This window comes from Saccopteryx bilineata, chromosome 6, assembly GCF_036850765.1.
Source record: "Saccopteryx bilineata isolate mSacBil1 chromosome 6, mSacBil1_pri_phased_curated, whole genome shotgun sequence".
In the NCBI taxonomy this organism is placed as follows: domain Eukaryota; kingdom Metazoa; phylum Chordata; class Mammalia; order Chiroptera; family Emballonuridae; genus Saccopteryx; species Saccopteryx bilineata.
Window position 1 is genome coordinate 55,178,119 of NC_089495.1, and position 72,089 is coordinate 55,250,207.

At 39.5% G+C, this 72,089-nt stretch overlaps 1 protein-coding gene across 1 annotated transcript; it reads left to right on the forward strand.

The window, feature by feature from the left end:
* Positions 1-24,297: 24,297 nt before the first annotated feature.
* Positions 24,298-58,575, forward strand: DCT (dopachrome tautomerase). Its single transcript, XM_066237018.1, has 8 exons — positions 24,298-25,029; positions 33,715-34,014; positions 36,536-36,636; positions 36,772-36,938; positions 39,271-39,450; positions 40,979-41,114; positions 54,433-54,634; positions 57,379-58,575. The coding sequence occupies exons 1-8, from the start codon at positions 24,735-24,737 to the stop codon at positions 57,549-57,551; spliced, it is 1,554 nt and encodes a 517-aa protein (XP_066093115.1). The 5' UTR covers positions 24,298-24,734; the 3' UTR covers positions 57,552-58,575.
* The last annotated feature ends 13,514 nt before the right edge of the window (positions 58,576-72,089 follow it).

The window sequence follows — 72,089 nt, forward strand, 5'->3', positions numbered from 1 at the left end:
GAGCTACAAGATCTCTGGGGCCATAAAGAAGGAGGTGCTCAGTTTCTTTCTGTAACTTCTGTACTGAAGCCAGATTCTGCTAGCTTGATATTGCGCTCCCCACCAACCAGAATGCTCTCTGGCTTCAGGTCTCGGTGCACTCTGCCCTATGGTGGCAATATGTGCCTCTGGCAGCCGTTATCAGAACATGGGCAGGCTTTCTCCTTGGTCCTGTACCCATCCATCCATGGTCATGCAGACAGTCAAATAAGTCCCCACCACTCACATACTCTATGATGACAAACAACTCGCCCTGAGTAGCAATCACTTCTATCAGTTTCATGATGTTGGAATGACTTAAGCCTTTAAAATAATTAACTTCCCTAAAAGCCTCAGGGCAGACTCGCCAATTTATAATTTTCACAGCCATGTCTGTGCCCATCAAAACGTGCAGGGCCAGCCTCACCTTGCAAAGCCTCCCTTGATGAGGGTGCTCAGGAAGATGTAGTTGCCAATATGGCACTCCTTCCTGGCAGAGGTGGCTGAAAAGTCATGAGACATGGTAACTTCAAAATGAAAACAAGCCAACTCGCCCAAGTCAAACATGTCAAAAACCAAGGCCATTAGTCCTAGTACATAACCCGAAAGTCAAAAATCATGCCAACAAGTCCAAGTCTACAGGTCACCACAAAGCTTCCTGGGCTATAAAGGACAAAAACCTCAGCCCAGCCAGAGCCTTCTATAATAGAGGGTTGGTCTGTAATTCCATCACAGTGGTGCCTTCTGAGATCAGGGCCAATTAGGGAAAAGCACAATGGTTTTCTCAATTAGGGAAAAGCACAATACCTTTTACTCAAGAAAATAAATGAAAGGACCCCCAAAGAGCTTACTGTTTATGTGGAATATTAAAGATTCTTATTGGCTTTACTGGAAATAAAACTCTCAGATTCAAAACAATAAAATAAAATAAAAATGAAAAGTCTGACCCTGGCCGGTGGGGCAGTGAGGACAGTTGTTCCAATTCAAGGACATCAGTTTCCAAAGTTGGGTTGCCAGTTTGAGCTTAGAATTGTCGATCCTGAGGTCATCAGCTTGATCCCTGTAGCACTGGCATGAGCCCTGGTCAGGGTGCACATGAGAAGCAATCAATGGCACAACTCAGTGGAACAATGAGTTCATGTTGTAGTGTTCCCTGTGCCTAGCACAGTGAGTAGCAATAAAGTAAGTATTGAGTAAGTGTTTGTTCACTGGATTAATAGAAGAGTTTGGGGGAACAAAAGAAGATATGGCCAGCTATTTCTTTACTCAAAGTAATTCAGAAAAAATCTTAACAAACATTCACATTCTGTACTCAACTTTTGGGGCAGATAAGCTAAGAAAGAGGAGGGGTGCAGTCTGGGTTTGCAGGTATGTAGGCACTTGGTGAGGCTGAGGGAAGGCCAGCTGGTAGAAGCCTTTCTGTGAACATTAAAGATGACTCTTGCCTGACCTGTTGTGGTGCTGTGGATAAAAGCGTTGACCCAGAATGCTGAGGTCACTGGTGCAAAACTCAGGCCTTGCCTGGTCAAGGCACATATTGAAGTTGATGCTCCCTGCTCCACACCCCTCCTCTCTAAAAAATGAATTCATGCCTGACCTGTGGTGGCGCAATGGATAAAGCGTTGACCTGAATGCTGAGGTCGCCGGTTCAAAACCCTGGGCTTGCCTGGTCAAGGCACATATGGGAGTTGATACTTCCTGCTCCTCACCCCCCCCCTCATGCTCTCCTCTCTAAAAATTAATAAAAAAAAGAAAAAATTAAAAAAAAATAAATTCATAAAAATATATTTATTTATTTATTTATTTTTTACAGAGACAGAGAGAGAGTCAGAGAGAGGGATAGATAGGGACAGACAGACAGGAATGGAAAGAGATGAGAAGCATTGATCATTAGTTTTTTGTTGCGACACCTTAGTTGTTCATTAATTGCTTTCTCATATGTGCCTTGACTCATATGAGCAGACTGAGTAACCCCTTGCTCGAGCCAGCGACCTTGGGTCCAAGCTGGTGAGCTTTGCTCAAACCAGATGAGCCTGTGCTTAAGCTGGTGAGCTCAGGGTCTCGAACCTGGGTCCTCTGTATCCCAGTCTGACACTCTATCCACTGCGCCACCACCTGATCAAGCCATAAAAATCTTAAAAAAAAAGATGACTCTTCCCTTCAGTACTTGCTGAAGGATACAGTGAATTTGGACCTGCAGTGAGGCTACAAGATATTTTTACACTTTGAGTATCTGTTTCCAGATTACACAATGTACTTCTCAGGTGACCTTGAGTAGGTCATGTAGGTAAATTTCTGTATTACTTTTTCTTTTTTGTATTTTTCTGAAGTTGGAAACGGGGAGGCAGACAGACAGATTCCTGCATGCACCTGACGGGGATCCACCTGGCATGCCCACCAGGGGGCAATGCTCTGCCCATCTGGGGCGTCACTCTGTTGCAACCAGAGCCATTCTAGTGCCTGGGGCAGAGGCTACAGAGCCATCCTCAGCGCCCGGGCCAACTTTGCTCCAATGGAGCCTTGGCTGTGGGAGGGGAAGAGAGAGACAGAGAGGAAGGAGAGGGGAAAGGGTGGAGAAGCAGATGGGTGCTTCTCCTGTGTGCCCTGGCCGGGAATTGAACCTGGGACTCCTGCACTCCAGGCCGAAGTTCTACCACTGAGCCAACCGGCCAGGTCTTCTGTGTTACTTAAATGAACCATCTCTGTGGAGAAAAGTGATGATGAGGCTTGTTAATGTACATTTCTACAAACACTGAAACCTCTGGATGCGAGGATATTTATTCCTGCCTTCCAAGTTTGTGTTGATATGCGTCCCATCAGAGGTTTTTCTGAAATGTCTGATGCTCCTCGTTCACCTATTTACATTTAAGAGTGAGGAAATGTAGTCAATAATATTTTAATAACTATATCTGGTACAAGGTAGATACTGGAAATATTAGGGGATCACTATGTAAAATATATGATTGTCTAACCACTATGTTGTACACATGAAATTAATACAAAATAATATTAAATGTAAACATTAACTGAAAAATATTTTTAAAATTATTTTAAAGAGGCACTGGCATGCTGATCAGGAGCTCTCTGCATTTATTTGTGTGTGTGTTTGTGAAAGAGACACAGGTTGCTGACTGATGGTCTTCACTGAAGGGTTCTTTGATTTGGGTGTTTGAGGGATGCTATTTTGATGATTATTGTAGGTCACTCCCTCAAATACAATTGTGCCAGTCAGTTACTTCAGAGACAACACTTTAATCTCTTGTCTGGAAGATATAAAGGCTAGTGTTGTTGGAGACCAGTGGGAGAAGGAACCCATGCATCTAGTTGTTCAGTGTATAGACATGCACTTAATCCTTCTGTTTTTCTGTTTGCCTGGGATCTTATAGAATTTTTATGATTTAATCTCTATAAGTCTTTTGTTGGGCTGCAGGACAGATCTGTGTTTTTAAAAGCTTCTTAAATTATTTAATGATCCTTCCATAGCAAACCAACCCAATTGCACCCCTGTGATGCCTCTTAATTTGTGAGAATCTCTTTGGTTCTGAGGTCCAACCCAGTCAGCTTTTTCTTTCCTCCATGAAGAATATTTTTTTGTGCTTTTATCTCCCTTATACCTTCTAAAATTGGTCACTGTCATTCCTTCAGGGTTCACTTCATTCTTAGCAACCTCTTTAAATATTTTCACTATCATTTTAGAGGTTTTCAGAAGAGGACAGTAAAAACAAAACATATTCAACCCTTCATATTTAACTGAAATTAATATATATATCTTTATATATATTTGAACAATGCAATCGTATCAATTTCTGACAAATACGTTTTGTGGGCTCTAGTGCTCAGCCTCTAAATCTGAAAGTTACTCCCTTGTTTTATTGAGGTACATGACATAGGAACTGATGAGCCAATAAAATGATATAGTTTTTCTACCAATATTCTGTCAATGTTGTCAGTTAATTGGTAACTTATATGTCCATTGTAGCGCTGAGGGCAACTTGTGCTTTGTCATTGACATATGTACATGTCACATAACAATTGTTTGAAAATGAATTACAAGGGGTCCTTGGGTTAGGACACAGTTCCATCCCAACGACAGTGACACAACCTGTATTTTGGTGTAAGTCAACACACCCTAGCCTAACACAGATGGAATACTTGCGCTTTTAACAGTCCACAATGGCATAGGTAAGCGTACTAGGGGATACCAACTATATGCCAATTTATATGCCACGTTACTGTGTATTCTTCTGCCGCGTGCAACCAAATTATACTGCTCCCAAAAATTAAGGGATACTTTATAGCTTCATATTCATTTTTGAAATATCCCCTAATTTTTGTGAGCAGTATAGTTTGCCCACATAGTCTGTATGTATGACACTAATGATGTAAGCCAAAACACTCACGTCTCAATTTTTTAAAGTTCTTAGAGGAGTGAGCATCATAAACTTGAAATGTGGTCTGTTGAGACTGTCAAAACTCAGCGAGCTCTTGAATGGGACATTGAAACTATGTCAATACACTAAATTAAAAAAATTATATAGGAATGATTTAAAATTGGAAACATCAACAAATTCAAATCAGTCCTTTGCAAAAATGATTTATATGTTATAGGAAATAAAATATTTAAATTATATAAAAATAAATCAGTGAGCTCTTAAAAGTATATTTTACTTAAAGACTATATAAGGTAGTTTGTTTTCATGGTGTTTGAGAGACTTGTTCCACTGTTTTTTCTTCCTTTAACAGAATTTTGTTTTTTAAAAAGTGATTTCTAAGCATTTTCCTAAAATTCCAGCCCACCACAGTAACTTTGGTTTGTTAACTTTTTATTCCACACTCTTGCGAATTTATATTTTCTGATTAAGCGGAGATACTTGTTATATTGAGCCACTATATAAAATATTTGTCCTAAAATTACTTCGTTAGGTTCAAGAGAGTGCCGAGAGTGCCTAGTTCTAATACTTTGGGATAAATTGGAGAAATCCTTGCTTGAGTTTTTTTTGTTTGTTTGTTTGTTGTTTTTTTTTTTACAGAGACAGAGAATCAGAGAGAGGGATAGATAGGGACAGACAAATAGGAAGGGAGAGAGATGAGAAGCATCAATTCTTTGTTGTGGCACCTTAGTTGTTCATTGATTGCTTTCTCACATGTGTCTTGACCCGGGGGTTACAGCAGAGTGAGTGACCCTTTGCTGGAATCAGCGACCTTGGGCTCAAGCCAGCAACCGTGAGCTTCAAACCAGTGACCTTTGGCCTCAAGCCAGTGACCATGGGGTCATGTCTATGATCTCAGATTCTAGCCTGCGCTCAAGCCAGATGAGCCTGCACTGAAGCCGGTGACCTCAGGGTTTTGAACCTGGGTCCTCTGCATCCCAGTCTGATGCACTATCCACTGTGCCACCACCTGGTCAGGCTCCTTGCTTGTGTTTTATTTTATTTTATATTTTATTTATTTATTTTTAGAGAGAGAGGTGAGAGAGAAAGAGAGAGAGAGAGAGTAAGAGAGAGTGAAGGGGGAAGGAGAGGATCAGGAAGCATCAACCTCCACATGTACCCTGATCAGGCAATCCCAGGGTTTAGAACCAGAGACCTCAGCATATCAGGTCGATGCTTTATCCACTGTGCCACCACAGGTCAGGCTCCCTGCTTGTGTTTTTAAGGATAATTATTACTATGGTTCCTTAATCCTAATCCTTTTATGAGGCAGACCTTAATTATTTATCTGTGTTCAAAGTGATATCTTTTATCTTTTCAATTTTGTGATTTTGGCTTTTCTGCTTCATTATGCTTGTTTTGAGGTTTGTTGACCAGAGAATCACATGGCATTTTGGTATAAACTCTTCATGAGTTTGTTTTTTGAGTGAGAGGAGGGGAGATAGAGAAAAGACTCCCACATGTGCATTGATTGAGAACCATGTGGCAACCCCTGTCTGGGGCTGATGCTTGAATCAACTGAGTTGTCCTCAGCACCTGAGGCCGACACTTGAACCAATTGAGCCATTGGCTGTGAGGAAGGAAGAGAGAGAAAAGGGGGTGTGGGAGGGGAAGAGAAGCAGATAGTTACTTCTCATATGTGCCCTGATCTGGGATTGAACCTGGATGTCAGCATGCTGGGCTGACACTCTATCCACTGAGCCAACCAGCCAGGGCCTCGTTTTTAGTTTTTTAAGGGACTGCCATACTGTTTTCCATTGTAGTTGACCAATATGCATTTTCACCAACTTTTTGTTAGTAAAAAGGACTTGGTTTTTTCATTTGAGAGTTTTAGTCTAAAACTTTTTAGACTTTTTAACTTCTCATCCAAATCTATAATTTATGAGATGATATGGTTTAAAGAGACCATGGGTAGCACTAACTGTAGAAAAGTAGGAGATTCTGGTAGTGCCTGAAAAATACTAACCTTTATAGAAGTAGGCTAGCCAATGACATAAAGTAGAATTCTTCATGTCACTAGAAGCAGCTAAGGTCTATGATGATGTCTCCCTGATGTATCTTCAGTGTCTCCTCCTCTCCCATGTGACACAGACCAACTCTCCTACTAAACTGAAAAATTTGACGATTTGTTGAGGGTGACCTGGTTGTGAAAAGAGAATGAGCTTATGAGTTTTAATGTTCAGTTTTACCATTTACCATCTGTTATGAGGTGAGCTGTGTCCCTCACACCAAATTGATATGTTGAAGTTCTAACCTTAGTACCTCCAAAAGCAACTCTATTTGGAAATAGGGTCTTCACAGCTCTAATCAGATATAAGATGAGGTCATACTGGAGTATGGTGGACCCCTAAACCAATATACTGATATGATTATGGAAAGGGGAAATTTGGACACAGAGACACACACACAGGAAAAATGCCATGTGAAGACTGGAGTTATGTTACCACAAGCCATGAAACTACCAGAAGTTGGGAGAAAGTCCTGAAATAGATCCTTCCCTATTAATTTTAGAGGGAGCATGGCCCTGCTGATATCCTGATCTTGTACTTTTAGTCCCCAGAACTGTGAGACAATAAATTTATATTGCTTAAGTCATTCTGTGTATTTGGGGTTAAAGTAATCAAATAAGGAAGCCACTGGTCTGACATGGCTCTAATGCCTTGGTAGTCTACCATGCAAGCTAAAGCATGAGCCACAATGAAGTATTGTAAAAGCCTCAAGGTTAAGAACAACCAATAAAAAACAGCTGATTAAGCTTTCCCCCAAAATGCAACCACTTAAGCTGTAGTAGCCGATCAAGTAATTTCCTTGCTTTGCTTCCACATCTTCTTTATAAAAACCTTTTTCCTGACTCCTGTTGATGGAATGCTCCTAACTACATCCAGTTTGGGGCTACCTGATTCAAATCCATGTTTGTTCAAATGAACTCTTAAAATTTTAATACGTTTCAGTTCATCTTTTAACATGCCTTACGACAGCCATAGCAAACACTAAGGAGTTGTGTTTGTCATTGACATGTCACATTACCCTCTGTGTAATCATGTGTAACTTTTAATAACTATATCTGGTACAAGGTAGATACTGGAAATATTAGGGGATCACTATATAAAATATTAAGCTTTTTTGGGAAAGCTTAATCAGCTGTTTTTTAACATGCCTTACGACAGCCATAGCAAACACTAAGGAGTTGTGTTTGTCATTGACATGTCATAATTACCTTCTGTGTAATCATGTGCAACTCAGACAAATTCTGTGAGCTCAAATTTACTCAATAGAAATTGATGACATATAAGAAGGTTTGTTTTGTTTTTAAAAATGTGCTTTACTCTTTAATTCTTCACCCTGCCTAGTTTCCAGTCCCCACAGGTCCCATGACTTTGCTTGTTCACTTACAACTTTATATTGCCTGGGGTCTTCAGTAACACCAAACTTGTTTTCACCAAGGAGATTGCTCCCCTGCCATTAGTTCTGCATCTTCCCCTGAGTTCTGACCAGTCCTTCAAATCCTCCCACTCAAAATGAAATCATTTTCATGGCATAACTATATAGCTGATGTTCATAAATTCAATTGATTTTGTGACTATAAAAGTATGTTATTATAAGCTTTTTTTATAACTGAAGCTAGCCCAAAACCTCCAAGAAATTATTTTATTTTCTGTTTTTCTATACTAACACTATTTAGAAATAAAAAGTTTATAACAGCAAAATTTACATTTAGTAAATTTTTACATTGTTTGCCATGATTTGTAAGAATAATTTTTTTTTCTGTAACTTATAAAATAAGTTGGAAGTTTAGAGTTACTCTTTTGGGCCATGTGTGTATACACTTGGCCTATAAAATGTAACTGAATTAATGCAGACAGATTAAATGAGAAGGGCTCCTTTTCAAAGAGAGGGGCAGACAGACATCATGGTTAGATGCTCTTTGACAACAGTTATAAAATAATGAGCATCAGATTCAGGTCAAGTATATCTTGAAGAATATTTATTTTACTTTTCTTATTTTTAATGATAGAATTTATTTTGGTCAGCTCTTGAAATGAATAAAAGTGGCTTTAAATCTTGTTTACTCACAGTTTCTGTAGCTTAGTTAAGCTTTGTTCACATGCCTATTTATTATAATTAATGGTAGAGATTCCTAAGTTTCAAAGCTAAGAGAATAGCATACCTGTAAACATAAGAAATCATGATTTAATTAATTTTGCATAATCTAAGAAAGAACAGTTCCTTTTATTTCTGGGTGGTAATATTGCATTATGGGTAAGAATATTTCCCATATGCTGAAGTTAGGAGCACTGGTTTAGTTTACAGAGGGAAAAATATTATAGAAAGACCTTAAAATTGATAGATATGTGTATTCCAAACTGCCCTCTTGATGTTCTGCTTATCTGTCAGACCTCACCCTTACTGGACTATTGCCACTGAGACAGAGGAATTCCAAAAAGTTGACAAGCCACCCCAAGGAGGGGCTCTGGACATACCAGGACTTTTGATTCAACACTCACATGCTCGCAGCCCCCTAAGGAGGAGCATTCCGGACATATCAGGACTTTTGCCTCAGTATCCCCTCAGGCTCTCCCAAACACTATATAACTCGCCCTAGTCTGTAACCAGCGCTCTTCTCCCCAGAGAGAAGTGCCCGGCAGGGTTCCTTTCTTTCTTTCAATAAAGCCTGTTACTCTGGTCTTTCAGACCCCAACAATAATTAGATTTTTAGTTTAGATGTATGTATGTATGTGCATAAGTATAAAAGTGTGTGTTAATCGATAAGTCCTGAAATACAGATTAAATCAGGAGAATTTTTCAGTATCTTAGTGGGACTTTCCACCCCCTTCCTGGCTGTCCATTGAAATAGAGGCAGTAGCGCTATTCATTAAGAAGGCAATGGCTCTCCAAACAAATAAAAAATGACATAATAGATCAGATCAATGATTTGTCAGTGCCGAAATCTGAAAGGCTAACAGTGGCCTCAATGGATTATGTTATGGAAATAATAATAATGATAGTTATTCTTTATGGAGTACCTACTGTGTGTCAGGTTCTGGTAAGCAATTTATATATGCTATAGTATTTAATCCTTACAGTTAAACGTAGTAGATATTGCCACCTCAGCTTTATAGATGAAGAAACTTGGGCTGAGAGAGTATGATCACATTGTCCAAGGTAAGTAGCAGGGTCACGATCAATAAAACAAATCTGTGCTGTGCCAAAGCAATAAGAATTTTACTGCTTGCAAACATACTGCTACTCCATAGAATGTCATTCTCACAAGTTCCCATCATTCAGACCCCAAGCAGTCCCCACATTCATAAACTCAGACGGATCTCATAGCAGTAAAGTGGTCTAGAGAAACCTTTACAACCTTTTGCTTTGCAAATGTGTAAGTGGTATTTGCTTGGTTTGATAAGAAGTGGGCACAAAGGGGAGCAGTCTTACCTTTTCATGTCCTGTATTTTGAAACAGAAATAGCTTTATTACTTCCCCAACTCAGTCATTAACTTATATGGGTACACATTAAAAAATCTAAATGGAGTACCCGTTACCCAGATGAAAAATAATAAAAAAGATGTTAAAGTAAGAATTAGAGGGCACAGTTGCATAACAAAGAACTGAGATGAATATATAGAATAGGGATGCAAAATTTGAAATTAAAATGTTTGATGTATAAACACAGCCTTAAGAATAGACTATCAAAAAAAATGGAAGGAAGGAAGGAAGGAAAGAAGAGAAAGAAAAAAGAAAGAAAGAAAGAAAGAGAAAGAAAGAAAAGAAAAGAGAAAAGAAAAGAAGAGAAAAGAAAAGAAAAGAAAGGTATGCAGGAGAGAAAAAAATGCATTCATCTAAATACCAGAAGCCACACAGCCCATTTCTAACCCTTAATTCCTCTGAAGAACAATTCACACCACTGAACAAAGAAAAGCTCTTAGATGTAGAAAGCAAAACCCTTATCAGTACAGATGCCTAGCACTGAGGAAACAATTTGGGCACAGAAGAAAAAAAATAATCTCTTTTCACCATGATGTGGCAGCAGAGAATAGATCAAAAAGCATCAGACATAGGAGACCAACAGGGACTAAAAATGTGGAGGATTTTCACATTCTGGGGCCTGGAGAAAAGAGCAGGCAACTTGCCAAGGAGCAGAAGAAAGATGCAGATGATTTCTCTGTATTGATCTTGGCAACAACTCTAAAACATTTAGCACCCCATTCGGTTGCTTACAAGGTTTGGAGCCATTTTATCCTCCTTTGAATGTAGGAAAAGCACAAACTGACATCTGAGTTCCTACCTGCAAAGTTTTGCATGCATATCGGTGTTAGTCAACCTGGTCCCTACCGCCCACTAATGGGCATTCCAGCTTTCGTGGTGGGCGGCAGCAGAGCAACCAAAGTATAAATAAAAAGATAGATTTAACTATAGTAAGTTGTTTTATAAAGATTTATTCTACCAAACTTAGCGAAAATCCGACATAAAGTACTTGGTAAGTAATTATTATTATATGCTTTAACTTGCTGTAACTCTGCTTTATAAATTTTATAAAGTTACTTCCCTACTTTATAAATCACCATTACTGTGAAATCGGTAGGAGGTTAGAAAATTTTACTACTTACAGAGATATAAAACTGGGCGGTGGGTATGAAAAGGTTGACTCCCCCTGCTCTACATCATTCACTCACAGCTCTCTAAAATACCTAATTCAGTTCACTGCCATGAACACACATCAGGTTCTTACATGCAAGATGATGCCAGGTGCTGAAATGAAAAATGAAAGTTTGCAGGACATCTCTTTTCATTAAGGTTCTTGCCCCAACTATAGAAAAACAGGGTAAAATGAATTGCTTTCTAAATTGAGCACTTTTCTATACTCAGATTATTTATTTAGCTCTATAATACTCAGCTGCCTCTCTTTACCAGATTTCAGAACACTCCTTAGATTAGTCCTTGATTTTATAGCTTTCATTGGCAACAAATAGGCTCAGTACACCCATAAAATATCTCTTTCTGGATTCAGTTATTTAGTTTCTAGCAAAGATTTTTCCTTTTGTAAGTAAGGTAATATTTAATTCTAGTCATGCCCATGATCTGAGATCTCTTTGGCTAATGTCCTTAGACCTCAGATTGCTTACACTAATTTCTCTGGAATTTATTTTGTTTTCTTCTCTAAGCCCTGAATTTTTTACAAACAATAACTTGGGTGGGTGTTTATTACCTTTGGACTTAAACAGAAATATAAGTGGATGTACATATCTCTCTACCTCTTTTCTCAAATTTGGGATAGGCTGGACAAATGCATAAATTTGCAAAGGGATAAAGTAGAAATCTCAGAATCCAAGAACATAAGGAAAGGAAAATATCAAACTGAGTGCTGTATGAATCAATTGCTTGACATGGAGGCTGCAAATTCAACTCTAAACTGCAAAGGCAAAGAAAAACACTATTCTAAGAATCACAGGATCTAAAAGCTTGGAGGAATCACAGCTTTTCTGGGCACTGAGCTGTGAGAGAAATATCTCCCCAGGATCCTCATAAAAATAACACTGTGAAGAATATTAGATGATATAAAAATGCCTTAGAAGTTTCACATGACATTTTCCCATAACATACCTTAATGTAGGAGGATGGCTGATGCCAAAAGGTAATTCAGTTAATGTAAGGCTAGGAGGAGCCATACATTCTCAGCTTCAGTCAGTTCCCTCTATCAGGATGAGAATTTTTAATTCTAATGTGACCTGCTTAGGGCTTCCATCTAGAGTAGCAAGATTAAAACAATTCATTTAAGTTAGAAGCATTTTATTACAAGCAGCAGTTCACTGTAATTCAGATTGGGTAACATAGGTAAGGTAAGCATAGCACAGAACCTGGCATAGAGCAGAAGATAAATGTGAGTTTCCATGTGTCCCTTAGCATGAAGCACTTCCCTGGATAAGGTAGTAAATTTGGCAAGCAGCACAGTAAGAAGACTATGACCTTAGGGTCAGGAAAACAGATTAGTCACAGGGCTTGTTACCCGAGGTCTCACAGCCTCCACTTTCTACTCAGTGAAATGGAAATAATAGCCAGTGAATAAATAACCAGAAACTATATATACCAAGCTTCTCGCTGAGAGTTTGGAGCAAAGCAAAGAACAGAATACCTTAGGTTGCTTTCTTACTCCTAAAAATCACATAATCTGGTAATACATAAGAACTCAAAAGGACCAAAAAATTCAATAACTTTGAGGGAATCACAGCACAAACAAAACCTGTAGCTACATCCTAACCAAATTCAAAGTAAATGTTTCATCTTTTTGAAAATCATTCATGCCCTGGCCAGTTGGCTCAGTAGTAGAGTGTTGGTGTATGGAAGTCCCGGGTTTGATTCCCAATCAGGGCACACAGAAGACGTGACCATCTGCTTCTCCACCCCTCACCCTTCTCTTTCTCTCCCTCTCTCTTACTCTCCTGAAGCCATGGCTTGAATGTTTTGAGCAAAATTGGCCTTGGGCTCAGAGAATGACTCCATGGCCTCGCCTCAGGTGCTAAAATAGCTTGGTTGGCAAACAATGGAGCACTGGCTCAGATAGGCAGAACACCACCTGGTAGAGGGCTTGCTGGGTGGATCCTGGTCAAGGTGCGTGCAGGAGTCTGCCTCTGCCTCCCCACCTCTCACTTAATAATAAAAAATAAAATAAATAAAGAAAAAAGGAAAGAAAAGAATTTGCTCATTCCCTAACAATTCTATCTAGGTCAAATAATCTGTATACTTCCTACTCTTTCTCACCTATCAAACATCAGTGTCATTATTCCTTGGTGCATGTTGTTTCCTTGCTCTCTTTCAAAGTGTGGAACCCCAAACTTAGTTTTTCCATGGGATAAAAAAAGAGTACCTGCTTTCATGTGGGATAATTGTGAGTCTGTGGAGTATACCACAGATGAAGCTTCATTTATTGAACAAATAACAAATATTTTAAAAAGTACTTACAATGTTCTATCTAGACCAGGGGTAGTCAACTTTTTTTTTCTCTGAAGTTGGAAATGGGGAGGCAGTCAGCCTCTGGGGCATTGCTCTGCTGCAACCAGAGCCATTCTAGCGCCTGAGGCAGAGGCCATAGAGCCATCCCCAGCGCCTGGGCCATCTTTGCTTCAATGGAGCCTTGGCTGCGGGAGGGGAAGAGAGAGAGAGGAAGGAGAGGGGGAAGGGTGGAGAAGCAGATGGGTGCTTCTGCTGTGTGCCCTGGCCGGGAATCAAACCCAGGACTCCTGCACACCAGGCCAACACTCTACCACTGAGCCAACCAGCCAGGGTGGTAGTCAACCTTTTTATACCTACTGTCCACTTTTGTATCTCTGTTAGTAGTAAAATTTTCTAACCTCCCACTGGTTCCACAGTAATGGTGATTTATAAAGTAAAGAAGTAACTTTACTTTATAAAATTTATAAAGCAGAGTTACAGCAAGTTAAAGCATATAATAATAATTATTTACCAAGTACTTTATGTTGGATTTTCACTAAGTTTGGTAGAATAAATCTTTATAAAACAACTTACTATAGTTAAATCTTTTTATTTATACTTTGGTTGCTCTGCTACCACCCACCACGAAAGCTGGAACACCCACGAGTGGGTGGTAGGGACCAGGTTGACTACCACTGATCTAGACTATATTTCTGCAAGGTTGATGGGATTACAGCCTTGTTAAGCCTTTTCCTTTAACCATTTAAGCCTTTTTCTCCAAGTCTAGGTGAGTATGAGAAAGCTCTGGGCCTCTGCCATTCTTGGAGAAGAACAGAAAACTGTAGAAATTCCTCCATTGTGGACAGGCAGACTGATGGTTAATGGCCGTGGTATCCTTTGGAAGCACTTATGGTACCCAGAATATCTTTCTAAGTTTTCTCTTAGGGAACTCCAAGGTTTTGCTTGTGCTGAAGTCTCAAAGTCTGGGTCATAAATATATTTGAGAAGTTAAATCTATGACTCTTGTTCACAGAAAAAGACCCATGCTGAATTCTTCATACAATTTTAGGATGTTCAAGGACCCCTTCAATCTACACTGTAACCCCCCAGAATAGGAGACTCTGAGTGGCATGCCCCAGGAGCCTGCCAATGACCTCTATGGTATCATTACTATTTTTATCAATGAGTTGGGTTCTGAAGGCAATGATGACACACCAACCAAATGCATGGTTAAGACTAAGACCAGAGCCCTGCCAAGTAGCTCAGTAGGTTGGAGTGTTGTCTCAATACACCAAGGTTGAGGGTTCGATCCCCAGTCAGGGCACAACAAAAAACAACTAATGAATGCATAAATAAATGAAATAATAAATCAATATTTCTTTCTCTTCTTTCCCCTCTCTTTCTCTCAAACCAATTTTTAAAAAAGAAAAACCAAGATCAGAAAAATAGAAATCACATTGTTTGGCACATCAATTTAATATGGCAACATTTACTAGAAGCGAAAGTGAACTATTGTATTTAGACGCTGTTTTACACTGAATTGTGTTCTCCCCAAATTCATATGTTGAAATCCTAACCACCAGCATGTGACTGTATGTATAAATAGGGCCTTTTAAGTAGGTGATTAATGCTGTGGACCAGCGCGGCTCCAAATAATGGTGCAGAATTGAGGAAACACACTTTGTCAAAACAAAACCGATGGGACTGGGAGGACTCTTCAAACTGCCTGGCAGTGCCCTGACTGGTTGGCTCAGCGGTAGAGCATCGGCCTGGCGTGTGGGGGACCCAGGTTCGATTCCCAGCCAGGGCACATAGGAGAAGCGCCCATTTGCTTCTCCACCCCCCCTCCTTCCTCTCTGTCTCTCTCTTCCCCTCCCGCAGCCAAGGCTCCATTGGAGCAAAAGATGGCCTGGGTGCTGGGGATGGCTCCTTGGCCTCTGCCCCAGGCGCTAGAGTGGCTCTGGTTGCAGCAGAGCGACGCCCCGGAGGGGCAGAGCATCGCCCCCTGGTGGGCAGAGCATCGCCCCTGGTGGGTGTGCTGGGTGGATCCCAGTCGGGTGCATGCGGGAGTCTGTCTGACTGTCTCTCCCCGTTTCCAGCTTCAGAAAAATACAAATAATAATAATAATAATAAAAAACAACAACAAAAAAAACCCAAACTGCCTGGCAGTATCTGAGTGCCTCATAGCCCCAGTTTGCTTTATTATATAGGCATATGCAAATCAAGGACCCTGATACAAAGTTGCACATCAAAGGCTAAGACAGGAACTCTCCCAAAGTAAAAACAAGATACATTAGTGAAATTTACAAATATCTGAAACAAACAAAGAGTCAGAGGAAGGGCATGTATATTGCTTCCTGCAACCCAAGAAAGGAAGTGGAGTGGGTGCAAATACTCAGCATCAAAGCCAAATATGGAGATGGAGGGGGGAGAACTTAGCCTCCTGCCAAGCCTCGAATCTATAATGGCTTTTGCATTAACGATCCACACATATCCCCCTTTTCTTTTTAATTTGTGTGCTGAGATTTGCACTCATCTGATTTTCTAGTTTGGAGGCAGACGGAAAAAATACAGAACAAACACAAAATTAGTATAGCTAATGCTAACAGATACCCAAAACAAGTATACTAATACATCACAGTGATTAAAGCCTTTAAGCAAACTCTTTAAGCTAATAATACAACAAGAATCTATAAAAGAGTAATGTCCTTAAAGTGTTCACCAAGTCCAAGTTGGCACCAACACCATTCCAAATCTCTGCAAATGCAACCCAACCCCAGTTCAGTCCATCAAAAACTGTCACAGGAGCAGGAGTCCAGGAAAAGTCTACATTCAGGAGAAGTCCACATGGCACTGGAATTGCTATCACACTTCCACACTCTGCAGTTAGCGTCAAAGTCCTAATGACTGCTGCTTCCAGCTGGCAATGACCCAGGTAGACTGTAAAAGCCATCTGCAGCATGCATGAAGACGGAGCTTCCGTTTTCTTTAAACTGGAAAGATGAACCCAGGGGTTCTATACTGGAGCTTTACAGCCATTGGGTGGTGAGAACCTTGGGATACACTAAGCTGGGTGGCAGAGGTATATTTGTAAATTGGCAAAAAAGGAAAAAAGGAACTCTGAATTAGGAGTAGGTCCTAACCTAAAATATGAGTGGGGCATTGAGGCAGGAGGAATAAAGGAAAGACTATATATTAATCAAAGCAGCAGAAAACAGGACTATCAATACCCACAACAGAAATCTTCGAGGGAAGAATAAAAAACCTGAATGTTCAGGCAAGACATAGTTAAATGGCCCTTGTGTAAATGAGACCAGTCTACCGGCTACTTGGAAGAAATACCCCAGGCTCATCCACAGTGTTGTAGTTGGGGCCGACAGCCCTGGGCTCCTTTTAGCCTTCAGTGACAAATCCCAGCATTCTGGGCAAGGTTAGGTCACAGGTGGCTGGAGCAGGGCTGGAAGAGACTGAACCCTCCCTTAGAGGAGCAAGGGGAAAGCCTACCTTCCAGTGTGTCCCTTCTTCCTCACAGAAAAGGCATGTAAGCCTGGCAGGCTTTGGTTCAAATGACCATCCTTTCCACTATTGAAGCAGGGCCCTGATGAAGTTCCAGTTGGAGCATTGGAGCCTCTGAGGGTGTATGCCAAGAGCTAGTATTTTACCTGATCTCCTTTGGGCTTTTTCAGCCTCTTGGTACCTTAAAAGCCATGCTCAGAAGATCTCGCTGAGGGGCTTGACGGTCCCTATCTGCCTATATATCTGGAGCTATTCAGAAAAAGACAAAACAGTGTTATTAGCTGAATCAAATAAAAGAGGGTAGAAGTTTGCAGGACAAAAAAATTTGGCATCTCTTGTACATCAGCATTCAAAAGAAATTGTTTAAAGTAAAAAGCATGACAGGGTAGACCTGCAGGAGCTCCAGGACATGACTCCCCCTCTTTCTTATTATTTACAATTGAATCTTCAAGCAAATGTTAAGCACACTTTACAATATTTTGACTTCAAAGATTGCAAGAAATTCTTGATTTTGTTAACTTTTAACAAAAATAGAGTAAATGCACCTTCAAGCAACATTCCCACACTTATCAAAACACACCTTTAATATTAATTAACAGGCACCTTAAAGAGTACATATCAAAACTGAAAAATCCCAGTGTGATCTTCATTATTATCCTAAGCAAAAAAAATCTTTACACCTTTATTATGTAAATCTATGCTGCCCCAAGCCTTCCACTTGTGGCCTGGAGCAGCCTGGCCAAACCAGCAAGTCTTTTGGATCCAAAATGAGCACGCTTTACTTATTCCAAACAAAATTATATTTATGTAGGGAAATGAAATTATTTTTATTTTGTTTTCAATACTAGAGCTGGCATTTCCAAAATTATTATTATTATTACTTTTCATGTAAGGACTTAATTCAGGCCTTATAAACAAAGACACTTAGACATTAAACAAAGACTTCACATACAATCACACAAATCAAGAGTGAAACCCGGGGTTTTAGAGATTAAACTATGGCCTGCTTGATCTTAAGTAGGGCTACCTTAATAGGAATGTAATAAGGATATATACTAAACAGAGATCTCTCTCGAAAAATCTCAAGATAGCCATATGAGATTTCTGTTCAGCAACACCCAAATCAGGCCCTCCTTTTGCCCTCTTTTCTCAAGCAATGGAGCAGGAAAATAAGATGATCTAAAACATTAAAAAAATTAGATAATAATAATTGAGAAATGGAAGAGAGCATAGTAAAATAAGCCTCATACAATTGCTCTTGTGAAGTGAGTCTCTCATCTAGAATCATGGTGTCTCACCAGTCATTCAGGGATCTACCGAGGAGCTTCAGCAGACCTAGGAAAAACACATACATATCCTCGGCCCCATAAGAGAACAGGGTCTGGCCCTTGCCAGATTCCTGTGAGTGGGTCCCTCCATCGCACTTCAGGGAAGGCTTTCCTTGCAGGGTTTCAGAGTCTTTCTGCTGCTGAATGACCTGGTACATCAGTATTCAAAAAATTTAAAGTAAAAAGAGCATGACAAAGATTTGCAGGAGTTTCCTAATACTTAAGTTGCTATTTGGCTCCTAACTCTGAACACACCTCACAATGCACTAACCAAATCAGTAAGTCTTAAGGATATACATTCTATTCTATTTAAATTTAAATGAGTGCTCCTTACAAGTTCTAAAACCCCATTTTTTCTAAATGTTAGAGCCAGCATTTCCAATTTTTGCATGCAAAAAAACCTTAATTCAGGCCTTAAAAACAGACACATTTTGACAACATTAAACAAAGACTAAACAGAAACAAGAATTAGACGAACCAGACAAGCCAGAGAGAAACCTGGGATTTCAGAGCACATCCAGATTAGAAAGATGCCTGCCTGATATAAGTCAGGGCATTTTCTAACAGAGGGACTGAAGGATGTGACTAAACAAAATCTCCCTGAGAAAATTTGCTCTCGGCAGCTGCTGGGATATCTCCTATAGTCAGATCCAACACAGGTCCCCCGCCTCAACCTCCAGGCAAAGAACAAGAAAGAAACAAAATGATAGTTCAGAAGACCACAGTCAAAACATTAAAGAAAATCAGAACATGACAGAAAAAGCTGTAATTTTCCTAATACCTGAGTCTCCTATCCATTTTCAAATTTTATATTCGCTGTAACTGGCGGCTCAGGTTGACTATGCTGAGATTTTTCTCCTACCTCAACAGCCCCTTCATGAAAGTCCAACTTCCACAGCAAATAATCACCCCCAGAGAGCCAAGCACAAGCAATCACCTTCCAGTCATTTGGGGGAAGAGCCTTTTCCCTAACAGTATCTAATAAACCAAGTGAAAAAGGGGCAGTAGGCCCATACTGAACACAAGCAAGTTTAAGCTCTTTCAGAGTTCTAAAAGATACAGGTTCATGTTCTCACCTAGTCTCCCTGTATCATCCTGTCTTTCTACAACAGGAAAATGGGTAAAGCCATCATTTATTGTTTCCCCTACATTTTGAGCCTGGTAATCAGCCTGATAAGGGAATGGAGGAGCAAAGGGTTGAATGTAGGAAGGAGCTGAGGGCAGTGGAGGCCCTGCTGCTAAGGCAGCCATAGCCACAGATTTTTCATCCCCCCGTCATCCTCAGACTCCAAATTATCCTTGTATTCACATCCCTCCGTTTCCAGCTCACCCTGATACTCTTCAGACAATGATTTTTCTTCATACGGAAACATTTCTATATAAAGGTCCCTTATTTTTTACCCTATCTGTCTCATAATCTTTTACTCCCAACTACACTTTCCCCCAAAACTTTCTTTACTCACTGTGTGCACTTCACTTTGGGGAGTTCCATCACCTTCCTTTAGTTTTAGTTTCCTCGTACTCATACTCAAGTCGTCTGTTCAGGCTCCACTTGCCACGGACCAGCACAGCTCCAAATAACGGTGCGGAATTGAGGAAACACACTTTGTCAAAAACAAAACCGATGGGACTGGGAGGACTCTTCAAACTGCCTGGCAGTATCTGAGTGCCTCATAGCCCCAGTTCGCTTTATTATATAGGCATATGCAAATCAAGGACCCTGATACAAAGTTGCACATCAAAGGCTAAGACAGGAACTCTCCCAAGGCAAAAACAGGATACATTAGTGAAATTTACAAACATCTGAAACAAACAAAGAGTCAGAGGAAGGGCATGTATATTGCTTCCTCCAACCCAAGGAAGGAAGTGGAGTGGGTGCAAATACTCAGCATCAAAGCCAAATATGGAGATGGAGAGGGGAGAACTTAGCTTCCTGCCAAGCCTCGAATCTATAATGGCTTTTTGCCATTAACGGTCCACAACAGATTAAGCTCTGGCCAGATAGCTTGGTTTAGAGCATTGTTCCAAAGTGTAGAGGTTGCTGATTAAATCACCAACCGGGGCATATACAGGAACAGATAGATGTTCTGGCCTCTCTCTCTCTCTCTACCTCTCTCTTGCAATAAAATAAAATAAAATAAAAAAAAATAAAATAAAATAAAATAAATAATAAAATAAAATAAATAGAAGAGAGAGAAATGATTAAGTTAAGTGTTAAAATGAGGCTGTTAGGGTGAGCCTAATCCAATATGCCTGATGTCCTTATAAGAAGAAGAAATTTGAACAAACAAGGAGACACAAAGGAAAGATCATGTGAAGAGGGAGCAAAGGGACAGCCAACATAATAGTGATAATCATTAGGCTACAAGCCAAAGAGAGAAGCCCGAGTAGCAACCAATCTGCTGACACCTTGATCTTGGACTTTTAGCCTCCAGAACTGAGAAAATAAATTTCTGTTTATTGTGGTCACTGGAGTGAACTAATACAGACTCCAAAAGAAAATTCAATAAGAGGAAAATAAGGGATGGAGATAGGACAGATATTTGACTTTAGAGCAGCAGTGTCAAAGCTATATGAAAGAGACATAGGGACTTAAGTTGATTTTAAATGCAGTAAAAATAAAATTCTTGCTGCCCCTCCTTGTAGCACTCCTCGTCACAGAGCCCCTGTCTTTGAGAAAATCAGTCTTTATCATGGGACTTGCTTTTGCCAATGAAATGAGCAGATGTGAGCAAGGTGGACCACTTTTAAGCAGTTGACCATCATTGCATTCTTTACCATGGGATGAGCAATATAAGAAGTATTATAACCAGACACTGATGATACCTTATCAGAAATAGTGAAGAGTAAATGTGTTGTTGGTGATGTGGAGTCAGTGGCTTTTAAAAGTTTTTAATAATGTAACAAAATCTTAGAAAGAACCCTCAACATAATAGTGGTGTTTAAATTTAGTGGTATTTAAATTAGTCTAAATTTATTTTATATAGTCAGGTTAATAACAATTTGTATAAAGCCAATCACTATAACTGTGAAGCTTTTCTGATGAATATAAACAATTGAGAATTGGAAATATTTACTCATCAATTGTTATCATGTAGCTGCTTTTTGCCAAGGACTATTCTTGGTATTGGAAATACAACACAGGTTAAGTTTGGAATTGGAAATATTTACTCATCAATTGTTATCATGTAGCTGCTTTTTGCCAAGGACTATTCTTGGCATTGGAAATACAACACAGGTTCTTGGTCTCCTGGAAGAACCTGAGTAGAGGAGACAGACGATCAACAACTAAACCAATAAATAAGATACTTTTTTAATAGTGGTAAGTGCTATAAAGAACAAATAATGCAATGTGATAGAGTAGGTGGCTGTGTGTAGACACAGTAACGTGAGTGGCCTGGGATGACCTCTCTTAGGAGCTAACATTTGAGATGAAGCTTGAGTGACAAGGAGGATTCTGAGCAGGAACATTGCAAGTAGAGGAAATGTCAGTCCAAAGGCCACAGTGGAAGTGAACATGTGTCTGAGTAACAGTGATGCTGTGCTCTGCTACTGCAGAACAAGAGGGAGAGAGGTGGAGGAGGGACAGGTCACCTAAGATCTTACATGCCAGTTCTCAAACCATCTATGGTAAAGAACTTCCAAAAATAAAATTTTAAGTCACAGGACAACATATGACCCAACATGACTAGTTTGCAGCATGTGCTGCTACAAGATCATCACCATTCTAGTTTGACAAACCTCCAGCCCAACTGGACCCCATCTTCAATGAGGTGAGTTCACAGATCATGTGCTCGACATTGTGACAATGTCCAATTGCTATGACAGTTTCTAAATGCTGACTTTCAATTTATCTTCTTACTGTATGTACCTTGATGAAGACCAGGAATACGTATCTGTGGATCTGCAGACTACCCTTTGCATAGTGCTTAGAAAGGACTGTGAATTTTACTCTAAGTGTGGTGGGAGGCATACACAGGGGAGGCAGGAATGAGAACAACAAAGGACCTATTACAGGACTTTGGTGGCAGGCATTCTTTACTAAGATGGAGAAGACTCATGGAGGAACAAATCTGGTAGGAGAGAGCAAAAGTTCTGAACACATTAGGTGAGAAGTATCTAGGCCTCCAAGTGAGAGGTCAAGAAGAGAGTTAGATATATGAATCTGGGGCTCACAGCTGAAGTCAGGGCCAGAGTTGTAATTTTGGGAGTCATGATAGCCTGTATTTAAAGCTGCAGACTAGGTGAGTTATATTAGCAAATGTTGTTATGAAAGAAATGGCATCCTAAGACCTAGACCTGGGGGCATTCTGACATGAGAGTTGCTGACTCCATCAGTGTCAGTATCCAAGAACTTTGATTCTAAGATTTATGGAATCAGGGCATCAGGAGACAAATAATTAAATCCCAAAGTGTCACAAGGTTGGCATAAAAAGGGTCAATAAATACACATGGAATGAGTGAATGAGCTCCAAAATACCCTTCCAATTCTGAGATATTGAAATTCTAGTATTATTTAAGCTCCATATCCATGCCATAGTGGGTTGAATAGTGGCCTCCAAGAAGCCATTCCATGCCTCAGAAACTGTGAATGGGACCTTATTTCATAAAAGAATCTTTGCAGATATAAGTAAGATCTCAAGATGAGATCATCCTGGATTATCAATGTTGGCCCAAAATCCAACAGAAAGTATCTTTATAAGAGACACACAGAGGAGGGACACAGACAGAAGAGGGAGAGGCCATGTGACTATGGCACAGATTGGAGTAACGTTGCCTTTAGTCAAGGAAGCTGAGGAATGGTGGCTGTTCCTGGAAGGGAGAAGAAGCAGGAAGGCTGCTCCTCCAGAGCTGTTAGAGGGAGTGCAGCCCTTCGGACATGTTGAGTTTATATTTCTGGCCTTCAGGACTGAGAGAATAAATGTCTGTGATTTTAAGCTACCCAGCCTGGGGTAGTTTGTGAGGGCAGCTTGCGGAACTAACATCCACGGAATCTTTCAGCTATGTTGTTTTCTGAGCCAGTGATTCTCAGCTCTGAGGGCACCTTCGGATGACCTGGAGAACTGATACGACAGGCTACAGCCCAGGTCACAGCCCAGAGATTTCGCGTCATTGGGCGAGTGGTGCAGGCTAGCTCTGGTGGACAGTCTGAGTTGAAAATTATCACTTAATTAGTCACAACAACTTAATACTATGGGGTGACACAGAAGTACATGGAATTGGAACAGCAATATAAAAAAATTTTAACCTTAGGAAATGGCTTTGGAATTAATAATCTGTATCGCCATGCCCTAATATATTCTTAAGAACTATTGAGGTCCTTTTGTCACTCAGGTAGTCCTGTCCTGCCCCTGAAGGGGAAAATGGCTGTTTTGACAGATCTGGATGCTGCCCTTGCTGCCCCTGAGACACCAGGGAAAGCATCCTTCTCGATCGACAATGCTTAACTTTAACAGGACTCAAAAGATGTCATTTTCAAGCCTTAGCCGCAAATTGTTTCATCACCTTCCTTACAATTAGATAATCACAATTTTGAATTTCTAGTGGCATGGTTCATCATGTAACTAAAAAAAAATCTGCAGCCTAGATGTGCTGAATAGGAGAATAGAACATTATTATTTGGAGGGGAGAGGGTCCCTAATTGTGGAAAAAGCAATTCCTTATATGTCAGCCCTAAATAAATGTTTCTTTATTTCTGAAGTTGCGTGACCTCTTGTGGTGGTCTTTCTAGCACGTCAGGAAGCAGTCAGGAGTGAATTGCAGTTAGCAGTGTGTACTCGTCTATAAAGGGCCTTTGACAACGAGCTCACTGCATCTATTGACTCCCTGGGAAGTCTGAGGTCACAAGCTTGGCTGGAGCATATAAGCCCAGATAATGAAGATGGTTTTACCCTCTTGACACAAAGCCAGAAAGTTCATCTACTTCATTGTGCACTTTGGGTCATGTGCTAACCATGAGGGTTTCTCTAACACTAATCCCCCTAATGATGGCTTCTCCTAGCCCTCACACAAACCCCACAAAGCCCCGTGGCTTGGCAATCTAGACAGAATAAAGGCGGCCCGGTGTTTGAATTTTGAACTGAGTTCAAGGCAATTAAAGTCATGGGCTAAGGAGAAAGGAGGGGCTTTAGAAATACCCATGTAATAAGTAGTATGACTAGAGTGCTCTGCAAATTAACTCAATTAGACAAAGCCTGATTTAACAGGGGGAAAATGGTGAGAAGCGCTACCCTCATTAAGTTGGGCTGTTAGAGGCGCCTCTAATAAAATTAAATTTGTTTTAGTTGTTTGGATCACATAAAAGAGTCTGTGCATGTGCACATGTGCACATGCATGGGTTCTGTGATTTTGAGGGTATTTTTTTAAAGAGGAGAGGAATAGACCGCAAAAGAAAAATATATTTTAAAATCTCCAAATCAAAAACTGAGTGAATGCTCCGGAGCTCAAGTGGAAGAGAAGAAGAAAGTTGTTTGGTAGTGGAAGGTGAGAGAAGGTTCTCCCAATTATAAAGCCATGAGCCCCCTGCAGTGGGGGCTTCTGCTCAGTTGCCTGGGTTATGGAATCCTGCCCAGAGCCCAGGCGCAGTTCCCCCGGGTCTGCATGACGGTGGCCAGCCTGGTGTCCAAGGAGTGCTGCCCGCCTTTGGGTGCGGAGCCGGCCAATGTCTGTGGCTCTCAGGAGGGCCGCGGCCAGTGCACGGAGGTACAAGCCGACACCCGGCCCTGGAGTGGTCCTTACGTCCTGAGAAACCAGGATGACCGAGAGCGGTGGCCACGGAAGTTCTTCAACCGGACCTGCAAGTGCACAGGTGAGGGGAACCCGTATGGAGAAACGTGCTGCTCCAAAGTTAGTGGGGAGGGTCCGGCTGGGAATGCGGCCCCTCGTAAGGCAGGGATGAGACTCATTTGACTGTGAGACTAGGTTTTGAGAGGAAAAGCACGTTTGTTTCTCGTAGGCAGCAAATTGAGTAAGGCTGTTGTCTTGGTCATATTCTTCCTACCCTCTAGTGCATGTAGTTATGAAATCTAAATAAACAATACACGGGCCAAGCCTGGCTATATGAACTCATGCCAACATACCACTGGCTTGTCCGTTGGAAGCTAAAGAGCTCAGGAGTCAGCTTTGAAACCCAGAGCAAGTCCTTTCACGATGCAATGCCCTCTCCTGAAATGGGTTTGTACTTGTTGAAGAGAGGGGTGGGTGAGGTTGGAAGACAGGCATCCAAGGCAGATGTTCTGTATAGTCCTTGTCTCAGCGTTTCTAATGGTTTGAACAGATCTCAGGCAGGGTAAAGGCGATGCCTGGGTTGTAACTCTGCCAAAGTCGGAGAGATGTGGCGGGTCAGAGCTTTCTCAGCGATCTGGAGAAGGAAGATTGTGATCAGATAACAATGGCTTTTTTCACTCTTGTCTGGTTTTGATGTGGGCATTTCCGATTTGTTCCATGTCTCTCTTTTCAGCCTTGTTCTCTCTTATTATCCATTTCTTTGAAATCTCTGTGCCCTTCTTGTTCCTCTGACTCTTCCGTGCCTTCTCAGATCCTCTTGGGCAGGGCTCCCACCCAGTGTCAGCAGCATGCACAGCAGTGATAAACTCTCACAGGCTGGCAGGGCAGTGGAAACACAAGAAAACGTATGCAGCAACTTGAACAAAGCTCTTGGACACTGTTCTACAGTCTCCAGCTGCATAAGAGTTTTTCTTTTGTAAGTTATGTTTTTATTATGTTCTTATATGATAGTGGACCATAGGAAAATACAGATAGTTGAACTATGTAAGGGTATAAAAAGTAAACTAAGGGAATGCATAAAGGATTGTGATATAAATGTAGAAATGATGTTAGTTTTTTCAACTTTAATTCTGGCTTATAATAATTTTTGTAGCCACATTATTAATTCTGTGTTAAAAGCATCTGTTAGTTTTACCTTGAACATTAATTTGGACAAGAAATTCTTTTTTCTTCTTTTTCCAAATGAGAGGAGGGGAGATAGTGAGACAGAGTCCCACATGTGCCCCAATTGGGATCCACCCAGCAACCCCCATCTGGGACTGATGCTCTGTCTGTCTGGGGCCATGCTTGCAATGAAGCTATTTTTAGTGCCTGAGGCAGAGGCTCCACAGCACCATCCTCAGTGCCTGGGACTGATGTGCTCAAATCAATCAAGCTATGGCTACAGGAGGAAGAAAGAGAGAGAGAAATAAAAGAGAGGATGAGGGGAGGAAAAGCAGATGATCGCTTCTCCAGTGTTCCCTGATGAAGAATTGAACCAGGACATCCACACACGGGGTAGATGCTCTACCACTGAGCCAACCGGCCAGGGCCTGGACATAAAATTTTTAATAGCATATTGAATATATACTATTCATTTTTTCTAAGCTAATTGAGCATTTGCTTTATAGATATTATCTCATGAGTTCTCATGGCTTTTTAGTCTAATGAGAAGCAGCTGATTTCATGTTACCTATGCAATTGGAAACCAGAAAACACAGTAACTTCTTTGCCCATGACTCAAAAAATCTTCTAGAACACTTCTTTCCAGGTCAATCAATGTTAGAGTACCACAGAATACAAAGGTTGGAAATCTTTATGTGATAGAATCTTGAGACAGAAGGTATTAGAAAATCAGATATAATATTTAACACTTCTTATCAACATTTTATTTTATTTGACCTGGGTATCAAGTTTTTTGTTTTTTGTTTTTTTAAAGGCAGGGATGGAAAGAATAGAGAATGGCAGAATAGAAGGAATAATTGTGATCTCCTTTTCTTGAGGGAATGCTTATAAATATATCTCTAGAAGTGATAACTTAGGGTCACAGTGACCTGCATTCATAACATAAAAGGGGGTTCTGCCTGGGTAGCTCAGTTGATTAGAATATCCTTCCAATAATCCAAGGTTGCAGATACAATCCCTGGTCACAGGCAGAGGACAAGAAACAGTGCCTGTCCTATAAGTCCAGGCTGTGAGGACCTCACGTGTCTGTAAGCCAGTCAGAGGAAGTATGACTTCCTTAGGGTATAGGTCTCCAACTCTGACCATTGTCAAGACCATGACTGCTTCTGAAGCCCACTACCAAGTCATGGCTCACCCCTTCCTTCCATGTTTGTTCTGTCTGGACTCATTAAGGACCATAGTTTTTTCCATCCCAACTTTGGGTGGCTAGATGCTTTTTTACTTTTGGTCTTAGGACTAAATCTCTAGTCACTAAGCTGAAAAGTTATTTAGTATACACAATAATTATTGTAATATGTCATATGTTCCAAAGCAAGACACATGTCTTTAATTGTATTCTCCCTAAAGAATGAGTTGCTTGCTTTGCTAGGGTAGCTTTTTCATGGTTTAGAAGCCAGTCTTCAGAATTTAAACCTGATCTTGAGTGCTCCAAAGCCCTCTTCTCTGGTAGGTTCATAATTAGTTTGCAAATAAGACCCCAGGGATTCTTCTAGGGTGACCCAAAATGTAAAGAAGAGGTGTAGATTAACTTCTGGCAAATTGATTATTGATGATCTTGAACTTTGTTAAATCAGTGGAAAAATAAACATGCCATTCGCCTGTTGCTGGACATTAAGGTTGTTTCTATATCTTGGCTATTGGGAATAGTACTGCAATGAATATGGGAATGTTAACATCTCTTTGAGATCCTGATTTCAATTCCTTTGGATAAATATCCAAAAGTGAGATTGCTGAATCATATGATAGTTCTATTTTTAAGCTTTTGAAAAGCCTTTATACTGTTTTCTATAGCAGTTTCATGCATTCCCACCAGTAGTGTACAGGTTTCCAATTTCCACATATCCTAGCCAAGTGGTGTATATATGCGATTAAATACTATCCAGCCTGAAAAAAAATAAGAAAATTCTGCAATATGTAAAAACATGGATGAACCTGGAGGATATTATGCTAAAGAAATGTCAGCTACAGAAAGAGAAATACTGAAGGATATCACTTATATGAGGAATCTAAACTAATCAAATTGAGCAAGATAAGTTCTACAGTTCTGTATAGCTTTGTAACTACAGTAATGTATTGTACACTTCAAAATGTGTTAAGAAGGTAGATATCATGTTTAGTGTTCTTACCACAAAATTTTTTAAAATAAAAAATTAACATACCATAGTCTCTATGATCTTGAAGTTGGTAAAAGATTTTAGCTTATTTAATTAAAAAGAATGAAAACTGGCCCTGGTCAGTTGGTTCTGTGGTAGAGCATCAGCCCAGCATGTGGATATCCTTGTTTGATTCCTAGTCAAGGCACACAGAAGCAATCATTTGCTTCTCTACATTTCCCCCCCACTCCTTCTCCTGCAGCCATAGCTTGATTGATTTGTGAACATTGGCCCCAGGCACTGAGGATGGCTCCATGAAGCCTCTGCCTCAGACACTAAAAATAGCTTTGTTGCAAGCATGGCCCCAGATGGACAAAGCATTGACCCTGGACAGGGATTGCTGGGTATATCCTGGTCAGAGTAATGAGGGATTCTTTCTTTCTGTCTTCCCTCCTCTTATTTGGAAAAAAAAATGAAAAAAAATGAATGCAAACTCTGAAGGGAAAAAAAATCTTAAATTATGTCCTCAAATTCTTTAGAGAAAACTTCTATATTTTCTATGGGAATAAATTGAAACCAAACATTATTGAAATTAATTGTCAGGAAGAACTGAATTTCAGGAGACTTGGCCATTTACTTCACAAGTTGTACCTTCCAGTTGGCATTTCTGAGACTGATCAGTTGTAACTGTGTTTCTAAACTTTTGAAAAACATGCACACCAAATAGTTTTTGAACAGTTGTCTGAGAAGATCTTGTTTGTACAAGTGACTAATTGCCTCCATTTTTCAATCTCTGAAATGGGGATAATGATGAAACCACACCTGCAAAATCCTTTTGAGCTCTATAGATGAAAGGCCTTATGTGAGTAGAAAGTATTGTTATTAAAATAATAGAATCCCTAATTAAAAGGAATAGGCTATTTGGCGCTCCTTATAAATTCACTAATTGGTGGCCTTTAAGCTTATTTAGTCTAATAGCTTTCTGAGGTTGAGCTGATGTAGTTCATGTAGGAACCTGCGTAGTCTGGTTACTCTTAGTCTCTTTCCATTTGTATCCCAGTCCTAAGTTGGTATTGGACTTTGTTTTCTTAAATTTAATTTTTGTCAAGAACATATTCAATAGTAGATAGATAGATATCTAGGGATTCTTTATTTTTTCTCTCTCCATTTCTAAAAGGCCCCTCTTACATTTTTTGCTGCTGCTATTGGTGGATTAAAGGAAAAAGTTAACTTGTTAAATTGATGTAAGAAACTACTAGGAAATTTAAATTAAAGAAATAAACATTTTGAGTACTAGGTGTTACATTGTTGAACTTTTCAGTTATCTTCAGCATTTTAACAAAATATTTGGACCAGGTTTAGAAGCTAAAAAATGAAAAAGATCTGCAGAGCATTGGAATAGTTTTTTCTGTGGCATGGTAAAAAATGAATTTTTTTATTGAATACATTTCTGGGTCACGAGTGAGTTGAAATTCAGACAAATCTTTCCTTGTTTGTACTCCTACAATTGCTTTTCATGGGCAACCTTGGCTTTATGAAAAGACACATCTGTGTTCAACAAAATTGTGAAAGATCTCTGGTCTTCTGAGCCAGAATTAACATCTTGTCTTTTGTCTCCCTGGTGTTTGGTTTGTTCCTCTGTTTTCACTTTCGCCACAGGCAGACTTGCATTGATATGTCATTGTGTTCATATCCATCTACCCTAGATGAAGGCACTGTACATTATTTATGTTTGTATCCTCTAGTGCCTATTTTCTTCTGTTCAATTATTCTTGGATTTCTTCATTATGAACCCAACCAATGTTTTATTTAGCACCAATAGTGTTAGGCCCCTAAGGTACAAAAAGGAAAAAACATTACGTGATTTTTAATACGTTGGTAGTATAGTGGATGAGTAAGACAGATATGAAAACAAATACTTACATGGTACTAGTTGATAAGTGGTATCCAGTAATAATAATATAGAGCTTACTATGCACCAGACACTGTTCTGAGTGTTCTAATATATTTACATGCTTGTTTTCCATAAGAACAATACAAAGTAGCCTGACCTGCGGTGGCACAGTGGGTAAAGCGTCGACCTGGAATGCTGAGGTTGCCAGTTCGAAACCCTGGGCTTACCTAGTCAAGGCACATATGAAACTTGATGCTTTCTGCTCCTCCCCCCTTTTCTCTCTCTGTCTCTCTCTCTCTGTCCCCTCTCTCTAAAATGAATAAATAAAATTTAAAATAAATAAATTAATATATGTTAAAAAAAAGAGCCATATGAAGTAGAACTCTTATCCCAATATGACAGTTTTCGAGAGGTGAAATCCAAAGTTACAAAGTGTGGCAATTTGTGAATGCACATAAAACCGTGGGAGCCCAGAGGAAGGCATGTTCGATTTCAGCTGCCCTTTAGGTAGTAGGTATTAATCAAGAAAATTGTTGAATAAATGGCTGAAGGAGATAATTAGTTACTGGTAATTTTGTTTCAAGCAACTGAAAATAATCATGCAAAGAAAGAGTAGGAATCTTAAAGCTCATGATGAATTACTCAGTTTGAACAATGAGACCCCAAAATTCAAAGACAAGTTTTATGCCTTTAAATGTAGAAATGTATTGATTTTATTATTTCAAAATTTAGGTCTGCTGTTTCTTAGAATTTTGAAGGAAAGAATTATGTTTTTATTTTAGAACTGTATATATCTACCTCCAGTCATCTGGCTATAGGTGAACAGCTGGAAGTTTGGGTGTTTAGTATTCTTCAGATGCATTTTATTCAATCAATCCTCAAAAAATACTTTATTTTTTATAAAAGCTGCCAGAATAGGTCATACATTTTAATTAAAGATGTTTTAAAAGTAATTATTGTACAATTTTCAGTCAAGATGGTGATGTAGGTAAATTCAGTACTCAGATTCTCCCACAACCACATCAAAATTACAACTAAACTACAGAACAGCCATCATTTAGAACCACCTAAAATATAGCTAGATATAAAAACTATAATTAAAGATATAAAGAAGAAGCCACATTGAGACTGATCTGAAGGGTGGATGAGAATCAGAGATATGGAACAGGCTGGTCCCCAGCCCATGTATGGTAGAGATGAACGGGAAGCAATGGAATGATCTGGAATTAGGACATGATCTGGAGAGGTAGCTTTCTCCTAGACATAAGTGCTGGCAGAGGCCATTGTTCCTGTATAGAGATGGCAGGCAGGTGCCATATCTAAGTCTCTATCAACCTGGCTTATATTGTTCGCCTATCCTGGTGATTACCTGAGACCCGGACCCACCCAATTTGCAGTCCCATACAAGCTATTTCCAATGGATTTTCCATATCAATGTCCTGTCTTGGATCATGCTTCAGGCTTTCTTAAAATCTCTCAGACAAGCAACATCTGGCTTTGGTGTACCCCTTACATCTCTCTAAGTGGACCCTGGTCTGGCACTAGCAGCAACCAGCTTTAGTTTGCAGCTTGGCCTCTCCTGAGTGCCTCTAAGCCCAGCACAGGTAGCAGCCATCTGCAGATCACTTTGTAGCTCATGCTGGGTGGCCCTGGGTAGGGCACAGGTGGTGGCTAATCTTGGTCTGCACCTTCTAGGGGTTCCAGAAGGAGGAGAGATAGATAGCAAAAAATTGAAAATCTATGTGAAAAAATAATGACAAAAATTTTTTCTAACCTGGTGAAGGAAATAGACATACAAGTTCAGGAAGTGCAGAGAGTCCCAAACAAAGGAAACCCAAAAAGGCCCAAATCAAGTCACATTATAATTAAAATGTCAAAGGTTAAAACAAACAAACAAACAAACAAGCAAACAAAATGCCAAAGGTTAAAGATAGAGAGACAATCCTTTTTATTTTTTTATTTAGTGAGAGGAGGGGAGGCAGAGACAAACTCCTGCATGTGCCCCAACTGGGGTCCATCCAGCAAGCCCACTAGGGGGCAATGCTCTGCCCATTTGGGGCCCTTGCTCTGTGGCAACCAGAGCCATTTGTTTAGCACCTGAGGTGGAGGCTATGGAGCCACCCTCAGCACCCGGGGCCAACTAGCTCTAATCGAGCCATGGCTGTAGGAGGAACTGCGGGAGCACAGCGTGGAAGCATCCGTAGCTCACATGTAGAATTAACGGTGACCCTGTAAAGGGTCCATGGGAAGCTTAAAGGGGGAGTAGGTAACCTAGGCAACCAAGGAGGAAGAACAAGTAAAAAGATCTGGAAGCGTGAGATGGAGGAGGAAGTGATCTGGAGAGCTGTTCACCAAGGTTAAACGCTTTTCTCCTCCTATCTTCTAGGAGATAAAGTATTATTTTCCCTCTTTGTTTCAACATTTGACTCCAATGATTTTGGCAGTAACAAAAGCAGTGCTCAAGGCTAAGAGGAGAAAAGTCAAAAGCAAGCGAAAATAATTTAAACGTCAGTGTTAATCAGAAAACTGCTTAGAGATTGAGATGGCTAGTCCTCATTCCCTGGGATGACAGGGCAGAGACATTTGTGCAACCACAGGGAACCTGCAGTGATTTGCATTTCCTGACACCATGGCAGCTAATTGACCTTTATGACCTGACAGCTTCCATTGATATTGTCTTAACTCTGTCTCCTTTGTGAAATAAACCAGCTTTCTCACTTAGTTTTTCCTGTAAATTCTTGAAAATCAGCTTATTTATTTGGGTTCCACTTTTAGCTTAGTGTATACGCTCTTCTCCGAATCAGTGAACTGTTGGTGTCAGCCTTTCAGTGTACGCCACAGGACGGTAGGGCTCAGCAGCGTGGATGTAGAGGCTGCTGCTCAGTCCCAGGTCGGGGCGGGGGGAGACGTAGGAAGGGATCCCTGGCATGGCCAGTGAGGAGAAGAAGTATGTAGAGGACAACATGGGATAAGTGTGCTAGGGCCACTATAGCAAAGAACCGCAGACAGGGTGACAAACAGAAATGTATTGTCTCACAGTTCTCGAGGTCTGAAGTCCAAGATCAAGATGTTGGCTGTCTTCTTCCCGTGTCTTCACTATCTGTGTAACTGTCTGTGCCCAACTTTCCTCTTCTTATAAGGACACCAGACATACTAGATGAAGGGCCACTATCATGACCTCAGTTTAACTTTAATTACCCCTTTAAATACACTCTCTGCAAAGACAGTCGCACCCTGAGGTACTGGGGATTAGGACTTCAACATATTAACTTGGGGGGAGAGCAAGTTCAGCCATAACAGCATGTCATACATTCAACATTCTGTGTCTTTGCAGGAAAAATTTTTAGGGAACTTTCTAGTGTTCGGTTCATTTTGAGATACCTGTACAAACATTTCAAGAGAATAAAGGATAGAAATTGCCTTTCTTTTCCCTCTTGTAAGCACCTTCATCTTCTCTTCCATTCTATCCTAAATTCAAATTCAGAAATTCCTTCCAAACTACATAAACTTACTTATGCCATCTCTTCCCCACCCTCTCCTCCCTTAAATACTCTAGGGAACTTTGCTGGCTACAACTGTGGAGACTGCAGGTTCGGCTGGACTGGCTCCAACTGCGATCAGAAGAAACCACTGGTTGTTCGACAGAACATTCATTTTTTGACGCCTCAGGAGAGAGAGCAGTTCCTGGGTGCCTTAGACCTCGCAAAGAATACCACACACCCTGACTACGTGATCACTACGCAACACTGGCTGGGGCTGCTTGGGCCCAATGGGACCCAGCCACAGGTTGCCAACTGCAGCATTTACGATTTCTTTGTGTGGCTCCATTACTATTCTGTAAGAGATACATTATTAGGTGGGTATTTTTCTTAAATGAAAGCATATTATTATAGGTTTGGGTTTGGGGGTGGGTGGGTGGAAAGTAGTTTCAGGCAAGTGAATTCACAAGAGCACAAGATGAAGGAAGGGTTAGGTTTGTGAAAATCAGACAATTGTCAAATGCCGCCTACAGTTAGGCTGGAGCAGTTTCTTCCTGTACATTGGCTATAGTCATGTGAAAATGTTCTCTCCTGTGGTTTGTGGTTTGATTTCAAAGTCGAACTCTTCTCTACAACATTAATTCTCAAAGGAAAAGTGAAGACAAGTTTCTTTTGATGCCAGAAGAAAACATTTCTAACTCTGGCCATGGAAGCCCTCTCTGATCTTTTCTTCAAATTAGAGGAATTAACTGAATATGTGTTAAAGCATGTGAAATGTCTTTGGGCAGAATTAGAGTGTTTGTGCTAGAAGTGTCACACTGAATTCACATGTATTAGTTTTCAGATGTTCAGGTCATCATTTATGGTGCCCATGCACTGCTGGGATGCCCAGGGTTTTTCTGGAGTTGTATTGTCATGAAAATCATAAGCTGAGCCACAGCAATGCCGTGTTCCTTCTGGCTCAGTTACTGTCTACAGCTACAGTGCCCTGCCCTTCTGGACCCTAAACATTGAGGCCTGGGTTGGACTTGGAATGGGGGTTTGTCTGCTGGGAACTTCATTAATCTAGTAGGTTCAGCTTCATCCTCAGTCATTTTTCAGTCAGGGGAAAACCATAGACACTAGTTTGTTCCAGGAGGGTTTGAATCCATTCCAGGGTCTGCTCAATACAGTTCTGAACCCTTGGCTATACCTGCCATTATCTCCCATCTGGAAACCCCTATTGGGTGTCAGGGTGAATGAGGACATCAAGCTCACTTTGAACAGTCCCACTCTCATTTGGAACTGCCCATCCTTGCGTTTATCACTGGTTCCCCATCACTTCCTTCTCCCTCACCATTTTTTAAATTTAAATTTTTTTAAATTAAAAAATGTTCAATTACACTTGACAAACAATATTATTCTCCTTCGTAATTATGTTTTGAGAACTTTAAACTTTGTTCTGGATTAAAACCTTTAAAAAGGACTGTGTAGCTAATAGCAGCAACAATAGGCCTTTCCTCAATGTGAGTCTCTTAAAATCGTGCCTCTTGGGTAAGCATCTGTCTTTCTTTATTGATAGATAAAGAGGTTCCTCTGGTCATAAACCTTTATAGCTTTCTTATCATGACTCTGAGGAATTGTTGCTATATGAGAAGCTAGTTTCTCAAGAGGAAAAGAACTCTATAGTTTCTAGTTGTATCCAGAAATTAAATTTATATTCATGTCTTTTCAGCTCTCCGAAGTTATTATAGGTACTTTGAAAAAGAACTAAAGTTAGCTAAAGTTTCTACATAATCATCAAAGCTGTTATGAAAGGGGAAAAGTGGGTGGAACAAGCAGTAGGGAGGTCATTATATTGCCTACAACTTTTCAGTGAAATTGGCAGTCCAGTGGCCAGCAAATTGGTTCGAATGTACCAGTATATATTTTTCTCTCTTCTAGTCTAGGCAACCAGGCTTGTTAGCCAGTAGTTGTAACTGATTGATGGCGAAGGCAAAATCTGTAAAAGTTGTGAAAATTCATTTTGGTTATATAAATGCTGAAGTAGATTGAGTGTGGTAGAAGTTTCTTTATTCTTAATTAATCCCTCCCTTATCAATGTATGCATTTATAAATAATTGGTTAGAAAATGTTTTGTAAAAATATATTTTGCCTGACCAGATGGTGGTGCAGTGGATAGAGCATTGGCCTGGGATGCTGAAGATTTAGGTTTAAAATCCTGAGATCTCTATTTTGAGTGCAGAGTCACCTGAGCTTGAACCCATGGCTTGAACCTGGGGTCATAGACATGACCCCATGGTCACTGGCTTGAGCCCAAGGGTTGATGGCTTGAGCTCAAGGCTGCTGGCTTAAGCTCAAGGCTGCTGGCTTGAGCCAGCAGTAACTGGCTCAGCTGGAGCCCCCCCCCCCCCATCAAGGCACATATGAGAAAGCAATCAATGAACAACTAAGGTGCTGCAATGAAGAATTGATGTGTCTCATCTCTCTCCCTTCCTGTCTGTTTCTGTCTGTCTCTCTTTCTCGGTAAAAAAATAAAAATAAATAAAAATGTATTTTATTTTGGTCTTAATGATCTATTACATCGGCTACTGTGATTTCATTTTAATGAAATACAGTATTGCTTAAAATTAAATATATTTATATAACATGGGCTCTTAAATCTGAAAGTGATCTGAATTTCTCTGGGTCTCTGGGGACAAACTTTTGAGAGATGTAGAGGAATTTATCCTAAAACTGAGTTGCTTCTAAAATTGTTTTGTTGTTGATGTTGTTGCTTTCAGAAAAATAAATGACAAAAACAATTTTTTTGGACAAGAAAATCATGGTTGTATTGGCTTTGCAGGCGCATTCTAGGTAAGGTTTAACTTAAAAAAAATTCTATTCTGTGATCTCTAATTAGTTTCTCAATCATTTTAGGACCAGGGCGCCCATACAAAGCCATTGATTTTTCACATCAAGGACCTGCCTTTGTCACCTGGCACCGGTACCATTTGTTGTGGCTGGAAAGAGATCTTCAGGTTGGTGAATGCTATACCTTTCATTCTTTAAATTATGCTATACATTTTGTGAAGACCCGTATCAGTCTTTGCATTCTATGCTTTCTTGTTGTATCTGATGGCATGAATTAAATGAGACATGCCCTTTGCTTTCAGCGACTTATTGGCAATGAGTCCTTTGCTTTGCCCTACTGGAACTTTGCCACAGGCAGGAACGAGTGTGATGTGTGTACAGACCAGCTGCTCGGGGCAGCAAGACAAGATGATCCGACTCTGATTAGTCAGAACTCAAGATTCTCCAGCTGGGAAATTGTCTGTGATAGGTAATCACCTCTGGTCTGGAAATCCAGAGACCGTATTTTCTTACTCTGAGAAATGGAGAGTCCCTTTATATTTCTGTTTCTAATGCATGCAGGATTCTGTTGACATGTTTCTGAAAATGACTTTCTTGGGGGAGGTGGGATTTTTATCTATCTATCTATTTATTTATTTTTATATAATTATATTTTTGGGGGAGGTGGGATTTTAAAAAACTCTAAGCCCTTTCATAAAAAATAGAGGTAAAAAAATCACATTTGTGAATTGAGTATGCTTGGCCATAATTTTGAGATCAACTGTTTAGCACCAGTCATATTCCAAGCACTATCATAGTGGTGGGAATGTAAAGATGAATAAAACATAGCTTTCCTTTTGAATATCATTTTGTATTTACACAGGTGGATTGCTTATAAACAAATAATCATACAGTATCAGAAGGAAGTATCATAATAGATGTATGTGCAAAGCCAGGGAAAGAGGCAGGGAAAGGCTCTAAGGAGGCAAAGACCTCAACCAGGGAAGGGAGGGTGGTGAGTATGTTCAAGGTTGGGGGGAGTTTCATGTATGAAGCTAGAACGATCTCGGGAAGCAATCTGGTGTGGCTGGACCACAGGGGCCTGGGAGTTGAGAGGGGCTGGAGAAGGGGCGTGGGAGGGTGAGCTCTAAGTACTCAAAAGCACAGGAGGTGAGCAGCCCGCAGCCCAAGAGGAAGTCTGTCCTCAGTGATTCCTTAAATTTGTTTCTTTTTCCTGGCTCAGATCTCAGAAAAAGATTCCCTAAGAGGGCTTCCTTTATTCATTTGTTTCTTCCAAAATCTTATTTTTAACCCTGCTGATGAAGCTTCCTTGTCCTGTGTCTTTTGACTGTTCCAGGGTACAGAGAGAGCTGCATTGTCAACCCCCGCGAGGCTGAGCATGTGCATATTTTCAGGTGTCTAAGCCACGCTAGTTGGGGTCCCATTCTTCACATCCTCAGCTTTTCTTGCAGCCCTACAGATAGTGTTCCACACCACACAGTGGTGTAACAAGTGCTTTTTACGTGACTTAGCATAATTTCATAAAGCACTGTTTTTCAGTGCTTTGAGGTATTAATAGGTGGTATATGAAAAGAGCTTTCTATAAATTTAGGGCATGCTTAATAAAAACTTTTTTTTTTAAATTTAGAGTGATTCAGGGCATTTCTTATGTAAGTGTATTATTATTCTCAAGAAGGGTCTATAGTTATCTGACGCTGGCACCCCTATTTCACAGACCATCTCACTGGAACACATTTGGGAATGTTGCCTTGGAGGCTCTTTTTTTTTTTTTTGCCTTGTTTTAGGTACTGGCTTTTGGTTCTCATGTGTGCTGATGCTGATTCATTTCCCACATCCTCATTAATGTCCCCCTACCCAGTAAGACCCACACAGAAACAGCTTAACATTTTATCTCTATAAAATAACAGTCTGATAGTGGCCTTTCAGCCACAATAGGCATGTAGAATATAATCTTTTGGAGGAGGCGTGAAACTTTGTCAGCCTCCATGTTACAACATAAGCATCCCACTGCCTTAGAACATTTTCTAACACAGCGTTTGTCCTAATATCTCCCCTCCATATTGTTTCATCTGTTTTCACTCTGACAGCCTCCATTTGCCTTCAGTTTGTTTAAAATGCTTTCCTTCTGTCCAAATTGGCTTAGCTCAGTATAGTACTGGTCATCTTATTCTTTTTTCAGTTATTTTTTAATTTTTTTTTTTTTTGTGGCAGAGACAGAGTCAGAGAGAGGGGCAGACAGACAGGAAGGGAGAGAGATGAGAAACATCAATTCTTCATTGGAGTTCCTTAGTTGTTCATTGACTGCTTTCTCATATGTGCTTTAACCGTGGGACTACAGCAGACCAAGTGACTCCTTGCTCAAGCCAGTGACCTTGGGCTCAAGCTGGCGAGCCTTGCTCAAACCCGATGAGCCCACGCTCAAGCTGACAACCTCGGGGTCTCGAATCTGGGTCCTCCGCATCCCAGCCTGACACTCTATCCACTGTGCCACTGCCTGGTCAGGCTCTTCAGTTATTCTAAGATTCAAATGCACATACTAGGAATTACCACTTTGTCTGTAAATTATCTTACTGTCTTTCCAGTATTTGAGTAATTATTAGGCATATTTATTCATATGTCATATTTTTGCATCTATGTTTTTGAAGTACCTTTGGAGGTAGTACTTTTATGACATATTTTTGATCCTTGTAAGGTAACTATAATAAGTTTATTGGATGACTCTGATTGGTTTGCTTGGCCCAAAGTTATGATACTTTCTACACAGTAAGACATATTCTTTTTAATCCCCTTACAAATCTTAGCTTAGATGACTACAACCGCCGGGTCATCTTGTGTAATGGAACCTATGAAGGTTTGCTGAGAAGAAATCAAAGGGGTAGAGATGGTGAGAAATTGCCGTCCGAAAAAGACGTACAAGATTGTCTGTCTCTTGAGAAGTTTGACAATCCCCCTTTCTTCCAGAACTCCACCTTCAGCTTCAGGTAGGTGCCCTGAGCTCTGCTAGATGGGTACTTTCGATGTTCATGACTGTGGTTGAAATGAACAGAAAGGAAATCCAGGTTAGAGAGATTTACAAAGTTAATAACGGAGAGAGGCTTGATAAGAGGAGTAACAGGGGATCAGTGTTAGAAAAGTCATCATCCACCCACTATAATTAATAGTGCAGTTTTAATAACAGCTTTTTAAAACCATTTTTTGTATTCCATAAATATATTACAGTCTTCAAAACCAGGGAAACTCATTGAATATAGTATTTAAAAAATATTTTCTCATGCTCTTTCTTTTACTTTTCTATCTTTTTAAAAATAAATGATCTGTCATAGAGCTTAATATTGGGGACTGATATCTCAGAGGACTGTTATAGACTTAATGCATCTTAAATTACAACTCAGCAATGACATTGCCATATGTAAATTTTAAAGGCCAGCTAATAATTCTCTCCCTTTAAAAGAACTTTAAAAATTATGAAAAATATGTATTTATATAAATAAGATTTTAAACAAGCATGAATGGGACTCCAAAAAGAAATGTTGGATAGATTCATATTATTCTCCCAAACTGGATTTTCTATGTGATCTGGGTGTAAATTATATAGCTGATGGGTTATTTGGAGACAGGGTCAGGGTAGACTGAACTTAAATGCAGAGGTTGTGTTAGGTGTAGCAGGTCTCAGGTTTTGTGACAGGGTTGGTACAGCCCTCAGGGTGGGGTCAAAGGTAAGATAAAGGGCAACATTTGAGATTATCTTTGAAAAGGAACAGGTTCTCAAAGTGTGGTACCCAGACAACCATAATTGGCATCACTTAGAAACAGGCTAGAAATACAAATTGTTAGAACCCAGCCTGTACCTACTGAGTCAGAAAATCTGGGAGTGGGGCATGATAGGAGTGTTTTTCTCCCATGATTCTGCTGTATGCTTAAGTTTGAGGATTACTGAAGTTAGGCTATAAACAATTAGAATTACCTGAAAATGGGTAGGTTGCTAAAAAACACAGGGAAATTTCAGGATATGTTTATTTTGGGATATGTTAGAACACTGAATATATATTATAGTCAAGCTGCAGGTCTATTTAGTTGAGAAATAGAAATATAAAATTATATGTTAATTCAAAAAACATTTATTGATCATAGACCATGTGCTGGGCAGGGTATTGAGCCCTGACAATAAAAATCTGAAGAAAAAAAGACTGCCCTCTAGGAGTTTGTAGTCTGAGGGAGATGGATGTGAAGATTAAAAATTGTCACACAGTACACAAAAGATATATAATCCAGCTAGAAGTGAAAAACCAGCACTGAATAAGAGTTCCCTCCCCTTGGAGAAGATGATCATTAAAAGTTGGGGCTAAAAAAAAAAAAAAAAAAAGTTGGGGCTATTTCTTAGTCTATGAGCTGTAACATAGCTTCCCGTTTCCTTACCCAATCTCAGATTGGGAGATGATTAGGTAGGCTGGAGCAAAGAAAAAAACCCATCAATTTGTGACTGTTGTTGTTGCTGTTGATTTCTTCCAGAAATGCCCTGGAGGGGTTTGATAAAGCAGATGGGACCCCAGACTCCCAAGTGATGAGCCTTCACAACTTGGTTCATTCCTTCCTGAATGGGACAAGCGCCTTGCCACATTCTGCTGCCAATGATCCTATTTTTGTGGTATGTTCAAAGCCTAGGAATAGATGAAAAATGTTTTAGATACTATGTTGGATTTATTTGCTTTTCAATAAGATGAAAGTTTGTTATGTGTTTTATTCTCTGTGTGAACAATGGGATGTATGCATATGTAAATTAGTTTCAGTCTGCCCCATAGGGGGTGGTTTGAAGTCCCCTTCTCAGAAACTGGCACTTTGGAGATGGTTAGCTTTGGAATGATCCTAGATAGGTCTTGACAGTCTAGAGGTACATTTATTAATTACTGTAATGATAGTATAAATTATATCATAATTTAGCATAATTATATCATAAATTTGCATAATTATAAGTGATGTTTAATTGGTGAAAAGGTGGTGTTGAAGATAAGTGGTGGGTTAGAAGGACTTTGTAGACACCATGACCCTAGCATGAAGTCCAGCATTCTGGCCCCTTTGAAGCAGCACAGGAAGCCCAAAGTTCTGTTTGGTGTGTGGTCCTGGTTCCCTCACTTCCCAAAGGCTTCTGATTAAAAGTCAGCTGTTCCTACTGTCAGAATATTGTGTCTGTTTTGGAACAAACCTTTTCATGCAAGATGCTTGTTGAGAGGAGAGTGAGGACTTCCGTGGGTGTATAAGAACAGGTTCTTTCACTTCTGTGTCTATTTGCTAGTGTTTGTAGGTTTACTAGAATTTGGTCTTATACTTGCTTTTATTGTTACACACCATCAGTGGAAAATATATTTAAGATGGGGGACATATGACCACTATGCACCCCCATTGCAGGAGGCTTCTGATATATAGAACAGTCTGGTAGAGCTGACTGGACATACTGGGATGGGTCAATATGCAAACTTGAAGGAATATTCTTTGGTCCTGTCTCCTTTGTTTGTAAATGAATAGAGATTCAACTCAAATGCATTTAGGATAAGAAAAATTAATTTATTGGCTTACATAACTGGGAAATTCAGGAGTGCTGCTGGCTTCAGGCATTGCTGAATCTGGTGACTCACATGAGGTCTACTCTCTGTGTGGATCTTCTTAGACAGTTTCTTTCTATGTGGTAGCTGAGATGGCCATTGGGAGTCACAGACACACATGCCACCAGTTTAGCACCTGGCTTAAGAAGTCATGTGTCCATAGCAGCAGGACAACAGTCCCAGAATTAGCCAAGCCTGGGTTACCTGTTTTCCCTGGAACAGGTGGTGTGGCAAGGGGAACGAGGTCTTCTGATTGGCCAGATCAAGGTCACATGTTCACCTCCATTGTAGGAGTAAGTGCATGAACCTTGTATATACCGCTTGTAGTTATTTCTTTGCAGGAAAAAATATTCTGTTGGAAGAGGGAGGAGAGTGGAGAATGGGTGCCAGACAGACAAAACCAAAAATGCCTTCAATTAATACAAACATCACATATGATGTCGTTTACTTTGTTAGCAGCCAGTAGAGAGAATTGCTATGACTATGTAGAAGCCTCATAGCTCTTCAAAATTCTTCAGAATATCAATTCCTTTGATACTTTTGAGCCTGATTTTAGTTTCACTTTAAAACAGAAGGGAAAAACTTGACAATGGTATTGTATTAATTAGAGTTTGAAATTTTAGTAGTCTAAAAAATATGTTCACTAAGCGGCTCTCCTAAGACAAATAAAATGGGGTAAGCACAAGTCAGAGCCACTTTATCCCAGCTGCCCCTACTGTCCTCCAGGCTAAGATCAAGAGGAATACACCTGCAGTGAAACATGTAAGACTTATTATTGCTTGCTATAGGGATGCTAGGTGATTTGGAGAAGGTTTAAGGAATCGGGGCTTTGGTCTGGGTAGGATGCTCTCAGAAAGCGGGGCTAATTTTATGATTATCATGATAATTCTTACCTATAGAGAACACAAATTGCAACTAGTAAAGCAGTGGCAGTTCCTTGTATTGGCTAAAAAGGGCTAATGTTCATGTCTGGTATTTTGTGACTTGGACGGTGATCATGTTTCATCTATGCTTAGACATGATTTTATGGAGTTGTGTTGTTTCTGTCTTGATCCATTACAACATTACAACCAGAGTTATCATGTCTGATGTTGATAGTTCATGAAATGTTTTGTGTCTGACAGGAGAACGCCTAGACCTGACTGATAGTGCCAGGCCAGCCCCTGGGTGTCAGGGGCTGCTCCCCAAACTGCCCTCCTTCAGGTGCAGTCCACCGAGGTTGGCTTCGAAGCTTTAGACAACATAAATGTGTTTTGTGTCAGCCGATGAAACCCCAGAATGTCTGTTTTACAGACACAACTCACCTTCCACTATTTTAATATGGTCTTCAGGGTTGTATGCCTTGGATAGATGTTTTCGGAGCAATTACAGGAAGAAACTTCATCACCAATTCCTTTTTATTTTACCAGTATTTTGAGTTTATATTATTATCCAGTGTAGATTGTACTGAAGCAAACATTATATGACCCCCCCCACTCCGAATTTTCCTCACCTTAATGTTAATCTTAGCAATGTGTTTCAGTCTGCTTAGGATGCATGGCAAAATAGCACAGATGGGGTGGCTTAAACAACTGAAATTTACGTTTCACAGTTCTGGAGACGGGGAAGTCCAAGATCAAGGTGCTGGTTTATTGGCTCCTGGTGAAAAACCTGTGCTTTCTTGCAAGCTCCTTTCACGGCAGCAAGAGAAAGGGAGTGAGCTCCTGGTGTGTCTTCTGATAAGAACACTAATTCTGTTATCTTAGGGTCTTGGCTTTATGACATCATTTAACCTTAATTACCTTCTTGTGGGCCCCATATCCACATATAGTCACTTTGGAGATCAAGGCTTTAACAAGAAAATTTGGGGGTGGGTGGGGTCATAATTCAGTCCATAGCACAACACATTCAGGACCATCAATTTTTTCTGGACTCCTGGGAGGCTACCCGACATCATCTAACGAGCACATGATTACAAATCAAATCAGTTTTATTCAGTCCTGCCTTGTGCAGTCTGGGGAGCCCACTGACCTCTTTTTCCCACTCCGCAAAGTTCTAGTCACAGGCCTAATCTGGTGTTGGGCAAAAGTGTCAAGCAACTCATAATAAGTTAGGATATTATGAAGCTGGTCAAGTACCACACAAATGTTATAAAAATTTCAGTGTGCTTTACAGTAGTTGGGAAAAAAATTAGAGAACTACGCGTTGCATTTGAATTTTCAAATCTTAATTAAGGTTCATCTTGTTCTTCATAGTAGACAGTTGTGCCTCAAGGTGATTTGCTGACAAGCGCATAGAGGTATTTCAGAGATGATTCTTAGAAATCATCCAGGGCACAGAAAAGGGAGATAAGAAGAGGGAAGGGAAAGGAGTAGTTACCATGACTCTAAGCTTGCCTGGCGGTGTGAAGGTGGAGGGAGCTTTCTGGACTCCCAGAGAAATAAAAGCATGGTGAGAATGAGCTATTAGAAATCCTGAGATGGGAACAGTTGGTGGAGCAGTTCCTTCATTCTAAAAATATTTTTGCCATATGTATGGTAGCAATCAAGGAAGAGAGTGTCACAAATGTGTGCTATTGGTCCCGACCTGTAATAAAGGGCAGAGCCTACCTGTTAGGTCTCCACAGCCATGTTTGCTCTTCTGTAAGACGTCTGCCTTGTTCAAGCATTCTAACTTGGTCTTTCACATCATTTTCTGGCTATGATCTCAGCCATCAGCTATGCCAAGCATTTGTGGTGTCTACCTTTTCTGCTATATAGTTATACATCTATTCATCTTTACTATATACCTCTAAATAAGTTTTTATTAAAACATAATTTTCTTTTCTAATCTTTTCAATTACAGTTGACATTCAATGTTATTTTATACTAGTTTAAGATGTACAGCATAGTATGTGGTGTATCAAATATTTTACAAAGTGATCCCCCCAATGTTTCAAGTCCCCATCTGGCACCATACCTAGTTATTACAATGTTATTGACCATCTTCCCTATGCTGTACTTTACATCCTGTGACTATTCTGGAACTACTAATCTGTACTTTTTAGTGCCTTCACTGAATTTTCTCACCCAGCCCTCCAATCACCCTCCCTTTTGGCAACTATCAGTTTGTTCTCTGTATCTAAGAGTCTGTTTTTATTTTGTTTGTACATTTCATTCTTTAGATCCCACATAAAAGTGAAATCATATGGTATTTGTCTTTGTCTGACTTATTTTACTTAACATAATACCCACTAAATCCATTTATACTGTTGCAATGGTAAGAGTTAATTCTTTTGGGGGCTTAAATTATACATTTTCAACTGTGCATCATTTGTGCACACAATTCCTATCATAAGAAAAAATGTCACATTACCTCTTATCAAGTACTTCACAATATTATGAGTAGAAAAGCAAAATCTTCTGACAAATTGAGAAGATTTGCAAAATCTTCTGACAAATTGAGAGATAGATACCTCAAATCTATCTCTCCTACAAAAGGGAATAATGATAATCCTAGTAATTTGATTTTCAGCATCTTAATATGTCTTACTTCCTCCTTTTGAGGGAGGCTGTAAGTGTGCACAGCTTGGCAACATTTTTCTCTGAATGGCCAGGTAGCAAGTATTTTAAGCTTTGCAGGCTGGACAAACTCTGTTGTATCTACTCAGCTCTGCCACTGTAGCATGAAAGTAGCCATAGACAATACATGAACAAATGAATGTGGTGTTGTAACAAAACTTTGTTTATAAAAATGGGTGGTAAGCCCTGTTTGGCCACAGGTTTTAGTTTCCTAACCTCTGGTTTAAAGGATCAATGTCCCTTCTCTGCGATAGGAATAAATATATAGTAATATTTTTCTTCCTGTTCTAGTTGGAAGCCCATATTATGTCTTTATGGATAAGGAATTCTGTGAGCTACACATAGTTCAAAGATACTAGATGTTTAATGACCCTTGTCTTCGTTACTTTTAATGCCTTTAATATTTAAAATTTTGGTTTTTGAGGGGATATGTTATCATGTACATATAAGTAAACAGAAAGCCACAGCCTTTCCTGGAAGGTATCGAAGGAGTAATGTGTTAGCACTAGTCCTAGAACTCACAAATACTGTAGACTATTTACAAAAAGTTTCATGTTGAAACCAATGTAGCCTTAAATAATTTTTTACATATTGAGAGCCAAGTTAAAAGCATTTAAGTTAACAGAGTTATAGTTTCTGGAATTTAAAATATATGAGGCAATTCATGCAAGTATATTGCATACATTTATTAAAATTAGTTTTTGTGATATTTCTTCAAGCAAGAGAAGCATAAAATTGTATGTGATCACAGTAATGAGTAAAAGAAGATATAATAATAAAATACAGAAAAACCTGAATCAATTGCTGAAATTCTAATATTCCTAAAGTAATTGAAGGAAATACACATATTTATCCTGAAAAATAAGATTTGATTACAGCCAGTGGTGGGATTCAGTCAGTTCTCACCAGTTCGGCAGAACTAATAGCTAATTTTTTGTTGAGTTCGGAAAACTGGTTGTTAAAATGGCACTTGTAATCAGAGTTTTCTTTAAGGTAGGCGCCTGGGCAGCTGCCCAATGTGGAAATTACAAATTTGCATTCCTTACTCTTTTTTAACATTAATTTGCGCAACAGTGCATTCTAAGTGCCTATAGAAATGTTCATTCTGACCATAGATGAAAAAAATAGCAAGTGAGGATGCCAATCAAGAAGCAATATAGCCTGACCAGGTGGTGGCGCAGTGGATAGAGCATCGGACTGGGATGCGGAAGGACCCAGCTTCGAGACCCCGGGGTCGCCAGCTTGAGCGCAGGCTCATCTGGCTTGAGCAAAGAGCTCACCAGCTTGGACCCAAGGTCGCTGACTCCAGCAGGGGGTTACTCGGTCTGCTGAAGGCCCACGGTCATGGCACATGTGAGAAAGCAATCAATGAACAACTAAGAAGCCGCAACACGCAACGAGAAACTGATGATTGATGCTTCTCATCTCTCTCCGTTCCTGTCTGTCTGTCCCTGTCTATCTCTGCCTCTGTAAAAAAAAAAAAGGCAATATAGAAATATCTTAGATAACAGTTTTATTGTTTTTTGTTAGTTATTATTTAATATTTTTCCATTAACATTTAAAAACTTTTTTACAACATAATCTAGTTTTGTGCACCTCTTTTATTGTTCTTCTTTAAGTATTAAATGCATGAAATAACAAACTACCTTTCTGTATATCATTTTTTTATATTTAAAATGGTCGTTAGGGCAGAGAACCAGTTGTTAAATGATTTGAATCCCACCACTGGTCACAGCTAAGTAGTGCTGCCTTCTATTAAAGTTAGATATTACCAAGAAAAGAAAAAAAGAAGGGAGAAGTTTCAACTCATAGTTGCTTCCCTTTAGTTGTTCATTGATTGCTTGTTGTATGTGCCTTGACTGGGCAAGCTCAGGGTTTTGAACCGGGACCTCAGTGTTCCAGGTCAACCATTTATCTACTGTGCCACCACAGGCCAGGTTTGGTGATTCTTAATTTCATCTCTTCACAGTTGCTTTTATTATAGCTGAGGAAATGTAGTTTTGCTAAATCATGTTAATAGAAATTAACATTAATTGGTGAAGGACAAGTTTGAATATTTTGCTTGGCTTTTAAAAAGAGAGGGCATTGGTTTTATGGGAAGTAAATGTTCACATTTTAAAATGCCACATTTACTAATTTAATTTATGTATTTTAAAGTAACTGAAATTTATAGTCACCAATTCATAAGGAGTATAACATCATGGTGAGTTTTATAATAGCTGAGACACCAGAGAGGGTGCCTGGCCACCTGCTTGAGCAGACCCTCCCAGAGTGGCAGAACTTCTACAGGCTCAGTCTGGGGGGTGCTTTGTTTTTGTTTTGTTTTGTTTGTTTGTTTTGCTTTAACTTGGGAGGTGCTAAATGGCTAAACAGAGTTGAAGGGGTTCTCTTTAACTCCAGATGTTGTAAGGATAAACCCATGCTCTTTTGAGAAAAACTAAACTCACACACTTTATTGTTGATGAAATTAAGTAGTACAATGGCAAACCACAATTCATATACAAAGCTAAGATGATTCTAGCATCGATTTGTGTAACACTCTCCTAGAAGTTTGGTGATTCCTTAGCCTTGAATTGCCTGGGAGTATTTCAGTTATCTAGAATCTCTTCTAACATCACCCTGGCTCTCTATCTTCGGCCTGGATTGCATGGTTATAAGGTAGGTAGGCTGAACTGGTCACTTCTTTTAAAGCTGACTTACTACTAGCAGAATGTTCTTGTAGTCCTCCGTTTATATCTGTTAAGAGTATAATCCTGAAACTACAAGCTTGCTTCCTGAAAGATTTAGTAATTGAATTTTAATGCTGTTAATATTTCTTTTAGTATACACACTATTATATCTTATATACAATGCATATTGAATACTTTTATATGATATATACATATGTATATTTTGAATGCAATGTTATTAAGTATATTTATTCAGAAAGTATGCTTTCTCTACCTGTAGAATTCCTCCAAAATGCCTGGAAAATATGTCCTATTCTGTCTGGTCAGAATAAAATAAGAGAGTGAATAGGGAAAGATAGAAAGAGAAAATTACAATAAGTTCTCAATGTCATCAGTGGGTTCTTGGAAACTGTGACTTTAAGTGAAATAATGTATAATGAAACCAATTTGAATGTAAGCTAAGTGATAGAAACAACAGTTAAATTCTTATGGCATATGTTTGATTACAAAAACATCACCAAACTTCTAAAAAGACTCCAAACACTCCTCATATTAAATGTTGAAATAAATGTGAGCTACTCATACTTTTAAGAAAGGTGAATAAAAAGAAGTTGATATGATTATTTTCCAATTTGCTTATTCCAGTTCAGGGTCTCAGGTGGCTGGAGCCTGTCCCTGCAGCTCAGGGCACAAGGCAGGCAGCCCACCCTGCACAGGACACCCTCCCATCACAGGGTGCACTCAACATTCACACTCACTCAGACAGGGACAATGTGGGCACATCAGTTCACCTACCAGGTGCATCTTTGGGATGTGGGAGGAAATCCAAGTCCCCAAAGAAAATCCACACAGACGTGGGGAAAATGTGCAGACTGCACACAAACAGTGGCCTTGGCTGGGAACTGATTTATTTTTCTTATCAGTGTTATAACAAAATGACAGATGAAACATTTTTAAAGACCTGGTGTATAGTAAAATGGGAAATGCATAATCAAGGCTGCACACTGCCAAGAAGACTGTTATTGCCCAATGTCCTTTTTTTCTGTGATGGCTCTTGTCTCTCTTGTACTGTGCATGGCATACATGTCTCCCAGTGGCAGAGCTTAACTAGCTAAGTAGAAGCTTGGGTGTTAACTATTTCATGCCAATCACATATGGCTTATTTAGGAAAATGTAAATGCAACATCCTGATTATAGACCGCTTCCACTCCTTGGTAGAACAAGGCAAGAATAAATAAATATTACCATAAAATAACAAGCATGATTAAAAATGTTCTTTAGGAATTAGCAATAGGAATTCTCTTATTTAGGAATTCTGACCCAACTTTTTAAGTATGTACATACACTTTTACCTTAAATTTTATTTTAATTTTTAATTATTTCATTTTATTTATTCATTTTAGAGAGGAGAGAGAAAGAGATAAGAAAGAGAGAGAGAGAGAGAGAGAGAGAGAGAGAGAGAGGAGCAGGAAGCATTAACTCCCTTGACCAGGAAATCTCAGGTTTCGAACCAGCAACTTCAGCATTCCAGGTCAATGCTTTATCCACTGTGCCACCACAGGTCAGGCCTATTTTATTTTATTTTTTAGAGAGAGAGAGAGAGAGAGAGAGAGAGACGAGAGAGACCAACAGGGACAGACAGGGATAGAAAGACAGAAAGAAAGAGATGAGAAGCATCAACTCTATGTTGCAGCACCTTAGTTGTTCATTGACTGCTTTGCCAAATGTGGCTTGACTGGGGGTGGGGTGGGTTGGCTCCAGCTGAGCCAGATTTCTTGCTCAAGTCAGCAACCCTTCAAGCCAACAACCTTGGGCCTCAAGCCATCAACCATGAGATCATGTATGTCTATGATCCCACATTCAACCCAGCAACCCCAAGCTCAAGTTGGTGAGCCTGTTCTTAAGATGGCGACCTCGGAGTTTCAAACCTTCAGCATCCCAGGCTAATGCTCTATCCACTGCACCATTGCTTGGTCAGGCATTAAGTTTTAAATGGGAACTTCCCATATGGAACTGTGTGCTTGTCTTTTTACTTTTAAGCGCTCACATATCAATTCTCAGAGGACCAGAGTGTTATCATGTTACCACAGTAAGAGCACTAGGAATTGAACAACGTCTCTGGATATTACACGTGAACTCAAATGGTGAGCAGCAGTAAGCTGGTCTTTAGTAACATACAAATGTCTTTACAGCCAGCCTTATTTTTTGTCATACTATTGCTCCAGACACAAATATTCTTGTCATTTCACCAGTGTGGCAAGATTCTGAATGTATAATCATCTAAGTTAAGGTTAACTTTGATAGTAACTTTATCCTCCAATGATCTTGAAAAAGATATGCATATTTTTTCTTTAATTTTTAAGTTTCTTTATGCTTGTAAACAAAATATTTGTTGATTAATTGCTTTTTTCTGCAAGTGTTACATTTATATATATTTTTACCTTGAAAGCCCATGTAATCACATTTTCTTTGATAGTTGAAATTTGGTGTTTTTTTCTTCCTGTATCTACCCTTATTTTGTTAGGACAAGGAGAATAGGTTTGTATATCAAAATTTGTAGCCTCATTCCTGGAGAACTTTATTATTAATATCAAATATAGCTCTGTATATCTACAACAGAAATAAGGCAACAAGGGTATACTTCTACTTTACTTTTGCTTTTATTTATTACCATCAAATTAAATTTGGCCTTTACAGAGATATTATCTGAGCTCATTTTCAACTTGTGTCTAACAAAAGTACCATCAGTTTCTCAAGAGCAATTCACAGGATCTTGTTTAAAAACAATGTGCACAACTTTTACAAGAATACCTATTTTACAAAAATAGTTTGCATTACTTTTCTTTCTAGCCCGTGGATACGTTATTGCTTCCAGCATTTGCTTTATTGCATTTTTTGCATTTTCTTGGAACACACTACCCTTTTTTAAAAAACTACATTCTATAAATTGGATACTCTGTATAGAGTTCCTAGCAAAGCATTTACTGCATAATGTTTTGTAGCCCTTCAGAGACTTATAATCTCTGCCTATTCCTTTGCCTTGTTCTTCTATCCACATTGTGAATTGCTTTAAGAGTCTTGTCCCCTCCTTCATTATTTACACTTTTTACTGGATGAATTCTGGTGATTTCCAAGAGCTATTTGCCTCTTGCAGCACTAAATCTGGATTTTTCTATGTCCTCCTGAGAGTTTCTTTTTTATAATCACAGATTAATCTCTGACTTGAATTCAGACAGTATCTAAAAGTTCAAGAAATATTGTGTGGCCTTGTTTGGAAAATATATTCTGGTACAGCCCTAGATATTTTTTCCTTATATCACATAGGATTTGGTTCAGCTGCGTAGAACAGAAAATTCAAATTACAGAAATCTACACACAAAAAAGTTAATTTTTCTCTTTATGTTAAAGAGCACCAGTGGCAGCCAGTCCAGGCTGGTATGTCCTTAATCACCACGGACACTTTCTGTCCTTTTGCTTTACTGTCCTTGGTGAGTGACTTCTTTTCTTAACTTTGCTGGTTGGCTAGTAAGATGGCTGCAGCTCTAGCCATCACATCCACATTCCAGGAAGAAGAAATAGAAAAGGAGAAAGGGGCACTTTTAATTTGAAACAACCATGTTTAAATTTTTCCCCAGCCATCCCATCCAATGATTTCTAGTTAAATCTCATGGATAGTTTGGCATATTGCTTCATTCAAAATACAATGGAAGTTACTAGGGAAAAAGAGGAGACTGGATGGATATTGGGTAAGCAATCAACAGTGCTTGCTACCTTTAAACATTTCATCTACATTACTTAAGCTCCGTGCTTGAAGCAAAACTTCTATTTGAGGGTGGCAGGCTCCTCAGGCCATAGTGGGAGAAGGAAGCATACCTTTCTTCTCTGGGAAATTTCTATTCTTATCTGGAGTTCCCAGGATAGAGGACATGTGATAACTTTTTCAAGGAAATACAGCTTTTCCAGGGATGATGACTCTTCTCAAAGGTAACTTTTGCTGAACTCTACTTGTGAGAAATGTTGATCACTTGCATTATCAAGTATTCTTCCAAAGTTGTTGCTTTTGTGATAAACAATGCCTTAATCCCTTTGGAGCTTAAATTTGTTACTCAAAACCAAGACTTTAGAATTTAAAAATCTTTTATCTTCCTAAAATCTCAGGCCTTCTAATGTGATATTTTGGTTTTTAAGATGATTGTCTCTGCCATAAATTTTAAAAATCCATTCATGACAAAACATTTCTGTCAGTGAATCCCCTGATTCCTGTTACTATCCCAAATGTAGCCACTTGAGACAATATAGGTAGAAAGCTCCACTGTTGCCTGAACTAAACTGGAAAGAACCTCAGGTAAGATTTGAAAATGTTATTTACTAAATAAACAACAGTAATACAAGCAAGAGGGCAATGTGATTAATGGGGTTAAGAAGTGCAAAGAGCAAAAATTCAGACTGGGGACAATCAGGGAACATAAGGACAGGGACCACTGAGTTCATTCTGACTCCACAAAATAGTAGGAGGAATGGCTGGTGGACTAAGGAAACAGCATCGGCTGAAAAGGTGTCTGTTTGGGTGAATTGTTCAAAAGATATCACTTTTTTTTGAACGGCATTGTCATCAGCCAACAAATACCGGTACTTCTTAAGCATCGACTCTGTTCAGGTTGCTTGCTAAGCTTGAAGCTTCAAATGTGAAAAGACCTTTTCTCTGACACATAGGAGTTTGGGGTCTTGTTAGGAGAAATAAAGAAATAAATAATAACTTATAGTATAATTTGACCAGCTATATTTGGGGTATAAGTAATAGTGGTGAATGATGAATAAATTTAATTGTAAGTATTTATTGAAATAAGTACCTCTCTGCCCCCATGTGACAGGCCCGAGGGTGACAAGCACTGGGGACACAGAGGAAAGGAAAAACAGACACTGTCTCTGGGTTCCTTGAACTTACAGTCCAGAAATGAAAGAAACTGTAATGACCAGTCATAAAGCCTAAGCTCTACTCATATTTATATCCTGTTGTGAACTCCAGGTTATACGTGTGGAAATCTTGCTGTTGATATTTTGAAACAGGTAATGATTGCTGTATTTAAGGACTTTTACAGCTTCCCAGAGAAAATTAAAATGAGCACTATGCATATTACAGTATTTTTAGACTTTCTTTTTCTGGCATAATACTGAAAATTCAAATGAGAGGGTTAGAAAATGAGTACACAGAAGGGTACTCCAGGTGACAAAAATTTGAAAACCCATTTTGGATACATATTTTTAACTGTCCATTTGTATTACAAGACTGGTAAACACAACCTCTTCTTCCTCTTCTGTTAAAGCAAAAACACCGGAGAGCTGACTAGACTATGTATCTCGGCATCCTTGCTGTTTTTTTGAAGTTAATAATTAACCTACACTTGTTGAAGTCACCAGATGTTCCCAAATTAATGTTAAATCTGCAACAGAACTTTCGTTTGTTCATTTGACAAAGGGTTTTATAAGCCTGTTTGGAAAGATATTGATGGAGGAACTCAAGAGTTAAAATTTTAGCTTGATGAATGGTGGCTTTGGTTATCGTCAATGGGCTTAATGGTTAATGCAGGTAGAGGCTTTGTTCCCGGAGTGGGGCTGCCTGAGCGGGCCTGCATGACTTCGGGAGATCTGCAAGCAGTCTACCTGTGTGCTCCAGGGGTCTGCAAGCAAGACCTGTGTGCTTTTAGGATGTAAGGCCTGCTGACTATGATCCAGTTAACTTTGACTAGATCTGATTAACTCTCCCTGAAATGTCAAAACCCTTACTTACCTTTTTCTTCCTCTTCTAAAAAGGTTATCGTAGTGTCGGGGGTGGAGACAGCTTGGGAACATAACCCCTGTCTCCTCAGATCACTGGCCATCTGAGTCAATTGCCCATAGAAGATTCAATCCTTGTCTCTTCTTATTTGGCTGAAATGGTGACAGGCAACATGAACGCCAATATTTCTGGTTTCAATATGTCATATATCCTTGGAAATGTAACTAAAAATGCCAGTAGGTATGTCACTAAGATTAGATTGGCTATACAGAAATTACTCATGTCAAGAAGAACCCCATTCCATATTAGAGAAAGCTTCATTCAGATGGATCTAATGGAAATAGTCTGAGAAATATTAATGTCATATTCTACTGTCTTGCAGGTCCTCCATTCCTTTACTGATGCCATTTTTGATGAGTGGATGAAAAGATTTAATCCTTCTGCAGATGCTTGGCCTCAGGAGCTGGCACCCATTGGTCACAATCGGATGTATAACATGGTTCCTTTCTTCCCTTCAGTGACTAATGAGGAACTCTTTTTAACTGCAGACCAACTTGGCTACAGCTATGCCATTGGCCTGCCAGGTAACTAATACAATTTCTAAATGAGTGACTCATTCATCTTTTAAAGGAGCTTTCTTTCTCTAGTTCTTTTCTTTCTTTCTCTCTTTCTTTCTTTTTTAAAATGTAAACTAAAACATTAAGTTGAAACATTTGTGTCTCATTAAGTTTACTGGCAATTTTTTAGAATACATATATTTAGTAAAATGAGCCTTTAAACTACAAATTAAAATGAGCCTTTAAACTACAAATTAACGAACTGGTTGGATGACTGTTGTTTTAGAAAACTGAAAGTTGCTAAGAGAACTTGTTCTATAGAGGAAGTACCTACTTCTATACCTGATTTGGCAATTTTGTCTAAAATAATCAAAAGCTGACCATGGTTTGATCTCACCAGTAAAGTCAAAATGTCCTAGTCAATGGTGGACAAGTACTTACAAGAGAGATCATTCCTTGAAGGCAAAGCTGGGTTTAGGGTGAGGCTAGTGCAGAACCTGCCTGGACTGCAAAGTTCAAAGGGAGGCCAAAAAGTTTAGTGATCTAGGTAAATAATAATATAATGCAAAATGTAAAAACAACATTAACACAAAAAATCTTTGATGAATTCACTATCAACATTTTAAATAAAGACAAGCTGTTTGTTTAATACTCCTGCATTATTATATAACGAGTGTTGATGAGGCTGTGGAGAGATTGGAAACCTTGTACACTGCTGATTGAAATGTAAAATGGCATAGCCTCTGTGGAAAACAATAAGGCAGTTCCTCAAAAAAAATAAAAATAAAAATGAAGCATACAGTTAGCATATGATCCAGCAAATCAGAGTCTAAGTACATACCCCAAATGAATTGAAAGCAAAGTGTAAACAGATATTTGGACACTTCTGTTTGTAATCACTTTATTCACAACAGACATAATGTGGAAGCAACCCAAAGATTCACTGATGGATAAGTGAATACAAAAAATGGGATATATGCATATAATGGAGTATTATTCAGCTTTAAAAAGGAAGGAAATCTTGTCACTTACTACAACATGAATGAATCTTCAAGACAGTATGCCTGGTTAAATAAACCAGTCACACAAGGCCAAACACTATATGATTCATTCCTGTAAAGTATCAAGAGTAGTCAAGTTCACAGAGATAGGAAGTAGAATGGTGGTCATCAGGATCTGGGGCAATAGGACATGGGTGAGTTACCATTTCTATTTTGCAAGACGAAAAATGTTCTGTGGATGGATAGTGATGATAGCTGCACAACAATGTGAATGTACTTACTGTCACGGAACTGCAAACTTTAGAATGGTTAAGACAGTAAAATGTATGATATGTGTATTCTACTGCAATTAACATAATAGTACAATAATAATAATAAATAGCTAGTCAGGAGAGTTTGGACAATAACAAAAGGCAATCATTTTTGTTTTCTGAACAAAGAAATGCAGAACCAAAACCTGTGGTTTAAACTGAGACTGGCAGCAGATGCTGCTGGATTATAGCAAAAGGAGACAAGAAAATAATCCTCTTGGAGGAATCCCATCAGGATGGGTCAGAGCCCTCTGTGAAACCGAGATGAAAGAACTAGAAGGAGCATCTACATTTATTAAGTGTAAGGTACAGAACAAGAACCCAGTGCAGAGAAACTGAATTTAAGAATAGCTGTCTCCAGCCTGACCAGGTGGTGGTGCGGTGGGTAGATTGTTGGCCTGGGATGCTGAGGACCGAGGTTCGAAACCCTGAAGTCCCTGGGTTGAGTGCAGGCTCATCTGGCTTGAATGCAGGGTCGATGGCTTAAGCATGGGGTCACTGGCTCAGCTGGAGCCTCCCCTCCCCATCAAGGCCCATATGAGAAAAGAATCAATGAACAACTAAGGTGTTGCAACTATGAATTGATGCTTCTCATCTCTCTCCCTTCCTGTCTGTATCTATCTATCATCTATCTATCTATCTATCTATCTATCTATCTATCTATCTATCTATCTATCATCTATCTATCATCTATCTATCTATCTATCTATCTATCTATCTATCTATCTATCATCTATCTATCATGTGTTTCCTTCTCTTTCTCCTGTCTCTCTCTCTCTTGCTAGACAACAATAACAAAAAACAGCTGTCCAAGGATAAGATAATTTTTAAAGAAGTGAAAATTAAACAGAAATATATTAGAAATAAAATCCATTAATTATTTGGAAGAGTGCTCATAAAATACATTTGAGTAGAGGATTAGATTTATCATGTGGAAGATTCAGATTTTATTCATAACTATCTAAATGAGTACACATTTCATCTGCTCCTGCTCTTTTGTTACAGTAGTCTATCTAATCTGTCTTACACATTCACCATCCTATATAAAAGGTAGAGACAATGGCAGAATTTCTTCACCTGCGAGTTGTGTATTTTGCAGTCCCCCAGATACCATTTTAGCACACACCTTTACAAATGAGTTTCTATCTCACAAAAGTAAATACTTCCTTGGAGAATTTATTCTGTGTAAGTATGTATTGTAAGAAATTTTAAGAATGGAATAAGCTGTATTTAAATAATGGAATGCCATTTTCCACTTTCTTAAGAAAAAACAATTGTGAGTATGATAAATAGTTGTTAAGGAAGGAGAAGATAAATTTTTTTTTCTAGCCAGTGTAGTTTTGCTTTATCAACAAAAATGCATGTGAAAGGCAAATTGGTTTATTTTTTTCCCTTTGTGAGGAATACTCAGCTCATAAAAATCCCAATCATAGACCTTTTTCTTCTGCTTTAATTTCAGCTCAAGTAACTCCAAGTTGGACCACCCCTCTCTCAGTGGCTCTGGGAATGCTGCTGGCATTGGTCGGCCTCTTCATGCTGCTGGCTTTCCTTCAGTATAGAAGACTTCAGAAAGGATATGCACCCTTAATGGAGACACATTTAAACCACAAGAGATACACGGAAGAAGCATAGGGTGCTTATGCTTTACCCTAGAGAAGAGGTCAGCCAAGCTGCGGGTGGAATGCTGACCATGAACAAACTAATCCTCCTGTTCTTCCTTTAGCTGAAGATCTTTGGCGCAGCTCATTCTGTTGTGACGATGGTTCCAAACACAGAAAATGCCTAGCTATAGTTTGGCTTGCTTTTTTTATGTAACAAACTCAAGTTGAAGTGCTTGAAACTATCTCTATCATCAAACAAAGTTAGAACTGAAGATTTGCAGTATCTCATAGTGATTCTCCATATTAATTAAGTCCCCTTGTGTATTAAAAAATATTTAAAAAAATAGTCAATAGTCTGTATTCAATATAATTTGCAGGTTGGTGTAATTTGCGGCTTGGACAAGATAATGGTTTAATCTTTCTTAGCCCAATGTCTCCATTTGTAATGCAGTGGGAATAAGGGGTGGAAGGGGTGGCAGGTGCTAAGCATCTGTTTAGTCATATATATATATTTTATGTCATATATATGTTTATATATATATATGATATATATTAACGTGAGAAGAGAGAGATGTGCAGATTTCCACATGTGCCCTGACCAGGATCCACCCAGAAACCCTTGTCTGGGGCCGATGCTTGAATCAACTAAGCTATCCTCAGCACCAAAGAACCATACTCAAACCAATTGAGCCACTGATTGTGGGAGGGGAAGAGGGAGAGAACAGAGAAAAAGGAAAGAGTGAAAGAAGGGGGAGAGGGAGAGAAGGGGGAGAGGTAGGGGAAAGAAGGAGATGGTCGCTTCTCCTGTTTTCCCTGACTAGGGAATTGAACCCAGGATGTCCATACACCAGACTGATGCTCTATCTACTGAGCCACCAGCCAGGGCCCTGTTTTGCTATAAATTGCTATGCTTTTAGGTGCCTTTCTGATTATCTTCTTAAGGCTTAATTTTCTTCTTTTCTGTTTTTTCTCTTCAGCCTTTAAAATGTCCATGAAGATGAAAATAAGCCTTCTTTTCCAAGTAGGATGGAGAATATATGAATAAATAAATAAATAAATGATTAATTCAGTTCTCTTTTATAAATTAGGCTGTAGAATTTATCAAAAGTCCGAAGTTCTTAACAACAGACATATCACAACATTCAATAGCTGGATAAACATAAATCCTATAGTGATAAATAAATAAATAAAGGATTAAATGATAGAGCTTTTTAGTTGATTAATGTACAGTTACATACCTACTACCAAGTGTAGAATCCCTCTTTCCAGGAATGGCTGACTGGAGAAGGCAGGTGAGGATATAATCCTGAACATGAGACAATTTGATCAGAGTTTCATTGCTCTGAAATTTCATTTGACTCCTGAGCCAATTTCTTTACTAGATAGCCTCAGATGAAAAATTATTCACACAAAATGCATTTAGCTTATGTTTAAGAGTTGACTTTGGATTCATTAATGCTACACTGTACTGACAGTTACTTATAAATGCTAATTAATGAAGTCTTATTTAAAAGCAAGCCAGGTATACAAAATATCACTATTCAGAATTAAATGGTTATGTTCCACTAAGTAATCATCAGATCATGAGCAATAAGAATGAGGCAATCTTTATTAAGCTGTTTAAACTCAGCAATATGATCCCTGCTTCTGAGACATTAACAGTTATTAGATTTCAAGGCAAATTTCATCTGCTTGCACCTAGTACTTGTGCATTGAGAGCAAGGCCCATGTGTAGAAGGTGGCCTGTCTGTCTGTTCACTTCAGCCCCTCTCTCTGGAATGGGTGTGTGTAAAGAATGGGTGTTAAAATCCAATAAAAAAATGGGAAGAGGACATGAACAGACACTTCTCCCAGGAGGAAGTACAAATGGCCAACAGATATATGAAAAGATGCTCATCTTCTTTAGTTATTAGAGAAATGCAAATCAAAACTGCAATGAGATACCACCTCACACCTGTTAGATTAGCTATTATTAACAAGACAGGTAATAGCAAATGTTGGAGAGGCTGTGGAGAAAAAGGAACCCTCATCCACTGTTGGTGGGAATGTAAAGTAGTACAACCATTATGGAAGAAAGTATGGTGGTTCCTCAAAAAACTGATAATAGAACTACCTTATGACCCAGCAATCCCTCTACTGGGTATATACCCCAAAAACTCAGAAACATTGATACGTAAAGACACATGCAGCCCCATGTTCATTGCAGCATTGTTCACAGTGGCCAGGACATGGAAACAACCAAAAAGCCCGTCAATAGACGACTGGATAAAGAAGATGTGGCACATATACACTATGGAATACTACTCAGCCATAAGAAATGATGACATCGGATCATTTACAGCAAAATGGTGGGATCTTGATAACATGATACGAAGTGAAATAAGTAAATCAGAAAAAAACAGAAACTGCATTATTCCATACGTAGGTGGGACATAAAAGTGAAACTAAGAGACATTGATAAGAGTGTGGTGGTTACGGGGGGAGGGGGGAAAGGGAGAGGGAAAGGGGGAGGAGGAGGGGCACAAAGAAAACTAGATAGAAGGTGACAGAGGACAATCTGACTTTGGGTGATGGGTATGTAACATAATTGAAAGACAAGATAACCTGGACTTGTTGATCTTTGAATGTATGTATACTGATTTATTGATATCGCCCCATTAAAAAATAAAATTATAATTAAAAAAATATATATATAGAAGACTAGATAAAGAAGATGTGGCACATATACACCATGGTATACTATTCAGCCATAAGAAATGATGATATCAGATCACTTACAACAAAATGGTGAGATCTTGATAACATTATGCGGAGTGAAATAAGTAAATCAGAAAAAAACAAGAACTGCAGGATTCCATACATTGGTGGGACATAAAAATGAGACTAAGGGACATGGACAAGAGTGTGGTGGTTATGGGGGGTGGGGGGAGGGAAGGAGGGAGAGGGGTAGGGGGTTAGGGAGGGGCACAAAGAAAACTAGATAGAAGGTGACGGAGGACAATCTAACTTTGGGTGATGTATGCAACAGAATTGAATGACAAGATAACCTGGACATGTTTTCTTTGAATATATGTACCCTCATTTGTTGATGTCACCCCATTAAAATAAAAATTTATTTATAAAAAAAAAAAAAAAGAATGGGTGTTAAGAGGATCCTAAAGCTGCCTTCTACATATGGGAGCCCAGAGGGACAAGATTCACTACCACTGTGTGTTATGTTATCCACTGGCATGAAACTGTGAATGCCAGAGAAATAAATGAAGCCCAATCTGAACTAAATTTGAGTCTCATAAAGCTATAGGTATATTTGAGAATAGGCTCAACAGGTAAGAATCAAGATAGCCCAGAGTCCTTGGGGTGAAACCCTGCTGGAATTCTTTAGCCACTGCCACATATCAATTCCTGCCTTCAACAGCATTCATGGAAAATTGGACAATGTTTCGTTAACATGCTCCACTCTGGAAAATTTAAGCTCTCAATTCAGGGTTGTGGTAGAACACATTTTTTTACATCCAACTTTTAAGCCACACGAGCGATATATTCAAATGAAGATATAGTTATGTGTGCTAGGTATATTCCTGAAAAGTTGTGTATAAATCAGTTATACTTTAAAAGCACCAAGAAAAATTAGTCTTTATAGATGAACTATTATGACTAATTCTATAAAGCAAATAACCACCTCTAGCTTATCTCTCAGGTATATCAAAATTTTCGTATGTCATATTCTCATAAGATTTGTTTAAAGCAAGACATCCAAGGTAGAAGTAAAGAGTAGTCATTTACACTCACCTATTTTTATCTACAGTGATTGGAACTTATTATAAGTATTATATTTTATAATGTCTTCTTGAAAGAAATAATTTCTTAATTTTATAGTTCATATAAAAGCAATACAATTTTCTAACATTATCTAATATTATAATAAATCAATGACGAATGTCTTTTAACAACTTTAAAGGTAGAACAAATCTGTAGAATAAAAAAGTGGTATGTACATACATTGAATATTATGCAAATAAACTCAGAAAATATCACCAAGCATTGTAGGACTATACTTCTCAATCATAGGGGAAAAAAATTAATTTTGAAGATAATGAATAGGTAACTTTATATTCTATATCCTCAGTATTAGAAAAATTATGTGTATGTGAATTTTGATTTCAAAAGAAATGTTTTATATATTTAATACATAGAAATGAAATGAAATCCAATAACATCTATTATTTGTGAATTAAATTATCTTCTGATTCTAAAATTCTTTGACATTAATTTGTGTCTTGCTTAAGATTGAGCAATTTGAATTATAATAATCCTAATGAATAATTTTAATCTCACATTGACAAGAAATAGAAAACTTATTAAAGAAAAAAATAAAAATACATCGTTGATTTGCAGGTTATTGTTCATCTGTTGGGGATTTTTTTTGTGTGATAGAGACAGAGAAAGGGACAGATAAGGAAAGACAGACAGGAAGGGAGAGAAATGAGAAGCATCAAGTCTTTGTTACAGCTCCTTGTCTTTTCATTGATTGCTTTCTTAGCTGTGCCTTGATGAGGGGCAAGGGCTACAGCAGAGCAAGTAACCCCTTGCTCAAGCTAGCGACCTTGGGCTCAAACTCGAAAGACCTGGGGCTTCAAGCCAGAGACCATGGGGTCATATCTATGACTCCACACTCAGGCCAGTGACCTTGCGCTCAAACTGGTGAGCCCATGCTGAAGCCGGACGAGCCTGCGCTCAATCTGGCGACCTCTGGGTTTTGAACCTGGGTCCTCCGTGTCCCAATCTGACGCTCTATCCATTGTGCCACTGCCTGATCAGGCGGGGGCTATTATTTTGTAATTTGTGAACATCAATTCCAATCTTTTCATATATGAATATAAGTATATATACTACATAATAGCTACTTTACTTTGGAAAATAAGTTCTTAAACTTATTTAAATAAGTTCTTTCTACTTTTGAGTTTCTAAGCAATTGCTAGTTCCTGGCTGTTTTACATAGATGGGGTGGGAAGAATGAGACACCATCCTTTCCCCAGGTTACTCTTTTTTTTTTTTTACAGAGACAGAGAAAGAGAGTTAGAGATAGAGACAGACAGGGACAGACAGACAGGAATGGAGAGATGAGAAGCATCTATAATTAGTTTTTTGTTGCAACACCTTAGTTGTTCATTGATTGCTTTGTCATATGTGCCTTGATCACGGGCCTTCAGCAGACCAAGTAACCCCTTGCTTGAGCCAGGGACCTGGGTCCAAGCTGGTGAGCTTTTGCTCAAACCAGATGAGCCTGTGCTCAAGCTGGCGACCTCAAGGTCTTGAACCTGGGTCCTTGGCATCCCAGTCCGATGCTCTATCTACTGCGCCACCGCCTGGTCAGGATCCCCAGGTTACTCTTGATGTCCCCTCAGACTGATCCTGGGGTGGGAGTGTGGTAGAGTGGCTACTTAAAGTTACTGACCAGGAAGGAAGAGCCATGCAGCGGCTAACTCTAATCCTCCTGGAAAGCTTTCTAGGTCAATCAGCTTGTTGTTGGAGATCTTAGAAGAAGGAAGTTAGAAACAATGAGGTAATGGTTATGTCCTGTTCACTTCTATATATAGCCTTGAAGTTTCTAGAGGTCAGGCTGTATACCACTCTGTACAGCTGTAATGCCTTTGTATCAAAGCACTTTAAGAGTACTCAGAAAATGTTGGCAGTTAATGGACCAGGCACATGGAGGAGCCCATTCACCCCATGCTGGGATGTAATTACTCTCCTCAACGCAGTAGCAAACTCAAGGTTAAACTCTTCCCATTTCTACAGTGTCTTGCTCATCCCAAATACTCTATTAATATTTTTAAATGAGTAAATTAATCTCAGAGTAGAACTTGAAGTATAAAATACTCTGTAAAGCCAATAGCCAGGGTTACCATCACAGTCGCCTGGCCCATGCAGGTTCGCATTGGATTCGGACAGTTGGTAAAGAAACAACGGAGCCAAAAACTGGTGGGCCATCATCTTTAATGCTAGTTTTCACCCAGCAAGCAAGTAAAAACACACACTGGGCTCCAAAACCCACTCACATTCAGTGCTCACAAAGCTACTGACTTATCCGAGTTTCCTAGAATCAAAGGTTTCTAGCTCACCAGACTTATTCACCTCTGTTCCCATCTCCTTCCTTCTCCCTGCACAAACTCTGCACAAACTGGCTTCTCATTCAACACTCCGCCATCTTGGCTGCTTCTCCTGGCCTCCTCCATGTGGCCTTTCTCTGCTCTCCTCTGTTCTCTCCTCTAATGTTAATCTCAGGAACCAAGAGAGCAAGCTCCCATTCTGCCCCCATTTTATACTATAGAAATAAAAACCCTTAATCCAATATACAAAATAGGAAAGTCTCTAATACAAAGTCACTTATCTGGGGAATGATGGGATTGCACCACCCCACATCAAAAAGGGTGGGAAAGGCTTAGTCCTAAGACCAAGCCCCAGGCTACAAGGATCCTGCCTGTCCACAGCCCGCCCCCAACACACATTAATATCACCTGGGCAATGGGTTTCCATGTGGGCAGTGCCATCTTTAACAAAGTGAGCATAATATATTTTATCTGCCCAACATACTCTATATTTCATATTCTGAGTTGGGCATATAGTAGCTGGAATTTTACTCCAAGTAATCTATTATAATACAAGGGAACACTTCTCAGCTACATTTTTCCCTGGGTGTATCTTCTCTGCACCATTGTTGGTAGGCTTCAATTGTATCATTTGTAGGAACAAGGATAGGAAGTTAGAAACTCACAGTATCGTTTTAGGGCTATCTACTACGTGATATCTTAAAAGCCTTGTTCTAGTGGAAAGAGTTAGTGGGCAAATTATTTAGCCAGGCAAGCCAGTGACTCCCTTACCCTAATCAGCCTGAGAGTTTCTTTAGAAATTCTCCAACAATATGGTATTTTGACTTTGGCTATAATGACAGTTCAAGCTGAAAACAACCCTTGTGAATTAATTATGCTCTGCAGGTAGCTTAATGAAATCCTAAAACAACATATAAGAAAATTGTGAGCAATTGGGTAAGTTAAAGTTTTCTAAAAGTAAACCGTAAAGCCAGAAACCAGGGCTGCCATCGGCCATTCACATGCAGGTTTGCATTAGATTCGGACAGTCGGACAGTCGGTAAAGAAACAATGGAGCCAAGAACTGGTGGGCCATTATTTTTAATTCTAGCTTGTACCCGGCGGGCAAGTAAAAACACACACTGGGCATGTTGGTCAAATAAGTTTGTAAATATGATATATATGTTTGCTCGCTTGTGACTTATATTGGGTGTGGGGGACAGGCTATAAGCAGGCCAGGTCGTTGTAGCCTAAGGTTTGGTTTTAGGACTAAGCTTTTCCCCACACCCTTGACTGATTGTATGATCTGGGTGGTGCACTCTCATGAGGAATCCAATTATGCCTTGGATAAGTGACTTTGTATCAGAGACTTCCTTGTTTGTATATTGGATTAAGGGATTTTGGTTTTCTACACTATAAAGTGGGACAGACCAGGAGCTGGCTCACTCAGTTCTTGCTATCACGATTGCAGGGGCTTCCCTGATCCCTTGCCCTTCATGGGAAAAGCTGGTTTTCTGCTTTTCCCTTGTCTTCTTTTGTGTTTTGCCTGTCTTGGTGAGACACCAATAAATAGGACGGCCCCCCATCCTCTGACTCCGCCATTTCTTTATCGTCTGCCTGAATCCAATGGGAACCTGCATGTGAATGGCCACGATGGCGGCTCCTGGCCTTACAGGGCACCAAAACCCACTCACATTCAGTGCTCACAAAGCCACTGACTTATCTGAGTTTCCTAGAATCAAAGGTTTCTAGCTCACCAGCCTTATTCTCCCCAGTTCCCCATCTCCTTCCTTATCCCAGATACAAACTCTGCACAAACTAGCATCTCACTCAGCACTCCGTCATCTTGGCTGCTTCTCCTGGCCTACTCCATGTGGCCTTTCTCTGCTCTCCTCTCTGCTCTCTCCTCTAATGTCAGGAACCAAGAGAGCAAGCTCCCGTTCTGCCCCCACTTTATATTGTAGCTTCACAACCTCTAATCCAATATACAAAATAGGGAAGTCTCTAATACAAAGTCACTTCTCTGAGGCATGATTGGATTGTACCACCCCACATCAAAAAGGGTGGGAAAGGCTTAATCCCAAAACCAAGCCCCAGGCTACAAGGATTCTCCCTGCCTTTAGCCCACCCCCAACACACATTAATATCACCTGGGCGACGGCCTCCTCATGGGCAGCGTCATCTTTAACAAAGTGAGCATAATATACTTTATCTGCCCAACATAAACAAAGCAAACAAAAGCACATGGTTCCTATGTAAGACCTGTATGCTTTATATATTTTCACCAAGACTGTATCTATCTGGCAGACATCATTAATCCACTTGTGTTATTTGCCATGTTGATTCAAGTCAGACTGTTTGGCTGTAATATGACTGACTTTGTTCCTATTTCTTCTAGCCACTCTCTGCTCCTCTGTAGGTTTATAAGCGTAAGCTAAAACTATCACAGTGTCTCTCAAATATAATTGTCCTCTGTGTTATAATAATGCCTCGTAGAAAGGCTTAGACTTGTTCTTCTTTATTAAAATACCAGAAATTTCCTGCCTGAGTACACACTCTGATTACTCATTCACTGTTTATATTATTGAGTATCTCTGAGCATGTAATTAGCACAATGACCTTCCCGATTAACAGCATAGCTGAATTGGGCTAACAATAAAGCAAAACCTGCCCTCTTGTGTTTTATTAGAACATTGCACAATGTCGTCAAATTCTTTCCCTGTGTTAATTGCTTGGGTCAGAGAAAAAAAACAAACGTTGGTAGCGTTGCCATGAATTCAAAAATTCGAACAGATAAAGCACAATACTTAGAAGGAAATGATTTCCTGAGCAACCAAAGTGATCATATAAATAAGGCTCTTAGAATTTCCTTCTTAACATATTTTGAAATGTTAAATGTTCATTAGCAAGCCATAAAAATTTAGGGGAACACTTCAAGCCTCTGGGCAAAACGCTTATGTGCTTGTCAAATACATACACAGGGTATAATTAGTTAATATTATTTATTTAATCATATTGCAGCTGGAGGTTGGGGAGATTTTTTTTTTCCCAATTGAAAACTGTTATCGAGAAGCTGGTAAATTTTGAAAAAGTTTTTAGAAAAAAATACTGGATCAGTGAATTGAAACCAGATAGAAATACCTAAGTATAGGTGTGGTGTGAGCACTGTCAGATAATGTCCTTACTGTGGAACATTTATTTTTCATGACTGGACTTTTGTCCTGATGATGCCAAGAGCAAATGTTTATTTGGGTGCCCACAGTGGCTTATGCTAGGTCATTAAAAAAGGGACTCATAGAATAAGGAAAACATGGTATTTAGCTAGTTTTCATAAAGCTTTTCATACACATAGGTGTATGTGCTATAAGGAAAAGGTAAAGAAAGAGTAAATGGGAAAAGCAGGAGCAGAACATTTATTTGCTTATTCTGAGTTTTGCTTAAGTGAAAAAAATCGAGGCTCAAATCTTCCAGCTGGCTCCACCTGCTATTCTCTGTCTCTGGTGGTTCTCTCTGAATGGGATCACAGACATGGTGATGGTAGCTCTTACGGAGAGTAAAAAAGGCTAAAACAACCCCCAAAACAGAAAACTGAAATTGAGGAGCAGATTCAAAACACTTAGAACACTCCCAGAAGAAGCAGTCTTCCCTGAAAGAGAATCATAGATTTACTCCCCATTGATAATGAATATGTCCCTACAGGGAAGGCTTTGCTGAAAACTTAATTTCCAAAGCGGCAAATTTATTATCTGTTTCTACTTGACATCTCATCTTTTGATATATTTATTTGCTTCTTTAAAAGCAAGCTTTATCATGACTATTGCCGCAAAATAGTGTTTTCCTTCTTAAAATGTATATTTGTATTTCAAAGCCTTGCATTTCATGTGTGTTCACGCTTTAGGTCACAGACCTCTTTATGCAAGCAAATGATCAGCCTTGAAAATGGAAATGTAATCTAAGTAACAACCCGTGCAGTTATCTATTGCACCTCCTTCCCTGCGTGAATTGTGGCAAGCGTGCAACTCCCAACCTTTTCTGCTCTGAAACTCTCATTTGAGCAGCACATTTTCTTTTCATTTGAGGCGTTTTACAATTCTGAAGCTTGTAACATTTTATAGACTCAAGGTCGTTTTCTTTCTTTCTATTCATTTCTCTCCACAGCGATGTCCTCTTATCACGACGTAGGCTTCTTTTGTGTTTTTAACACTTTTCCCTGAGATGGTCCTGACTCTTTGATCCCGCGCTGACTCTGAGCCCTGTGCTGTCAGGGCGCGAGAGCGCGGCTCTGCTGTGGCTCAGGTGTGCAGGCTGCCAGCGCTTGACAGCATCATCGGGCCTCTCCAACGATCAAAGTGCTCTTCCAACCCAGTAACATGCAAATTTGTTCCTTTTCTGCTTCAGTCTGTCACAAGCCTACATTTTTCACCTTAGCTGCACAAAAGCCAGAGTAATAAAATCATTCTGAAGTTGACACTGGACTTCACGGACTCAAATTCGATGTTTTTAAACAACAGTTATTAAAATGTCAAGTCAGTGGAAACTCACCTTGCAGCTAGATGGCTGCCTTGGACCTGGTTTTTCTCTCACTGGAGAGATGATGTGACTTAGTGACTTTTATCACCGAACAGTCTGCTGGCCTTTGTCGTAGCTCTCAGGAGGGAAGAACGCTGTGCTCCCTGGAAGATTTTGCTGAGATCTCTTGCTAAGGTAACTAGACAGAGACAGGAGAAAACAGATTCCACGGCTCAGTTCCCGTTCCTGTCTTTCCCCCACTAGAACTTGTTTCCTTCCTTTCTGTACATTAAAATGCCACTAGAAAATATTCGTTAAAAAGCCCCTATGATTATTTTTTTCTATTCAAACCACCAATAAGTGTTTTAACCTTAATTATCTTTCTGTGTGAAATCTCCGGCAGTCTCAGGTAAGGGTGCTGGGCTCTCATGAGTAGCACGATCTTTTCTGAGTCGGGTCACAAGTCAGTGTCCAATACGATCTGAACATATTTCTTCTCCTGACATCTGGCAGGTTTCTTTTCATGCCCACTGGTCCTGGAACTGGTTCAGGAATTAAGAAGGACTCCCAAGGGTTATTTTTAATGGCAAAGGGGCACTTTGAGGGTAAAACAGCTGGTATGAAAGTGAAAAGTGTTCAGAACATTTTCTTTAAATTTCACTTTTAAAATTAATTTTTTGTGGCAAGATTTATAACATAAAATTTGTCATTTTAAGTGTGCAACTTAGTGGTATTATCTACATTCACAATGTTGTACACCATTGCTACCATTTACTTCCAGAACTTTTTAATTATCTCAAACAAACATTCTATACTCATTAAATAACAATTTATTATTGCATCGCTCATCCCAGCCCATGGTTACCTCTAACAAGACTTGGAGAAGTCTCCCCCATCTCCATCATGAGACCTTCAGAACTGTGATTTGTGTGGAAACCTAACTGTCTTAAACTAATTACCCTATTTAATACCACTGGCTCCAGTCTTTTAGCCATGAATGTGAAACAAAAGGCTAAAACATTGGAAAGGGATGTTTACTTAGAATTCTAGGACAGAAAGCCTAAAGATGTGTTCTCATCCCTGAGGAATATGGTGTAAAGACATGAGGTCTGGCCCTGGCCGGTTGGCTCAGTGGTAGAGCGTTGGCCCAGCATTGGAGGTCCTAGGTTCAATTCCTGGTCAGGGTATACAGGAGAAGTGCCCATCTGCTTCTCCACCCCTCCCCCTCTCTCTCCTCTCTGTCTCTCTCTTCCCCTCCCACAGCCAAGGCTCCATTGGAGCAAAGTTGGCCCTCAGGCACTAGAATGGCTCCGCCACAATGGGACAACACCCCAGGTGGGGTGTTGCTCCCTGGTGGGCATGCAGGGTGGATCCCAGTCAGGTGCATGTGGGAGTCTGTCTGACTGCCTTCCTGCTTCTAACTTTGGAAAAATACAAAAAAAAAAAAAAAAAAAAAAAAAAAAAAAAGGCATGAGGTCTGGAATCATGGCAGCCATTTTGCCTCTTTAAGGAAGAATTCAAAACAACTGGAGATATCCCACCTTTAAAAAATTTTTAGAGCCCTGGCCGGTTGGCTCAGTGGTAGAGCGTCGGCCTGGCGTGCAGAAGTCCCGGGTTCAATTTCCAGCCAGGGCACACAGGAGAAGCGCCCATCTGCTTCTCCACCCCTCCCCCTCTCCTTCCTCTCTGTTTCTTTCTTCCCCTCCCACAGCCAAGGTTCCACTGGAGCAAAGTTGGCCCCGGTGCTGAGGATGGCTCTGTGGCCTCTGCCTCAGGCGCTAGAATGGCTCTGGTTGCAACAGAGCATCGCCCTCTGGTGGGCGTACCAGGTGGATCCCGGTCAGGCATATGCAGGAGTCTGTCTGACTGCCTCCCCATTTCCAGCTTCAGAAAAATACAAAAAATAATAAAATAAAATAAAATAAAATTTTTAGGTCAGTTTGAGTTGGGGTTTATCTTACAATATGAAGAATCCTAAATGATAAACTCATTTTCAGGGATTTAAAAAATAAAATAAGGAAGCAGAAGATCTGGTTTATTTATTAATTTCCAAATACCATAATCCATGCCTTTAATTGAATAAAAAGAAATTTTTCCTTGTCCCTTAATGATTGCAAGAGAAACATGGGTGCATAAGTAAGGGCTCCTTTGCATTGTGAAGGACAAAGGACAGTGGGGTGTAGTGGTTTAGTATGTGGGCTGTGCAGGCAGAGGCAAGCATTTAAATTACAGCTCACTCACATGTCGCCTATTGATTGATTTTTAGAGAGAGAAGAAAGGAGAGAGACAGATATATATAGAGAAACATCGATTTTGTTGCTCCATTTATTCATACATCATTGGTCGATTCTAGTATGTGTCCCAACTGGGGATCAAACTCACAACATAAGCATGTCCAGATGACCCTCTAATTAACTTTCATTTTTTACCTGCTCTGGTCTTTAGTTTCATCATCTGCAAAAAAATTGTTAGGAACACTTTCCTAATCCAAATACACATAGGTTGTTGTAAGAATGAATTGAATTATATACATAACCTTTTTATAACAATACCTGTGTATTAAACTGGGTGGCTTAAATAGCAGAAATTTATTTTTGCACAACTTTGAGGGCTAGAAGATTAAAATCAAGATGCGGGCAGGATTGGTTTCCTCTGAGGCATCTCTCCTTGACTTGAAGATAACTCCCCTTTGCTGCCTTTTTTCATGGCCTGTCCTTTGTGCACTCATACCCTGGTGTCTTCCTATGTGTCTGAATTTCTTCTCATAAGGGCACCAGACAGATTGAATTAAGGCCCACACGAACAGCCTCATTTTAACTTAATCACCTCATTTAAATGTCCAATCTCTAAATATTCTTACATTCTGAGGTACTGAGGATTGGGATTAGAACATGTAAATTTTGAAAGGATGACAAAATTTATAATGGAGGCACATAATTCAGCCTTCAGCAGCTTGGAACAAAGACATTGCTTAGTAAATGTTAATATTATCTGTTAAATCTCTTTAGAAGTGCCTGGTGTGTAAAACCAATGCTGTAGGTTTTATCTTGTTGATTACAACAAGCAATTGCAGCTCAGAAACCCAAAAGTAGGCTCTGCAGAGTATGCAGAGACATCTAAAAAAATCGAGCAGGCTTCCGCTGTGGGTTCAGTGCTCCTTTATTCATAATGGAAGAAACTGAGATTTCTTGATGCTCGTGTGGGGTCAGAGTGTCAGTGAGCCACAGATGGTTTTAGTTGACATGGAGACTTCTCACCACTGAGTAAGAAAAACGGAAGTGAGGGAATGACAGGGAGAGGCATTTCAAGGAGAGCCAACCATTCTGTTAGGTCCCAGAGGGCACTACTGCCTTTTTCATTTGGTGGAGAGAGAACAGGAATGCAAATGGTGTGTGAAATGTTAAATGTGAGTGAACTTTAAGCAATTGACATGGTGCTTCTGCTTCATTACCAATTTCATTTTTTCTGTGCTAGTGAAGCCAGAGAAAATGTTCCCAGTTTCCAGTTCTTTCTAAGAGATTAAGAACTTTAATGGTGGGCTCAGATTGGATTTACTGTAGATTTGCCTTGGATCTTGCCCTTTCCTTAGCTTTCATCCTTTGGTTTGGTTTTGAAGTGAGAGAGAAAAAATAAGGAATTGGATAATCGGGAGGAAATGGGTTGACTAACTCTCCATGTTTCTCAGTCTCAAGCTTGAGTTATTGCCTTACAGAACAAGCAATAGAAATGAAGAGATTCAGCCCTGGTCAGGTAGCTCAGTTGGTGAGAGTGTCATTCTGGTATGCCAAGGTTGTGGTTTACATCCCCCATTAGGTTACATACAAAAATCAACTAATGAATGCACAACTAGGTGGAACAACAAATAAATGTTTCTCTCTCTCTCTGAAATCAGCCAATCAATAAATAAAAGAAATGAAGAGACTCTCCCCTGCTTAGCCACATGCCTCTCTACTTAATATATGCCTACACAC

Bases quoted from the DNA above. Each gene is read 5' to 3' on its own strand.
- DCT (XM_066237018.1), top strand. From the start codon at position 24,735: ATGAGCCCCCTGCAGTGGGGGCTTCTGCTCAGTTGCCTGGGTTATGGA. The intron at 39,451-40,978 runs GTAGGTGCCCTG...GATTTCTTCCAG, and splicing joins AACTCCACCTTCAGCTTCAG to AAATGCCCTGGAGGGGTTTG. The intron at 41,115-54,432 runs GTATGTTCAAAG...ACTGTCTTGCAG, and splicing joins CCAATGATCCTATTTTTGTG to GTCCTCCATTCCTTTACTGA.